This window comes from Grampus griseus (genome assembly GCF_964374135.1).
Source record: "Grampus griseus genome assembly, chromosome: 7".
Classification (NCBI taxonomy): Eukaryota; Metazoa; Chordata; class Mammalia; order Artiodactyla; family Delphinidae; genus Grampus; species Grampus griseus.
In genome coordinates, this window is record NC_139001.1 from 96,629,002 (window position 1) to 96,701,090 (window position 72,089).

Here is a 72,089-nt window from a genome sequence, read left to right on the forward strand (position 1 = left end):
CTTCTCCGTGTTGGGGTTTTTCTTTAAGGCTAATATTTCCGACGCTGCTGATGTATGCGCGGACGTACCTGTTGAGGAAACAAAGGGCCGGACCCACGGAGGTGGGGAGAGAATTAAATCTTCCCAGACCAAGACATATGGTACTTGGTCTGGATGTCCGTGGGGATCTATATTAAATATCTTAGACTTCAGCAACTTAATCTTGTCTAATAAAAAGGATCCTTCGGGGGGCCATCCTATCTGAAATGTTGGCCATTCAGAGGCACACAAAGTCTGCCACTTTCCTTTCTTTACCTCTACCGAAAAATAATGGGCTCTGGCCCGAACTTCGGTCCAATAGCTTAGGGTAAGGGAAAGAGAAGTCGTCATAGTTTGTCCCATTGTCGTCCGTCAGAGAAGAAGAATAGACCACAATACAGAAACAGTTAAAACTCCACGAAACACATATACGTATGGGCCACCGCGAGCTCGCTTCAAAACCGAGACTTCTTCAGATGGCAGTTATCACCAAGGGAACTGCCGAAACCGAGTGAAGGGGAGACAGACTTTGCCTCTCCTTCCAGATGAACCACCAGGGCGTCCCCTAGGGCTCATGGACGCCGGCTATTAGCACGTCTGCCTAGCCAGAGGTCCGATACAGATTCCATAATAAGCCGATTCTTACGGCTTTCCTCCGATAATGGCCCACAAAGAACAAGGGACAAACAGACAATCAAGCTCGAGCTTACCTGGTACCTCCAACTCCCGATGTTCTTGTGGTCCGGGGCGAGTGGAATCCCGGACGAGCCCCCAAATGTTAGACCTGCGCGGTCTCCTAGGAGTTTCGACTCGCCCAGGAAACAACAAGAGTCGGAAGTCGATGCAAAACGCAAGAGGTTTATTGAAAGCCGGTGCACCGGGGTTCCTTGGTCCTCACGCAGGAGGTCGAAGAAGGAACCATTTTGGGCGCGAATATGTCAGTTTTATAGGTTCCCACTTCCCCGTATGTAAATTATAGATTTGGTTGTGTTCTCCTGCTGATTGGTCCCGGCTTAGGCTCGGACCAGAGAGGGAACTTGTCCCCAGCTGCCTGATTGGTCTTTGACAGACACCTTTTTTACATTTTGTTATCTCCCTCCTTCTCCCCAGCTTCCTGATTGGTCTTTGACAGACACCTTTTTTACATTTTGTTATCTCCCTCCTTCTCGGAAGGGGGCCGGACATCCTGGAAATTCACCCATTGTCTAAGAAGCCCCTATTGTCTGGAGAGTTCTTAATCATTAGCTGGAACAATGTCCCTCGAGTCCCACAATACTTATCTGGAAAAGAGATGATAAAATGATGGTTTCAACACAGGCCATATGCATTTTTGAATGTTTTATTTATATCAAATTGGATAAAATGTGTGTATTTCTCAGACAGAAAAGACATGTCGAGGTAGAAATGTACCTTTCAACTATTCATGGGTACACAGGTATACTGGGGAGATTGTAAAAGTGCAGATTGTGATTCAGTAGGTCCGGTGGGCCTGAGTTCTATTTTTTTAACAAGCTCATTTTTAACCAGTGATGCCACAGTCTCTGATCCATTAACGATAATTGTGAATAGCAGAGACATAATTAGAAATGTAAAAATTCATATTTAATTTTGAACTTAAAGTGTTTTATGGATTTTACACCTTTAATAGGAGAGTAAGCACAGCAGCAACAATCATTTGTGAATATTTTCTATAGACCATGTATCTTTCTAACTTTTTTGTGTAGGATTCCAGGAAAAAGGCCTGGGCTGCGGTCACAGTTGGGGGGCCCCCAGGCCGGGCCGGCCCCTCCAGGACCCCCGACGGGGCCCTGCGCTCCTGGCGGCTCCCTCCCCCGGCGCCCCCCTCCCTCTCGGAAGGCCTCGGGGCAGAGCGGTCCCACCCCCTGCGCCCAGAACGGAGCCCGCGTTTCCGGAGAGCTGGAACTCCCGCAGCTCGGGGTCTCCTCCTTCCGCCGTTACGGAAGTGCCCCGGATCCCGAGGGGAGGGCGGCCTCACTGAGGCTGCCGGCTCTGGAGGGGCCCCGGCGGCCGAAGCCGCGACAGTCGTGCGGACGGCGGGCCGGGTAAGTGGGCGCGGACGCTCCGCCTGGTCCGGTGCCCGGGCGGCAGCGCAAGACCAGCTTCTGAGGGGCAGGGGTTCGCTGCCACGCGCCGCAGCTGTGCAGAAAGAGCGGCCCCCAGCGTCTGGTCCCGGGGAACTGCGGTCCCTCCTCTCCCCCCTGCCCTTGGCCTAGCTCGCGGGGCGTGGGCGGCGTGGGGAGGGGTCGGCCTGAGCGTCCGGAGGGGAAACGAGGCAAGGGAGGAACAGGGTCCGGCTGCAGCGTCAGCGCCCCTCCTCCCGACTGCGGGGAAAGCGGCTGAAAACTCCTCCCGAGGCTCGCAGGCCCCTTATTCAGCCGAGTCCCTCTGCGCTCCTTCCTCCTTGAGCTAAAGTACCGGGGGGAGGGGACAGGGCAGGCGACTGGCTCAGGTAATGGGGAACATTAAAAGGTGATTGTTAACTAAGGAAAACCAGCTCTCCCAACGTGAGGAATGTAGCGCTTTTCTTTGTATATGGAGATGCCAGAGTCTGGGCTCACTGAAATCCTTCCTTTCATATGCACCTCAGCTCTCTGGGGCCTGCATTCTGTATTCGCGTATCCTGAGCTCCTCAGGGCCCGCGCCTCACGCTGGAGGGATGCAAGTGCTGATGCCTGTGACATCCATTGTTTACTGAGCTGGCAAGAAATATTCCATTTCTCACAGTCTTGAGGGGCAGACAGTGAAAAAGAGTCAGAGAATCTCACTCAGCATGTACTTTGGTTTACATATAGATAATATTTATACGTAACTGTGCTAGTAGAGGTTCTCAAGTCCAATCAACTTGTACTACTGCCCTCTAGGTATTCATTTCATCAATATCATAAGGTAAATGCCTATAGAATTGACTTAATCCATTTAAATAGGTTAATGATTTTTAAAGGAAACGTAATAGAAATATAACAACAGAACCTTTACCACTAAAGGCTGGGTCTGGAACAACCTACATAAATGTTCCTTGTTAAAATATTGAAAGATGTATTCAATAGAAATATCAACAAAAATGACAAATAATAAGGTTAGCAGAATGTTGAAATGTTCTATCTTTATCATTAAAGTGGCAGAAAATCATTTATTAGTAGGCACTGGGGGCAGAAGATGCCTGATTTTATATCTTTGTCATATTTGTACAGTTGTTTCAACAAGTAACAAAGACAAAATGGAAAAACAAGGAAGTTTGTGCCTGAGATCATGTTGATGTGAAACCAGGGATGGCCACCTTGTGCCAGGTGAGTTGTTTACCTGGCAGGTAGAACGCAGAGCTCCTGAGAAGCAAGGGTTGGAATTTTTCTACTGGGTGCCCCTTAGGTTCTGTGACTTGACTGATTGTGAGTCATGTTTTGGGAAAGACCTGATCACAGGAAAAGGGTGGGAATAGAGTGATTTGGGGAGCAGCTAACATCATTTATCACGGCTCACGGCCTGAATGAATTTTAAAGAAACAGGAACACAAATGCTTCTTATGGAATCAGAGAATGTGAGGGCTGGACAATTCCAGAAAATGAGGAACACCCGTCCCATTTTCCAGATGAGAAAACAGAGGCCCAGCAAGGTGAAATCCCTCACCCAAGTTGCACCCATCTCTCCTCCCCACTACATGGTCCATGAAAGCAGGACTCTTCCTGTCGTGATCACTGCTGAACCCCAAAAAGGGCCAGGCATCTAGCATCTGCTCCAAAAATTTTAGTTGACTGTAGGAACAATGCTATTTCTTTCTTTCTCACTCTTATTCAGGATTGTGCCAAGAACTCCCCAGTTTTCAATGTAATTCGATAAATGTAAATATTAATTGAGTTTTGTTGTGATGAGGACTTAGGCTTTGAAGGTAACAGACTTGGTTCAGATCCTGGTTCTGCCACTCAATAGCTGTTTGGCTTTGGGAAAATCACTAAACCTCTCTGAGCTTATTTCCTCCTTTGTAAAGTGGGGATAAATGTATCTGAACCAGCAGAGCACCTGCATGAGAGATGGGGACTAAATATTGGTCTTTCTCACTCTACCACGCCATCTCTCTGTTCTTCCCAGAGAAGTTGTACAGAAGGATATAGTACTTTTTAAAAATAATTAATTAATTAATTTTTGGCTGCGTTGGGTCTTCGTTGCTATGCGCGGGCTTTCTCTAGTTGTGGCGAGTGGGGGCTACTGTTTGTTGCGGTGTGCGGGCTTCTCATTGCGGTGGCTTCTCTTGCTGTGCTTGTTGTGGAGCACTGGCTCTAGGCATGCGGGCTTCAGTAGTTGTGGCCTGCAGGCTCAGTAGTTGTGGCGCATGGGCATAGCTGCTCTGCGGCATGTGGGAACTTCCCTGACCTGGGCTCGAACCCATGTCCCCTGCGTTGGCAGGCAGATTCTTAACCACTGCGCCACCAGGGATGTCCGATATAGTACTTTTTAAAAAGGCGTTTTAATTTATTTCAGAAAATATACATTTTTCTTGTAGAAAAGGTTATTCCACTATAGAAACATAAACACACAAAACCACTACAAATGCAGTATTCTATGGGTTAGATATTATCAGTCACATTTTTTAAGTAACTGGGCAAATGACAAAGCACTAGCAACTGGGGAGTAAGAAGACTCAAATCTGGGGTGCCCCCCACCCCAATTTCAAGAGCAGGATGTGTTTTTCAAATCCATATTTCATCTGGTCTTTGTTTCTCATCTATCCCCTGTGTCTGCCTTTCTCAAGAAGGCTCAGATCCTCCGCTTTCACATCCTCCCGGCTGGCTGTGCCCCAGCTCCCACCCTGGAACCTCGACATGCCTGGGTGTGCCTGCTCTCCCTGTGCCTCACCAGCTTTGCCAGGGAGCTGCTGTATCGTGCACTGCTAGCTGTACCCCAGAGTACCTAGACCCTTCTGGTGCATGAAGTACACCCTCATCACCATGAGTGCACGCCCATCCCCTTACCTTATATCCTGCCTCTGAGCCAGGCCTGGGGGTGACTACAGTGTGCGTTCAGCTATGTGAGCTGCTGGGATCAAAGTGAAGTTCCCACCTTTGAAGTTGCAGGCTTGAGGGGCACACAGTGATTTAAAGTCGGGTCACCTGACTTAAATGGGGGGCTGATTGATTTAAAGCCAGGGCAGCTGACTTAAAGCCTGCGTTCCTCAGCTGCAGGACGAGACCAACTTTGGGGGTGCACGGGTTCGCTCCAAGCCAGCACTGCTGTTCAGGAAGAGCTTCCAGTAGCGCCTTAGTGCAGGGGGACTTGGTGCGTTGTCTTGCCGCTGCCCTTAGAGGGGGACCACCTGCTCTTCTGGAGGAGAATCAGGGAGGGGGAAGTGCAGAGTCCCGGCTGGAGTTGCGGCACCCCTTGTCTGATGGCAGGCAAGGAGGGGCGGGGCTGTGTGGTGTCCTGGGGCTGGACTCACCAGGTCGACTCAGCCTCTCAGCCTCCTAACCTCCCCACACACACCCCACAAGAGTTTCCAATAATATGTAATTGCGCCTTAGGTTCTCGGTCTTCAAACTCATACCCAGGCTCCCAGGTCCCTTGATTCAGCCAATTCCTCTGTGCTCTTTCTTCTATTAGATACAGTCCCAGAGGGAGGGGCTGGGGGATGGGACTGGAGGGACCCCGGCAGCACTGGCCTCAGCTGACTAAAGAGATCCGGAGCCTGCGCTCTCACATATGTGCGAGGACCCTTAAGGTGGAATCGAGGGGGCCAGTTAGAGGCAGTCCTTGTTGCCTCAAGTGAGTATGGATCACCGTCGGGTGGGGAGCACACTGACCCCTGGGAAGTACTGTTAGGAGCATGTGTTCCTCCCTCGGCTTCAAGGATGTGGGTGGACTTCAGGACTCCAGTTCCCCTCCAGGCCTCCAGGTCCGACTGCATCCCAGTGACCTTGCGGACCTGGCTTCCTGTCCCAGAACTTGCCAGGCTCCAGGAAGAATGCAGACTGCAGAGATGTTGCCTGAGGGCTCCCGCTTAAGAAGTGCTGTCCCTGGAGACCCAACAGTGGAGGGAGGAAGGGTGAAGGGAGTAGGGGGGTAGGGTAGGGAGGGGTGGCTGCCCTGGGAGTTGTTGAGAGAGAAATATCGCCTCCCACACCCCATGCCCCCTGCAACTGACCCATTTATACCATAGGATCTCAGGGCCTTTTAGTCAGCGATGCCTCTGCTTCTTTACTCCTGTGTTCAAAACTATGCAAAACAAACTTTTCATCCTCTTGCTGCCTTGCCAGGACTTTTAGAGCACTGTTGTTTTGAAGCACTTGTTCCCTAAACTGCAGTTTGGAGCTGTCCCAGTTATTTAAAAGTGTTCTCCTTAAACTGAGACTAAATCCTACTCTTTTGGAAAAACGACCTTCACTTCAGAGATCGCCTTTTCTGCCCATTCCTTCCTTCCACTTCCCTGTTAAGAACCCCTGTGCTCAAAGAGCTTGGTGATTTATTTTCTGCTTGATGTCAAAAAGAAACCTTCCTCATGCACCGCAAAAAGCTTTCCTTGAACATAGGTGTTTCAAAACCATGACAGTGTTTTGCAGTTAGTATACACTGGGTAGACTGCCTAGCAATCCCTCCAAGAGCCAGAGGTGAGCGACACCTTTACTTATTTGATTGGATGCCCTTCAAGTTTAGGAAGGTCCCATTCTTATGCCCCAGCAGATAATACAGAGCCCTGGATGGCTGTGGCTGTGATTAGATAACTTCTGATGATTTTATTTCCCTTACTGAGCTGCTGCTTCTAGGTTAAATTCATTTTATTACCTGTCCTTTTTTTTGTTGCTGTTTGCAGTACACGGGCCTCTCACTGTTGTGGTCTCTCCCGTTGCGGAGCACAGACTCCGGACACGCAGGCTCAGCGGCCATGGCTCACGGGCCTAGCCACTCCATGGCATGTGGCATCATCCCAGACCGGGGCACGAACCCGTGGCCCCCGCATTGGCAGGCGGACTCTCAACCACTGCGCCACGAGGGAAGCCCTACCTGTCCATTTTTAAAGAAAGACTGACTAAGTCACTGTAATAGGTCAGGAGTCTGAGCTCAGGGTTGGTCAAAGGTACTCACAGGGAAGAAGGTGGATAAAAAGAGGTGGGTAAAATAGGAGGGTTGGCAAGTACAGCCAGGACAACCGTGTTCACCGTGCATATTAATAAAGGCCAGAATCTCCTCATTTATCTCTGGTGGGAAGTTCTGATGGTTTCACAGGATCAAACTCATATCATATTCAAACTAGGGGGCTTCCCTGGTGGTGCAGTGGTTGGGAATCCGCCTGCCGATGGAGGGGATGCGGGTTCATGCCCCGTTCCGGGAAGATCCCACGTGGCGCAGAGCGGCTGGGCCCGTGAGCCATGGCTGCTGAGCCTGCGCATCTGGAGCCTGTGCTCCGCAACGGGAGAGGCCACAACAGTGAGAGGCTCGCATACTGCAAAAAAAAAACCAAACAAACAAACAAAAAAACCCCACCAAACTAGGGGATTTCCCCTGAGCATAAAAGGAAGTATCCACCCCTTGCAGGAGTCACTGGTGAGGAATAAAGAAGCAGATGTAGAGAACGGACTTGAGGACACAGAAAGGGGGAAGGGTAAGCTGGGATGAAGTGAGAGAGTGGCATAGACATGTATACACTACCAAAGGTGAAATAGATAGCTAGTGGGAAGCAGCTGCATATAGCACAGGGAGATCAGCTCAGTTCTTTGTGACCACCTAGAGGTGGGATAGGGAGGATGGGAGGGAGGCGCAAGAGGGCAGGGATATGGGGATGTATGTATACGAATAGCTGATTCACTTCGTTATACAGCAGAAGCTAACACAACATGGTAAAGCAATTATACTCCAATAAAGATGTTAACAACAACAAAAACCCCCGAAAAACTAAGTCAGTCAAGCCAACGGAGACATTGTATGTGTTTACAGTTAAAGAAATCCAGAAGAGAATTCTTTACTCTGTATGCAATGAATGGTCCATTTGAAAAGAAAAAAACTTTAAAATGTTGTTTTTTCCATTTATTGTTCAGAACATCATTTTTATACCTCTGCATTTTTTACTATTCAAAGCCAAGTCACGTGAGTTACAGGGAAGCAGCTGATTGATTTAAAGTTGGGTCATGTGCTTTAAAAACCAGTGGCAGTTGATTGATTTAAATCCCGGTCACATGACATGAGGAGGGGGTGCTAAAAACTGCTTTTTCATCTCTGGCTCAGAATATCATATTTACCTTGGTTTTTCTTATGATTTAGAAAACTTGAGCTGTCTCTCCTTGGAATCATCAGGAGAAAAATACAGTATTTCAGGTTCATTTTTGAAACCAGCTTCTCACGGTTAAGGTGTATTGACTAAAAGATCTTCCTTCAAGAGATTCCAAACCTCTGTAGGACACTTCATTGTAATTGGAGAAAAAAGAAGAATGAAATCAGGCCAGCAAGCTGCAGAGGGCAAGGCAGCCCCCAGGACTAGGGAAGGAGGAGGAGGAAGGGCTGAGGGTTGCCATTAGAGCAGACAGCCTCCAGAGGGCGCTGAAGCACCGGCAGAGCCCACCTGCACTCCCACTTTGGCACTCCAGGATCACAGTTGGGTTTGGAGATGGGGTTGTTGTAACCCCAAGGAGGTGAGCAGAGAGGAGGAGTTGATTACCAGTCTCCTCTGACTCTCTGGGCCAAATGGCCTGGCTTCACAGGGGGGACAGAATTTTGCTTTCAGCAACTGATGGGGCACTTCCAGGCTGGTGGGGTTGCCCAGCGGCCCGACAGCCTGACAGGCTGTCTGCGGTGGGACCGCCCTTTGTTTCTCCAGAATCTGTACATCAGGAGGTGCATGGCTGCGGGAGCCCATTCACCGCCCTCCCCCCAAGGGGGATGGCACCTTCCCTGGCTGTACCCTATGATCACCAGGTACTTGAAATGAATGCAACTTTTTTGACTTCAAGGAAGAGCTCACATAACCCCTTCTGCCTCATAATGTGTGGGATTTACTATAATGGAAGGACATTATAAAGAACAGGTAGAAACTCACCTGTTGGTCTCCATGTAGGAGTTTATTTTGCATGAATCCCTCCTACATGAGTAGATAGCAGAGGTTTATTTTTGTTCCCGTGTGTGTAGTTGTGGCAGAGGATGTAGGTATGGTGATTTGAAGCCCTGAAAGAAATATTCTCAGAATTCTCAAACCTTCTCTTGATTGGAATCGAAAGAGACCTGGAAAAGGAGGAAAAGAAGAGGAGGGAGAACAAATGACTGTTTCTCAGTAAATTCACCTTCTTGGTTGATTGTTCTGTCTTCTTATTTCTTTTAACTTCTATGTATGTCTAATGGAATAATGTAGAAAGGCTGATTTTTATGCTTTAAAAGATTTTATATCACAAAGAAACTAGAAGTGGCTAACAGAACTTATTCAAATCAATGTTACATAGAGAGTTTGATATTAAATTTGTATACTAAAATGGGTTAATCCAAATCTTCTCTTTCTTTTTGAGTGAATATTTGTAGCTAATAATTTATGCTAGATATACAAAATTGTGAGAATGGATACCATTTTTCATCACTTAAATGATTTCTTGTAAATGAATAGATCGTACACTTTAAATGCCAATGTTGTATCTTACATGTTTTTTAATTCCTTGATTTCCAAAACTTGTGTTTATTTAATTGATTTCTATCTAATAATCTCCTCTTTATTCTTTCTTACTTTATATTTTATTGATCTATAGTTAATTTACATTATTATATTAGTTTCAGAGGTACAACATAGTGATTCATAAATGTTGAAGTTGTTCTCCATTTATACTTATTATGAAAGAGTGGCTCTATTCCCCATGCTATACTGTACATCGCTGTAGATTATTGATTTTATACATAGTGGATTCTTCCTCAGAATTTCCTACCACTGTTTTGCTCCTCCACCCTGTCTCTCCCTGTTGGTAACCACTAGTCTGTTCTTTAATCTGTGAGTCTGTTTTGTTGTTGTTGTTGTATTCAATTTTTTAGATGCCAAGTGCGATAACCTACCAGGCTTGTTTTCTCTGCGGCTTATTTTACTAAGCATAATACCCTCCAAGTCCATCCATGTTCTTGCAAATGCAAAATTTCATTTTTTGCTGAAGTCATCATAGAAAATCCTTTTTATCCCGTAACTTATTGATGACCACTTAGTTTCATTCTATATCTTGGCTATGGCAAATAACAGTTATGAACATTGGTGTGCAGTTATTATTTTGAAATAGTGTTTTTGTTTTCTTCTGATATACCCGAGTGAAATTGCTGGATATTACGGTAGTTCTATTTTTAGTTTTTTGTGGAACCCCCATTCTGCTTTCCACAGTAGCTGCACTACTTCACATTCACATCAAGAGTGTACAAGAGTTTCCCTTTCTCCACATCCTCACTAACCTTTGTTATTTGTGACCTTTTTGATGACAGCCATTCTGACAAGACTGAGGTGATATATCTCATTGTTTTGATTTGCATTTTATTGCCGATTAGCTATGTTTAGCATCTTTGTGAGTTCTGGCTGTATGTTTTCCTTGGAAAAATGTCTATTTAGGTCTTCTCATTTTTTTAAAAAAAGATTTTGGGTGTTGTTCTGATATTGAGTTGTATGTGTTTCTGTAGTTTAGATATGAACCCTTGCTTGGTCATCTTTTTGGTGTTAACCTCTTATCATGTGCAAATATTGTCTCTCCTGCAGCAGGTTGTCTTTTCATTTTGTCTTTGGTTTCCTTTGCTGTACAAAATCTTTTAAGTGTAATGAAGTCCCATTTGTTTATTTTTGCTTTTGTTTCATTTGCCTTAGTAGACTGAACCCAAAACTGTTGCTATCATTTATGTTGAAGAATGTTCTGTATTTTCCTTTAGGGGTTTTATGGTTTTACATTTAGGTCTTTATTCAGTTTTGCGTTTATTTTATATATGGTGTGCTAAAATACTCTGATTTGATTCTTTTCCATGTAGCTGACCCGTTTTCCCAGTACCACTTATTGAAGAGACAGTTTTCCCTCCATATTGCCTGCTTTGTCATAAATCAATTAAATATAAGTGTGTGGGCTTCTTTCTGGGATCTCTATTCTATTCCAGTGATCTTTGTGTCTGTTTTTGCTCCTGTCCGATTCTCTTTGATTACTGTCGCTTTGCAGTATAATCTGAAGTCAAGGTGCGTGATGCCTCCAGCTGTTTTCTTTCTCAAGATTGTTTGGCTATTTGGGGTCTTTGTGTTTCTATACAAATTTTAAAATTACTTTTTCAAGTTCTGTGAAAATGCTTTGGTATTCTGATAGGGACTGCATTAAATCTGTAGATTGTCTTTGGTAGTGTGGTTACTTTAACAGTATTAATTCTTCCAGTCCATGCACCTGCTATATTTTCCCATCTTTTTCTGTTGCCTTCAACTTCTTTCACCAATGGCTGATAGATTTCTGAGTACATGTCTTTTACCTGCTTAGGTGTGTTTGTTCCTAAGTATCTTATTCTTTTTGGTGTGATTGCATATGGTATTGTTTTCTTAATTTTTTTCTTTCTGACAGCTTTGAGTTTTGTTTTTTCTTCTTTTTCTAATTCCTTCAGGTGTAATGTTAGGTTGTTTATTTGATATTTTTCTTGTTTCCTAAGAATAAGCTTGTATCACTATAACTTCCCCCTGTGAACTGTGTTGGCTGTGTCCCATGGATTTTGGATCATTGTGTGTTCATTTTCATTTGTCCTGGGTATTTTTAGAATCCCTCTTTAATTTCTTCAGTGTTCCTTTTTTCCCCTTTTATTCCCTTCATCTGTGATGTGAGGACTATCTTTAATATTACGTTTGGATTTCTTTCAGTTTTGTGTGTGTGTGTGTGTGATTATTTAAGTTGCTGAGCTCTTAATTTCACATGGACACTAACAACCCTGCACTGTTACTCTGCTCCCCCACAGTTACTGAATTTGACCTTATATTTTACATCTACTTGTTTTGTGTGTCCCTTAACTTCTTATTGTGAATATAGATGATTTTATTAATGTTTTCTTTCATCGTTCCTACTAGCTGTGTACATGGTTGATTTATTGCCTTTGTTGAATATTTGCCTTATCCAATGAGGTTTTTTCCTTTAGTAAGTTTCCTTTCCTAATTTTTATGTTTCAGTCGTGGCCTTTTTCACTGAGAAAAGCCCCTTTAAGATTTCCCATAAAGCTGGTTTGGCGTTGCTGAGCTTTTTTAGTTTTGCTTCTCTGTAAAACTTTAGATCTTACCATCAAATCTGAAGGAGAGCCTTTCTGGGTAGAGTATTTTGGGTTATAGACTTTTCCCTTTCATGACTTTAAATATACCATGCCACTCCCTTCTGGCATGCAGAGGTATCCTGAGAAGTCAGCTGATAACTTTATACAAGTTCCCATGTCTGTAACTTGTTGCTTTTCCTTTTCTCCTTTTAATATTGTCTTTTTATCTTTATTTTTTTGCCATTTTAATTACAGTGAGTCTTGGTGTGGTCCTCTTTGGGTTGATCCTGTTTTGGCCTTACTGTGTTTACTGGACATGGCTGTCTGTTTTCTTTCCCAGGTTATGGAAGTTTTCAGCTCTTATGTCTTCAGGTATGTTCTACGCTGCTTTCTCTTTCCCTTTTTGCTTCTGGGACCAGTATAATGCAAATGTTAGTACACTTGATGTTGTTTCACAAGTCTGTTCAACTTTCCTCATTTCATTTTAATCTATTGTTTTACCGTTCATCTTCAGTGATTGCCAGTACTCTGTCCTTCAGTTTTCTGATTCATTCCTCTGTATCATTTAGTCTACAGTAGTTTCCTTTTAGTGTAATTTCCATTTCATTTATTGTATTCCTCATCTCTGTTTTGTTTTTCTTTAATGGTCTAACTCTTTTTTAAAAAATTCTAACTTCTTGCTCTGGTCGTCCATTCTTCTCCTGAGTTCTTTGATCATCTTTATAGTTATTACCTTGAACTCTTTGTTGAGGAGATTGGCTATCTCCACTTCACTTAGATCTTCTTCTGAGTTCTTATCTTGTTCCTTCATTTGGATCGTGTTTCTGTGTCACCTCATTTTTCTTAACTTGCTGTTTTTATTGCTATGTATGTAGTAGGTTCGTTACATTTCCTGACCTTGGAGAAGTGGCCTTTTGTAGGAGAGGTCCTATGTGTCCCAGCAGCCCACAGTCCCCTGGTCACTAGAACTATATGTTCTAGGTGTACCCCCTATGTGGGCTGCTTGGGCTCTTCTGTTGTGGTGGGCTACTACTGGGGGTGGTCTGGTAGGCTTGGCTGCCCCCAGAGTGCATGTTTGCCAGACTCTGCCTTGTATGGAGGCTGTCTGTGCTGCTTGGTGAGGCTAAATCTTAAGGCACAACTCTGGGGGACACCAAATCTAGTGCTGGTTCATTTATGGGTAGAGTTGCAGTCCAGGTGATATCAGGGCTAGTGCCCAGTCACTGGTCCTGGGGCTATGCTGGCTACTGGGAGGAAGACACAGGTCCTGAGCTCTGGCTGCAGGGCCCAGGAGTCGCAGAGTTGGTGTTGGATCACTGTCCCTGAGACAGCTAGCTGCAGGGTCTGGGGTATCCCTAATCTTGTATTGGCATTCTGATGGGCAGGGTCAGGACCCAGCTGAGTCCATGGCTGCTTCTGGCCTCCAAGTGAGTGTTCTGGTCACACACCCTGCTGGACGGTGGTATTCCTGGAGCTGGTGTGTGCCTGTTGGTGTATGAGGCTGATCCCACTGCTAGAGCAGGTTTGCTGTTGGGTAGGTCCAAGCTCCATCCAGTCCCTGTTCAGTAATCACCTGCTGACGGTGAGGCTGATTCCAAGGACAGAGCAGTTAATCTGGTGATCCCGTGGAGCATGTTTTAGAAAGGGAGAGGGTAGAGATGGAAACACCAGTCAGAAGACAGTTATACCCATCCAGTGAAATGAGAGACTAAGCTGGAATCAATGGAAATAAGATAGTCAGCTATCGTCAAGAGTAGCTATTTTCGAATAAAAGTCAATATGATAGAAAGTGTAATCCTGAATTAACATTACATATTAAGGATAGGAGTAACTTCCTTTCAAGTTGTGTGAAAGGGTATCTTTTATTTCTTCTGGTAATGAATTGGCCTAGAAAAATAGAACTATACTGGGAAGTGTGGAATATTCCTTCTAATATTAGAAATTATAATGATATATAGAGATAAAAACTTTGAGCTCATAATCTAGAATTTGATAAGACCACAAAGGTTGGAATCTAATCAGTGCCTCTGCTCTCAGGAAAAGTTACCTCCAAAATCTATAAAGATCTATAGTTGTATATTTAATTTATGAAGATCCTGAAGGTGAGACTCTTAAGAGAGGTGAAAGCAGGGTTAGGGGCTCTGGAAGGTTCAAATAGTAATTCCTAAAGTTTGGAGTTTAGACCAAAGCTTCTTATTTATTATTATCATTCTAACTTCTACTAGTTATTCCTACTAATTAGATATCTAATAGCTAATAGGGGCAATATTTTCCTTTTCTTTTCCTAGAGATTTATCCTGCAATAAAATACCATCTATCGAAAGGCATACATGTGAACCACTACCTTTTTTGCAGTTTATGTAAGTTACAAATATAACTTCATTATATTTGGAATTTTTATAAAGCTTAATTTTTTATAAAATTAATTTGTTACTCATTTTGAAATATGATTAAAATTACTACTAAAATTATGTAGCAAATCCTTTTTGTCTCTAGCAAAGATTAGTGTGAGAATTATTACACAGATCAGAGGAATCTTTATGGAGCAGTGGTTCTCACCCAGGGTGATTTTTGCACGCAGGTGACATTTGGTAGTGTCTGGAGATATTTTTGCTTGTCAGAACTGTATATGCTGCTGGCATCTAGTGGACAGAGGACAGAGATACTACTAAACATCCAACAGTGTTCAGGGGAGCCTCTCACAGCAAAGAATTATCCAGCCAAAAATGCCAAGAGTGCTGCCTTTCTAGAGAAATAAAGATCACTTAACACAAGTATTTAATGAACATTTACTATTTTCTGTCTAATGCACCACATATGTAATCATGAAAGTATAAATCATAATATCTTCCACAGTGAGATTTCTTTAGTGTATGGAGGGAGTAGTGATGTTATATTTCATCATATATAAATTAGAATTATTGCCAAAGGATAAATGTTCTGAAAGAATACATATTTTTCTTCTTCTTTTGCTTGTGTCTTTTTTTGTAGAAATCTTGGTTGCAATTTACTCACAGAACTGAGCTTTGGAACATCCAGGCCCGGCATGGAATGCAGTTTTTCCACAAGTAGTAAGTGAAATAGAAGGTGAATACATGTAAAAACTGTGTGTAAAAGCAATCATGCAGTTATTGGTTAGCTGGGTGTAAGACCAGTATGAATTTGGAAAACATGTCTTGAGAGACATTTATTTTATTTTTTCAAATGAGGAAACTAAGGAACAAAGAGGCCAAGAGACTTGTGTAACTCATATATATGAAACGCTCTGCTTTCCATAGTACTTATCTTTGGCACAGGCAATACAAGGCAGCAAGCAAAAACACTCAAATTAGCATTGTCATGGAAACCCACTGATGCCTCTCGAATATGCGAATGGTCCATGAAGTTCCACTTTTGAATTTAACTTTGATTCCTGCTCATGTGCAAAGTTCCTAACTGCTTAAAATGTATGCAATACAGAGATGCAAAGAACTAAGTTTAGCATCGAATTCTTCAGGGAGAAAAAGCTGTGGGAGCTTCCCCAACCATTATTAGCTCTTTTAAATGGTAAAGCAGAAAGAATTCCTGAACACCCACCACAGGGCTTGCCCAGCCAACCAGAACATTATTTTTCAAAAAGCATATATCTCTGAAGTGAATTATCTGTGGCCAGTGGGAACCTTTGAGATATGGAAAAAGACGTTGTTTGTGTTCAGCTGTAGTGTGAAAAATATATAGAAAATACATTGCTGTAGCCTAATTCAATATACTTTCTTTGCTGACTACTCTTCAATAAGAAGTGTGGGTTGTACACCCCTTCAGCTCAAAAATTCTGTGACTTCTCATGACACAAGGAAATGATAGATGGTACGTTCAGTGGCCCGAAGGTGATTTCAGACTCAAGGTAAAAATGAGCTCTTCTACACCTGGCTTTGGAAAAGACTCTCTTACCTGTCTTGTGGTTCAGAAATCCAGTTTCACACAGTTCACACATTTTGGGTTAATGAAGGTGTTGAGGCTGTGTCTGGAGCTGGATTAGCAATTCCTGCAGATGCCTATCTTTAGCGGCCTCCTTCCTTTCCCTTGTTAGTTTGCTGATGCCTACCTTTGGGAGAGAGCACCAAGGGTCAGTTTTTCTTTTGCCAGCACATCGGAGAGCAGGCTGATGAGGTCCCTTCACTAGGAGGTTTTAGTTGCATCAATACAACGTCTTAAACTCACCACCTTTCCTAAACATCCTATAACAGCAAGAGTTCCTTATAAGAATCAGAGTTTCACTATAGTTATGTAGGCAACACGGGAAAATACATGTGGTAATAAATAAATAAATAAATCACAGTTTAAAAATTAATGAATTCATTCAAAAACATTCACTGAGTACCTGGCCACTGTGTGTCAGCACTGTACTAAGTTACAGTTACAGCTGGGGTTACAAAGACGCATAGGGCAAGGACTTTGTCCCCAAGAAATTTTCATACTGGAAGGAGAAAGTTGGATGTTGATGGGAAAACATATATGAGAGCTATTCGAGCATCTATGCAGCAGGGTAACAAGGTGAGGGACGGGGGTGATGAAGTAGAAAATGAGTGGTAGGTTAGAAAAGATTTGTAATGGAAGAGGCACCAAGTTGTTCCTTTTGAATTTGTGTTCCTGTTAAGTGACAGAAAAAGGTAGTGTAAGAATCAGATCTATCTGCTGTTGTAAATAAATTAGTACTGCTAAAACTTGTTCACAGTTACTTTCAAAAGATTGTCACAGGGCTTCTCTGGTGGCGCAGTGTTTGGCAGTCCGCCTTCCGACGTAGGGGACACGGGTTCGTGCCCCGTTCCGGGAAGATCCCACATGCCACTGAGCGGCTAGGCCCGTGAGCCATGGCCGCTGAGCCTGTATGTCCGGAGCCTGTACTCCGCAATGGTAGAGGCCTCAACAGTGAGAGGCCCACGTACAGAAAAAAAAAAAAAAAAAAAAAAAAAGATTGTCACAGTATAGTAAGTCTTTGTTTTGCGCTAAGTCTTTCTAATAGACACAGCTAATTTGCTTCAGGAAACATTTGCCATGGTGAGATATAAACTTTATTGCATCTCTTTCCAAAGGCTAGCCACCAAGGGAACATGCCACCCTCGAGTTAAGTCATTTTATTACCTATAATGACATATTACTGGGGTGTTTATAAGTTTCCTGCATTAAGTAAGTTTGGAAAAGGGCCCCAGCTTAGGTGGATTTATCATGAATTCAATGCAGCTTAGGCTTCAGGGGTCCTCACTTGCAGAGGTCCCTTCCAAGGTCTTGAGAGGGGTCCTAGCGATTTTTGTATTCATAATTTTGCATGTTTTTATTACACAGGATTTTCCAAAGTAGATGAGCTTCAGGCCCCACAATACCTTGATTCATCACCGGGTGGCAGCTAATTATAAGTCAGTAGGTTTCTTGAATGAAGCCTCTATGTTATTGACAAACATCAGGTGAAGTAGTTAGCAGTGTAGTAGTCTATTTTATATGGGAAATCAACCTCAAAAATGAGCCAAGAGCTTATTAATAAAGTACCACTTTTTGAATGTTGGTAGTAATCATATCTCTTTCACATAAAATCAGGAATGAAATATATTATGGAAAACCAGCAATGGTTGACAATCCTAAATGTTAAGTATACTTTTTTTCTGACTTTAAATTGTTTCTCCTTCATTCACCTATGAAGGTCCAGACTGATGGCTTATTTTTAAAAATTCTTTTAGTCATTTCATTGATTCTAACAATACAAGCTCCATGATTTTAGAAACTGTAGGACTCCACAATGTAGAAAGGCTATATAACTTAACCAGACAGAGCACATTCACATGCTTCCTTCTCTGTGGTACATTAATATGGTACCAAGGGCTTCCCTGGTGGTGCAGTGGTTGAGAGTCCGCCTGCCGATGCGGGGGACGCAGGTTTGTGCCCCGGTCCGGGAGGATCCCTCATGCCGCGGAGAGGCCGGTCCCGTGGGCCATGGCCACTGGGCCTGCGCGTCCGGAGCCTGTGCTCTGCAGCGGGAGAGGCCACAACAGTGAGAGGACCGCGTACCGCAAAAAAAAAAAAAAAAAAAAAAAAAGTAATAATAGTATGGTACCAAGGACATAAGCACTAAGAGAGAATAAGGGGCAAATCAAAGCCTTATCCCTATTGAATTATTTACCTCATTGTTGAGAATATCAGTAAGGGAGGTGTGGCCACACTATGAAGGCAAATTGAGCTGCGGTCACAGAGTTGCCCTAACGCTCCCCCAGTCAGCTAGCGTTGGTTTCCTTTTGATAGCTATGTACACACAAAAGTTTACACACTTCAGTGTGCTGTCATCACTTTTTGCTATGTACTAGAATCCTGGCAGCTTCTCAGATTTAGAAAAGCATTAATGCTAAAAAGAAAAATAACTTGGGTCTGCCCTTTGGGGTGATTCAGGGTGGCTGTTTTATTTGTAATAGTTCAGAATTTTGAGATTGTCACACCTAGCAACTACTATGCTTTTCTTCTCCCAACTGCCTCTTATTCTTCTCAACTGTAGCATTTTCTCCCATTCTGTATGTTTTTTCAGTTGCTTGATAGTGTCCTTTGAAGGCCAAACTTTTTAATTTTTATAAAATACAACTCATCTGTTTTTCCTTTGGTTGTTGGTACTTCTGGAATCATATCTAAGAAATTATTGTCTAATGCAAGGTCATAAAGATTTACTCCTGTGTTTTCTTCTAAGAGTTTTATAGCCTTAGCTCTTACATTTGGATATTTGATCCATTGGGAGTTCATTTTCATATATGGTGTGAAGTGTAGGAGTCCAGCTTCATTATTTTGTGTGTGGATGTACAGTTGTTCCAGTATCGTTTGGAAAGACTGTTCTTTCCACATTGAATTGTTTTGGCACGCTTGTTGAAAATCAATAGACCATATATATGAGGGTTCATTTCCATACTGTCAGTTCTGTTCCATTGATATACATGTCTGTTCTTGATATACATGTCTGTTCTGTTCCATTGATATACATGTCTGTTCCAGTACCACACTGTGATTGCAGTAGCTTTGAACTGAGTATTGAAACCAAGATGTGTGAGTCCCCCACTTTGTCCTTTACCAACATTGTTTTGGTTATTCTGTTTCCTTGAATTGCCATATGAATTTTAGAATTAGCTTGGCAATTTCTGGAAAGAAATCAGCTGGGATTTTGATAGGAATTGCAATGGAACCATAAGTCGATTAGGGAATTAGTGACATTTTAATAAGATTAGCTTCCAGTCCATGAATCCAGCATGTCTTTATATTTATTTAGATCTTCTTCAATTTCTTTCAACAGTTTTGTACTTTTCAGTGTGAATTTTGCACTTACTTGGTTAAATTTTTCCCTAAGTATTTTATTTCTTTTGATGCTGTTACACATGGAATTGTTTTCTTATTTTCATTTTTGGATTACTCATTGCTGGTGTGTAGAAATAATATTGATCTTATATCCTACACCCTTGATGAATTCTTTTATTAATGCTAACAGTTATTTTCCTAGATTCCCAGGAATATGTCTTGTGGTCTTCCAGTTTCCCAGGAATATATTGGCACATTTCAAAGTCTCTGTGGACATCTCATTCCTCAGCTTTTCTTTTTAAGCTTTTCGATTGGGCTGTTTATTGCCCCAAACTGTTATCCATTGCCTCATGCAACCGCCATGTTAAAATATTTGCTTGAAAATGTTTTCCAGAAATGCAACCTGAGGAACGGCTTTTCTCACTAGACAGCTCTCAGTCAGGTCAAAGGCAAGCCTTTCAAGTGATGTCTTCCAGGGGACCACCAGACATGTAAAACAATGACAGTTCTTTGGGAATGAGGCTTTGAAGGCCCTCCCAGTCCATGCTGCTCCTTCTGGTACCAGGGATGTGGGCTGTTTTTCAAGGCTACCACTGGCATGGAGAGCAAAGGTCAAGGACAAGTTCAAGCAACACAGATCTCATTGTTCTTACAGAAATTAGTTTGTTTTCCTTGAATAAATTGCTCCCCAGTGTGCAGTAATCCTGTTGGTTAAATTTCCAGAGTTCAGAAGAAGTTGATTCTGACCATTTTTGCCAGTTTTGTTGTTGTTGTTACTGGTATTGTTGCTTCGATGGAGGGATGCATTTTCAGATGTCCTTCCTCCATCATTTTTACTGATTTTCCTGCAATATTTTTTAAAATCTCTAAAGTCACAATGACCATAGGCTAATTAAATATTTGTCATGGGAGATGATTAAGAAAAAAATAAATAAAAAGATAAATACTAAATAAAAAGAGAAATTATAATTCTCATAGAGTCTTTCCCAGATGGGTAGATGAAGATTGAAAAGGTATTTCTATATTTAGTGCTCTGAAAATTAAGTTAGATTAACAGATGTTTAACACACCCCCACTTTTTTTTTCATTCAGGTTAAACACAGGCTTTACAGTCAGAACTGAGTTCAAATTCCAGCTCTGCTTCTTACTAGCTTGATGACTTAGGACAAGTTATGTAACTTCTCTGTGCCTCAGTTTCCTCATTTGTACAATGGGGTAATATATCTATCACATAAGGTTACCGTGAGGATTGACTGTTAAATGCTGATCACAGATGCCTGGCAACCCAAAAGATGTTAGTTTTGATAATTATCTTTATAATATTCTTAAAAAATACGCTAATAATTCTTGAGTAGAGTTAACCTAAAGTTAGATATTCTTTTCTTTCTTCCTGTTTCTTTTGGTCTTTTTTCCCCTATTTGTTTTAAAGAACTAAGAAAAAAAAAAGAAAGAAAGAAATAAGAAAATCTATTCCAGCATTTTGGAATAAAATTTTGTTCCCCAAAATTTATTTGTTTATTTTATTGATATATAAACAAAATGTTATTTATTTATTCAGCAACTCTTTATTAAATACCTAGTAAATATTAGGCACTGTGTCAGGCACAGGAATAATAATGTGTGGTCCCTGCTCTCAAGCTGCTGACAATCTAGGGGACGGACAAGTAAACAGGTGATTACATACACAGTAACAAAGGCTATGATAGAAGAATACACATGGTACTATGTGATGGGAGTATGGCTTTCACCAGTTCCTCTTGGATTTATCTCTCCTTCTTTGGCTCCAGAACCAAGGAATTAGCCCTATTTTTGTCTTTGTGTAGTTTAAATCATGAAATTTTAAAAAATTTGTAGAGATAAAAGAAAAACACCTTGAATTATGGAGGACACTAGAAATAGTACTTTCCTACAGAGCAAGGGCTTCCTCCCAGCATAGTCACTTCTTGGGTTTTTAACCTGAAAAGTTCTTTGGCATATTTTTTCTTTGCTAGCTACTTTTTTTCTATTTTTTTGTCTGTTTTTCTTCTCCACTTTATCATTTAGAGACCTGGGTAGTTCCCAATGAAAGAGTGTTTTACAGATTCTTAGAGTGATTTATGGGTAAAGACAGAAAATGATTTTTTTTTTTTTTTTTTTTTTTTTGCGGTATACGGGCCTCTCACTGCTGTGGCCTCTCCCGTTGCGAAGCACAGGAGCCGGACACGCAGGCTCAGCGGCCATGGCTTACGGGCCCAGCCGCTCCGCGGCATGTGGGATTTTCCCGGACCGGGGCATAAACCTGCGTCTTCTGCATCGGCAGACGGACTCTCAACTACTGCACCACCAGGGAAGCCCAATGATTTTTTTTTAACCTTCAAGTTCCATACCAAAAAAAATGAATATAAGCTTTCATGGAAGTAATTGAAAATGCAGATCATTTTAATTCCATTCCATTTTTCAGAATTCTCAATCGTAATCCTTTGACAACAGTTAAAGATTCTTATCTTTTTAAATTGCCAGCATTAAAATATTTGTAAGTATTGCAACAGTTTCATGGCTCATGAGGTAATTTCTCCTCTTTTTGCTTTCGTCAAAGATTGAGTACTTTGGCTGAAAAGTCATAATTTAGATTTTAACTGGGTTACTGAAAATAAGACTTACTGGCAAACAAAGGGTTAAGAAAGAATATATATGGGTAAGACAGGCAGCAGAGAATGAGAACAGTGTTGAAGAACACATATAGTTATGAAGATGTAGATGCATGTAGGAATATTATTTATCCCAGAGAGCAAAAAGGAATAAGGGATACGTTATTTTTTAAAAAAGAGTGATCAAAGAGGTAGATGCAATTGAAAATGAAAAGTTAGGATAATAAAAAATGATTGTGCTGTTCAGCACCATGGTCATTAATTTGATGATGCAAATTTAAATTTCTTCAATAAGAGCTTTTTGGAATTATCATCTATGGCAAGTAAGAAGCCAGAATTGAAGTAATCACATGTTAAGTATCTTTTTATGTTTAGAATTTTTGTCTTTGGGTTTTATATCATGCATGTTTGGGCTTCTCCTTCAGAGACATGGGAACAACACAAGTGTCACAACTATTGAAAGCATCCTCATGATGACCCTTGAATTGGAAAAACTGTAAATTGATTTTTCTTACATTTATTTTCACTCAATTGTTTTTTTTTAGTTTTCTTTTATTATTTTCTTAAGTCAGGTTTATTTATGTATAATTTTCATTTCACAGAATTCACTATTTATAAATATACATTGTGATGTGTTTTTACAAATGTATAATTCTGTAGGCACCACCACATTTGAGGTCAAGAAAACTTCTGAACTCCGAAAAGACCCCTCATGTCCCTTTGTAGTCTATCCATCCATCTCCCACTACCAGCCCCTGGCAACCAACAATCTGATTTTTGTCCGTATAATGTTGCCTTTTCCAGAATATCTTATAACTGAAATCATGTGGTATGTAGCCTTTTGTTTTTGGCTTCTTTCACTTACCAGTCTCTTTGGAGATTCATCTGTTTTGTTCCACCTGTCAGTAGTTCATTCCTTTTTATTGCTGAGCAGTATTCTAGTTGTGTGGATACACAATTTGTTTACACATTCATCATTTGATAAACATTCGAGTTTTTTCTATTTCTTTGGCTATTATGAACAAAGCCTCTGAAAACACTCACATGTGTGTGTGAACATATGTTTTGTGCCAGCATAAGTTTTCATTTCTTTGGGGTAAAATATCTAAGGGTGGGATTGCTTCATCATATGCTAAGTGCATATTTAACTTTTTTTTTTTTTTTTTTGGTGGGGGGTACGCGGGTTTCTCACCACTGTGGGCTCTCCCGTTGCAGAGCACAGGCTCCAGATGCTCAGGTTCAGCAGCCATGGCTCACGGGCCCAGCCGCTCCGCGGCATGTGGGATCTTCCCGGACCAGGGCACGAACCCGTGGCCCCTGCATCGGCAGGCGGACTCTCAACCCCTGTGCCACCAGGGAAGCCCCCATATTTAACTTTTTAAGAAACTGCTAAACTGTTTTCTAAAGTGCCTGTGCCAATTTGGTTTCCCACTAGCAGTCTATGAGAGTTGCAGTTTGTTTCTCCATGTCGTCACCTGATCATTATATTTGTTTTTTTAAAAAAATTCAGCCTTTCTAGTAGGTGTGTAGTTCCATCTCGGGCTAGGCCCGTTAGCCATGGCTGTTGAGCCTGCGTGTCCGGAGCCTGTGCTCCGCAATGGGGACAGGCCACAACAGTGAGAGGCCTGCGTACCACAAAAAAAAAAAGAATAAAGCTACTAAAGAAATTGGATGTGCAGTTTAAAACCTTCCAACAAAGAAAGCTTCAAGTCCAGGTGGCTTTACTGATAAATTCTACCGAACATTTAAGGAATGAAATAATGTCAATTCTACACAAACCCTACCAGAAAGTTGAAGAGAAGGGAATATTTCCCAACTTATTTATAAGGCCAACTTTCACCGTATCAAGATTAGACAATGACATTACAAGAAAACTATGGACCAATATCTCTCATGAACACAGAGGCAAAAATTCTTAACAAAACTTTAGCATATCAAATCCAGTATTATATAGAAAGATGATACATCATGACCAATTGGGTTTATCTCAAGAATGAAAGGTTGGTTTAATATTTGAAAATCAATTTACCCAACTTAGTACAATAAAAAAGAAAAATCAGGACATCTGTGGTGGGGCAGTGGTTAAGAATCCACCTCCCACTGCAGGGGACATGGGTTTCAGCCCTGGTCCGGGAAGATCCCACATGCCACGGAGCAACTAAGCCCATGCACCACTACTAATGAACCTGCGCTCTAGAGCCTGTGAGCCACAACTACTGAGCCCATGTGCCACAACTAGTGAAGCCCATTCACCTGGAGTCCGTGCCCTGCAACAAGAGAAGCCACCGCAATGAGAAGCCTGCGTACTGCAATGAAGAGTAGTCCCTGCTCGACACAACTAGAGAAAGCCTGCATGCAACAATGAAGACCCAAAGCAGCCAAAAATAAATAAATTAAAAAAAGAAAAGAAGGGAAAAATGACATAATCATTGCAATAGATGCAGGAAGAGAATGAAAGAATCTAACATCCATTCCTGATTAAAGAAAAAAACAGCCCTCAGTAGATTAGGAATGGAAGGAGACTTCCTCAACTTGATAAATGACTTCTACAAAAAACCTAACATCATATTTAATGCTGAAGGACAAAGTACTTTCTCTCCAGGATCAGGACAAAAGCAAGGATGTCTGCTCTCATTACTTCTATTTGACATTGCAGTGAAGGTTCTAGCCAGTGCAATAGGGCAACAAAAAGAAAAGAGATATTCAGAATGGAAAGGAAGAAGTAAAACTATCTTTGCAGATAACATGATTATGTAGAAAACCTGATAGAATATACAAAATTGCTACTGGAACTCATAAATGAGTTTATCAAGTTTGCAGGGTACAAGATCAACATACGAAAAGATTAATTTATCTCAACAAACTATCAGAGAGCAAAGTTTTAAAATACTACTTATAACAGAATCAAACATATAAAATACTTAGAATAAATCTGACAAAAGATGTAAGACTTGCACACTGAAAACTGTAAAATATTGCTGGGGGAAATTAAGGAAGACCTAAATAAATGGAGAGATATAATGTATTCATGGATCTGAAGATTCAAAATTGATAAGATATCAATTCTCCCCAAATTGATTTATAGATCAAAATCCCAGTAGGCTTTTCTATAGAAATAGACAAGCTAATTCTAAATTTTATATGGAAATAAAATTTAGAATAACTAAAACAACGTTGAAAAAGAACAAAGTTGAAGAACTAACAGTAACTGATTTCAAGGCTTATGAAGCTACACTTTGAAGACATTGTGATAGTAGTGTAAAGATAGACAAAAACATCAAAGGAACAGAATAGAAAGTTCAGAAGTAGAGAGATGTGGACAACTGACTTTCAGGTTCAAAGGCATTTGACAGGAGAAACGATAGTGTTTTCAACAAATGATGCTGGAAGAATTGAATATCCAGGTACAAAAAAAAAAAAAAACTTCCATCCAAACCATATACAGAAATGAACTCAAATTGGTTTGAAGATCTAAATGTAAAACATAAAACTATAAAACCTCTAGAGCAAAACAGGTGAAAAATTTTATGACCTTGAGTTAGGCAAGATTTCTTACATACAACACCAAAAGCATAATCCATAAAAGAAGAAAATAGATAAATTAGCTACCATCAAAATTAAGAATTTCTGCCCTGCAAAAGACACTACTGAGAGAATGAAAAGATGAGTCCCAGAATGGGAGAAAATACTTAGCAACTTACATATTGGATAAAGGACTAATTTCAAGAATATATAAAGAACTCTCAAAACTCCAGAAAAATATAGATAAAAGATTCAAAGATATACATATGGAAAATAAGCATAGGAAAAGATGTTTGACAAGATTAATCATTAGGGATGCTAGAGCAAGAAAAAATTACACACGTATTAAACTATCTAAAATTAAAAATACTGAGCATAGCAAGTGTTGGCCGCAACGTGAAGAAGATGCAACTCTCATATACTGCTGGTAGAGATGTAAAATGATCAAACCACTATGGAAAATAGGTATTTTTTAAAAACTTAAACATACACTTACCAATGATCCAGCCATTCTACTTGCAGATATTTACCCAAGAGAAATGGAAGTATACATCCATATAAAGACTTGTACACAAATATTCATAGCAACTTTATCTGTAATAGACAAAGACTGAAACACTCACATGTCCATCAATGGTGAATAGATAAATTGGGGTACATCCATATAATGGAATACTATTCAGCAATAAACAGAAATGAATTACTGATATATACAACAATATGGATGAAGATTAAAATAATCATGCTGAGCTTAGAAGCCAGTTAGAAAAAAGTATACACTGCATGATTCCATTTACATAAAATTCTAGAAAATGCAAACAAAGCAGATCAATGGTTGCATGGCGATTGGAAAGGGCAAGGAACGATCGGAAGCAATAATTACGAAGAAACGTTAAGAAGCTTTCTGAGGTGATGGACATTTTGATTTTGGTGATGTCTTCATGGTGTGTATGTATGTGTGTGTGTGAACACAGATTACTGTATGTCAATTATACCTCAAAAAGCTGTTAAAAGAAATGATATTATATGAGAGAGACAATTGGGGAAATTTGAATAGCAACTCTTTATTAGGTAATATTATTGTGCAGGAATTTAATTTCTCCAATACTGTGTGTTAACAGTATTGTAGTTACATAGGGAAATAATTTTTTTTTTTTTTTTTTTTGCGGTACGTGGGCCTCACACTGTTGTGGCCTCTCCCGTTGCGGAGCACAGGCTCCAGACGCGCAGGCTCAAGGGCCATGGCTCATGGACCTAGCCACTCCGCGACACGTGGGATCTTCACAGACCGGGGCATGAACCTGTGTCCCCTGCATCGGCAGGCGGACTCTCAAACACTGCGCCACCAGGGAAGCCCTAATATCTATATTCTTGAAAAGCTTTAGTAGTGCTTGCATTTCAAGGAATTTGTCCATTTCATCTTGAATTTATTGGCGTATTCTATATATTCTCTTATTATGCTTTTAATATCTATAGTATTTTTTTGTTTTCCATTTTATTTATTTCTACTTTGATCTTTATTGTGTTCTTTCTTCTCTTACTCTGTGATTAATTTTCTCTCGTTTTCCCAGATTAAGGTGGAACTTGAGGAAGCTGAGTACAGCGTTAGCAATATCCCACATGTTGACATGTTATGTTTTCACTTTCAGTGAATTCAAAATAGTTTCTGATTTCCCTTTTGATTTCTTCTTTGACCACAAAGTTACTCAGAAGTGTGTTGTTTAGTTTCCAAATATTTGGAGCTTTTACAGATTTGTTAATTTCTAATTTATTACCATTGTGTTCAGAGACATATATTGAATGACTAAAATCCTTTAAAAATTTTTAAAGTATTTTTCTAATTTATTTTTTTGCAGCATTGGGTCTTTGTTGCTTCGCCTGGGCTTTCTCCAGTTGTGGCGAGCAGGGCCTAGTCTTCATTGCGGTGCACCGGCTTCTCACTGGACGTCTTCTCTTGTTGCAGAGCCCAGGCTCTAGGTGCATGGACTTCAGTAGTTGTGACACACAGGCTCTAGAGTGCATGCTCAGTAGTTGTGACGTACAGGCTTAGTTGCTCTGCGGCATGTGGGATCTTCCCGGAACAGGGATCGAACCCGTGTCCCCTGCATTGGCAGGCAGATTTTTGAACACTGGACAACCAGGGAAGTCCCTATTCCCGTATTCTTAATCTTTTGTGTAGATCCATATTCCAATCTGGTGTCATTTTCCTTCTGCCTGAAAATACTTCTTTGAACATTTCTTAAAGTGAAAGTCTACTAGTAATGAATTCTTTCAGCTTTTGTATGTCTGAGACAGTCTTTATTTTGCTTTTGTTTTGACAGATTTGGGTATAGAATTCTAGCTTGATAGAATTCAATTCACTACTTTAAAGATGTTATTTCGCTGTGTTCTCATTTACATTGTTTCTAACAAAAATTCTGCTGTCATTGTTATCTTTGTTCCTCTGTATGTAGTGTATAGTTTATTCCTCTGGCTGCTTTTAAATTTTTCTATTTATTGCTGGTTTTGAGCAATTTGATTATTTTTCGTACCTTGGTGTAGTTTGGTCCATGTTTCTTATGCTTAAAGTTCATTGATCTTCTTGACTTTGTGGCTTTATAGTGTTTACCATTTTGGAAACATTTTGGCTATTATTTCTTCAAATTTTTGTATTTCTCCTCTCCTTCATGGACTCTAAGTACACATGTATTAGGCCACTTGAAGTTGTTGCACAGCTCACTGATGCTCTACTAAGTTTTGTTGTTGTTTTGTTTTGTTACTCTTTTTGTTTCATTTTGGATAGATTCTATTACTATGCCTTAATGTTCAGTGACCCTTTCTTCTGCAGTGTCTAATCAGCCATTAACCTCGTTCAGTCTCTTTTTCATTTAGACATTGCTTTTAATCTCTAGAAGCTCAATTTTGGTCTCTTTTACCTTTTCCATGCCTGTACTTAACATTTTCAGTTTTTAGTCTAGGTTTTTTAACATATGAAATACAGTTATAATAACTTTACTTCAGGTATAATAACTTTTAAAATGTTCTTTTCTGCCAATTCTAACATCTGTATAGATTATGGGTTAGTTTTGATTGATTGCCTTTTCCCCTCACTATGGGTCATATTTTCCTACTTCTTTGCATGCTTGGCAATACTTCATATGATCCCTGATATTGTGAGTTTTAGTTTCTTGTGTGCTATATATATTTATATTCCTGTAAAATGCTTGGGCTTTGTTTTGGGTGAAATTAAGTTACTGAAAACAATTTTATTCTTTTAGGTCTAGCTTTTAAGATTCGTTGGGTAGGAGTCCAAGTAGCCTTTAGTCTGGAGCTCATTATTTGCAACTACTGAGACAAGTCTTTTCTGAGTATCATGAGGTTTTACAGTCTGACTTGTAGGAACAGGTATTATTCCTACAACCCTGTGTGGTATCCAGTTATTCTTATTATTAATCCTTCCATGTGGTCCTTTTCCTGGCATCAAGTAATTCCTCACACAAATGTACTGACCAATACTTTGTTGAATTCTCAAGAGATCCCTCTGCATATCTCTAGAGTTCTTTGTCTGTGCACTTCTTTTGTCTCTGACAGTCTGCTTTGTGAACTCTAGTTACCTTGGTTTTCCCAGACTGTCAGCTCCATTTCCTCAGTCATGGAGTCCACCAGTCTCTGCCTGGACTTCTCTTCCCTGTACCATGACCTGGAAACTCTCTCAGAGAAGTAAATTAGGGCAATTATAGGCATCACTTCATTTATTTCCCATCTCATGGAGATTACTGAACTTTATTGCCCGAGGTCCAGTTTCTTGAAAACTGTTTTTTCATATGTTCTGTCTTAGTTTTTCATTGCTTCAGGTGCAAGGTTAAATTGGTCCTTGTTACTTCATCTTGGCCAGAATCCAATAACATTCTTTAAGTGTGTTTTGCTTTGATACAGTGTCCAAATAAGATTAGGCATTGCATGTCTTGTCTTTGTTTCCTTTAATCTACAGTATTTTCCCTGCTATTTTTTTTTCTTGGTCTTGTATGACATTGGGAGTTTTGAAGAGTCTAAGCCAGTTGTCTTGTAAATTGCCCCAGAGTCTGGTTTTGTCTGTTTCCTCATTAGATTCAAAGTAAATTTTTGGGGGAAGAATACTATATAGGTGATGTATTCTTCATACTTCAGCACTTCAGGTGGCCCAGTGCTAAGTCTGATCACTTGATTAAGGTGGTATCTTCCATATATCTCCATTGTAAAGTTATTTTCCCCTTGGTAATTGGAAAATAATACGTGGGGTGATAGTATGGGATCAGTGAAGATCCTACTTTCAAACAACTCTTCACCCAACTGTGCATCAATGATAATCCTTGTCTGAATCGATTATTACATTGTTAGATGCAAAATGACACTTTCCTAATTCTATCATTCCTTTTGCATTTATTAGCTGACATTATTCTATAAAGAAGAGTTCCCCAATTTTCATTTGAGTATCATTATGAACTCATGTGCTTTTTTAAAAAATTAACTATGTTATACCTTATTATAATGATAATGTTATTTTTTGGAATGTTCCTTTTGTCCATATTTGGCCAAAGTGACCTCTGTTATTGTTTAACCACAAGATGCTTTTTTATTACTAGAATAATTTCTAATATATTACTACTCACAAATAGGAACTGAGAAAGGGGTTCCAGAAGGTGCGGCCTTATTCAGACTCTTCTTAGAAGTCTGCCTTCTTCCTGTGTACTCTCAACCCAAAGTGAGGCTTTCGGGTTGGAAGGAGATACTTCGGATTTATACTACAGATCAGTGTCACCCAATTCTAATCCCTATTCCCTTTTTTCTAGGCATACCATACCTACTGCCATCCTAATCCTTCTGTTGGGCACCTCTCTCCTCCTCTATATTTATTTACAACAGTCAAGAGCAGCAATTGTCCAACCAGTCCCTATTCAGTTCTCCAGTCCATATGCCCCAAGAACTCCTTTTTGCACTGGTCTGTGGTGGCCTTGGCCTACCTCTTCTACCTACTCAAGTATCTCTTTTACCACGAATTTAATTACCTGTGTTTCCATTTATAGGATCTTACCTAGCCGTATGGCGTGCTGCCTCTGCCAATTTAAAAATATTATTGAGGTTGTCTGTAAGAGAGTCAAGCTGTGTTCTGACAGTGGATGCCTGACAGACGTCACACGGTGTGGTGAGTCTCAGTTGCGGGAAAATCAATTTTTAATTTTTTTTTAATTTTTAATTTAATATTTTAATTTTTAATCAATGATGATAAATTTTAAAATTCATGATGTAATTGCATTATTTTAATTCATACATTCAGAGTTCCATCTCCCTAATTTTCTAAGAACTACCCCCTTGCTAAAAATCAGATTCTTGGTTACATTATTAAGCTAATAATAGCTCAGTTACATTGTTAGCTTAATAATGTAACTGATCCGCATACATAAAGGAACAAGAGAAAGGAATGGATGGGGGAAGGGAATTAACATTACTGGCCTCATATCCTATGCTGTGCCCTCTGCAAATGAGAACTTATTGATATAGTGCCTCACAGTTTGTAAACTGATTTTATATACATTAGGTCTCAAGTACCCTTAGTCTTATAGGACAAGTGTAAATATATTTTTGTTTATTTTGTTTGTTTCCGCAATTTTATAAAGAGTACAAGTGATGCTGTTTTATGTCCTATTTGGAGCCTGAGAGTTTCTGGTTCCATAACCAGAAGCTGCTACCTAGCCCTCCTAATGGAATGGAGAGCTAGTTTATTCTTAGACTGTCCAGCTCTGAGCTTGCTCTGAATCTCAAGCTTTTCTATCTACAAAACACTCAGGGCCTTTCAACTATTTTTCTATATATTAGATTTATTGGCACTAAGTATTTAAAAAGCGCGGGTGCACGTGCACAAGCGTAGTCCGCTTGCGCCCCGAGCAGCGCACGTGCGGTGACGGTGGGATGGTGCAGTTGGTACTTTTTGCGGTTCCCATCGCGGGTGACAAAACCTTGCTGGTGTGGGAGCTGAGCTCTGGACCCACGGCGGAGGCCTTGCAAGTGAGACGAGTTGGAGCGGAGGGCTGGGTGGAGGAAGCCGCCCCGCGCCCCAGTAACTGGGCGCCCCGGGGTACTGCTTCAGCCTGTGGTCTCCGCTGAGAGGAATCTTAGTTCTAGAGACGACCTGAGCAGTCAGCTCACCCCCATAGATTTTTGAGACATAGTTCCCAACAGACGGCATTGCCTCCTAATATTTCTCGAAACTTAGGATTTCAGAGGGAAACTTGTTCATGAAATGAGAAGTATTTGGAGTAGCAGGCTCACCACAGTTGCCTGTGGCGAAAGGCTGGGGGAATATAAGGGAATGGGCGGTTTGGTTTCCTTGGCCTGAAATTTCCTGCACTTACTTAGCGTAGGACCACCCTAAAGCATTCTCTGTTCACAGTCTTCTCACAGTTTTCGGTCCCAGTCTTCCCAAATGTATTCGGTCCCAGTCTTCCCAAATGCAGCAGTAGGTGGTCCTGGGTTCTATGCCATCATCAAGTTTTATTCAGCAAGGGATGCCCACAGAGCCCAAAAGGCGTGTGACCAGAAGCAGCTTTTTCACACATCTCCAGTGAAGGTGGGTCCAAATGTGGAATTCCTCGCTCTACTGGGATGAAGTGCTGAATTTAAAACTAATAGGCCATCGGGAATTCCGTAGCCGTCCAGTGGTTAGGACTCTGCACTTTCACTGCTGAGGGCCCGGGTTCAATCCCTGGTCTGGAAACTAAGATCCCAGGGGGAAAAAACAAAACAAAACCGGCCAGCGTTTGTACAGCACTGTGGTGTACAGAATGCTCTCAGATGCACTGCTCCACTGATCCCCCAGTTCCCCAGTTGTTTCTTTCTTTTGTTTTAGGTGAAGAAACTCGAACTCAGGATGGTTAAGTGACTTACTTAAGGTTCATGACAGTAAATGTGGAAACTAGAGGCCAAACCATAACTTAACTGATGTTAAACCCCACGTCATTTTATGCTGCCCCTTAATTTAAGAAATCTTCACAAGAATCTTCCTTATATATACATTTATGTGGATTTTAAGTGTGTGAGGGTGACAAATTTTTAATAATTAATTATTTCTGGCTGCGTTGGGTCTTGTTGCTGCGCGCCGGCTTTCTCTATTTGCGGCGCGCGGAGTTTGCTCTTCGTTGCGGTGCGTGGGCTTCTTATCGCAACGGCTTCTCTTGTTGCGGAGCATGGGTTCTAGGCACGCGGGCTTCAGTAGTTGTGCCTCACGGGCTCTAGAGCACAGGCTCAGTAGTTGTGGCACACGGGCTTAGTTGCTCTACGGCATGTGGCATCTTCCCGGACAAGGATCAAACCCGTGTCACCTGCATTGGCACCCAGACTCTTAACCAGTGTGCCAACAGGGAAGTCCCGAGCTTGATAAACTTTTGTCAGATGTAAGATAAAGGAGGCTTCATCATCATCATCATTCTCAAACTGCCTATTAAGAACTCACTTCAGATTCCAGAAAATGGTTAAATATTCTTTAATGCATTGTAGAAACCTTATTACATATCAACATGCCATCCAATTTTACTTCCCCAGAATTAACATTTCATTATGTTAAGGACCTTTTCAATTCCTCTGAATACGTGAGTGAGGCTTAGGTTTCCCAGACCTTTCCCTTTATAATTGTGTGTCTTCTCTGATTGGCTTCTTGCTCTGGCTACTTCCTACTGATCTTGCTGCCTCTTCTCACCCATATTTCTTTACTCACTGATTTCACCTTTATTGAATCTGAGAACTCTCCTCAGATGGGACTCCATGTACACTGCCTCCCACTTCTGTACCCTGTTTAACACCCTCTTCAATCCTGGCTGTACTCCCTGAGATTGAAATGATTTTGTGTCAGACATTCTTTAATTTGCGGACCCTGCGACCATTTCACATACCACTCAGATATTACAGATGGTCCTGGAAAGATTATGAAACAGTTACTTGGTATCAGTTGTGAGTAATGAGTTCTTTTCTTATATTGGACATTAAGACCATTCCATAAGTGTAGGTTGTGAGATTTTCACAGCATAAAGCCCGTCACTGATAGAGTAATGAAGAAAATGTTCTCCAAGTCACTATATAGTTGAGAGGAACGGGCGTTCGTATTAGATTTCTATATTTAATGCAGAGCTTTAGTTTACTACCCACAGCCCCGAAATTTTTCCCTACTTTACTTATGCATTCTTTTTCAATTTTATTTATTTATTTATTTGCTTGCTTGCACCGGGTCTCAGTTGCAGCAGGTGGGCTCCTTAGTTGCGGCTCAAGGGCTCGCCAGTTGTGGCATGTGGGCTCCCCAGTTACAGCAGGCAGGCTCCTTTAGTTTTGGCTTGAAGGCTCCTTAAATGTGGTGTGCGAACTCTTAGTTGCAACATGCATATGAGACCTAGTTCCCTGACCAGGGATCGAACCTGGGCCCCCTGCATTGGGATAACGGAATGTTAACCACTGCACCAGCACGGAAGTTCCAATTATGTGGTCTTTTATTCATTGGCAGGTATCTTCCTATCTTTTATCCCCTGTGTTTTTTATAAATACAGAAAAGAGAATAACATCTTAAAATAAAATGAAGGAAAGGCGTAATGTATCTGAATTTTTCCCAGTAGCATGAAGGGAAAGGTTTGCTAGCAACTACTGTGGCAAGGTTATCCCAGATGTCAACTGTCTCTACTACCCAGGGGCTCAGAGCCCTTCTGAAGCTTCCTAATTGTCCAGGGCAGCTCCATTATGACTCACCGTACAGGACCTAGCCAGTCATGCGACACTCAACATTTAAAAATTAATCTTCATTTCTCCTTCCCAGCAGGCAGCTTCAGTTGGAGAAAGTAATTTCATTTTCTTATGTACTCATTCATTCACTCAGTCAACAGACCATCACTCTTTTATATGCCAAGATCTATGCTTGTTTCTTGTTAACAAGGGAAGAATAATATATGGTTCCTTCAAGCACTTAAGGAGCTCATAAACTAGTGACAGAAGAAGATGCACAAACAAATCAATAAAGAATTAACAATGCTTTGACTTTATTTGTGTTATTTGAATTTTTATGACTATATTAGTATACTACATCCTGTTCAAAATGGAAATAGACATTTAAGAAAGAACTAGTGATGTAAAAAATCCACAGTAATTTGTAAGTTCTTTAGAGAGTTAAGACTGGATATATTTGCACTCTCAAAGAAGCTTGTTAATGCAGATGAATCTCTAATTCTTTTGGTTGCTTTATTTACATTTAGAGAGGTATACATATGCCCTCTTCTAACAGGGGTTAATAACTTGAGGAGGGGTTGCTACAGATTAAGGTCCTAATTCAGTGGCAGGTCCATCTTGTCTCCTCTTCAGGTCATATTCTCAAGCAGGAGCTACAGGATGAAACGACTAAAACAGTCCATTCCTTTCCTTACCCTCAACCCCATAATAGGCTTCTGCTGGGCCTCCTTGGATGCTTTCATCATCACTTTCACCACCGGAGGTCAGAGAACCTTCTGGATAATCAGGGGCCCTGGAAATGATGCAGAAAAGTACTGACTTAAAAATAATAAATAACATGTATTTAGGGCTCACTGTGAACTCATTGCTTAAAATGTCCTCCTTAATCTTCACAAACACTCTATGAAATTGGTATTGATAAGTCTCAGGTATATCCAAAATAAGTCTCTATGTAGGGTTGTGATATTTTTAGGTCTTTTATGTCTTTAGGTTTGTCTTGGCACCAGAGAGAAGGCGGTTCATCATAATACGCTTGCCCTAAACAGCTCCAGATGCCAAGAATTGGCAAATTAATACTTTGGTTTCCATGGGTGGTCAAAAAGGATCATCAAGGTAAACTCTGTAGACTTTCTTTGACTAACCAGACTCCTTCCAACATTGAACTCCTAGACTTTAGAGAGAAGAATAGAACAGGGCTTTGGGGAGGAGATGTGAGAGGCTTCCACATGGAAGTATCTGAGCATTGGCCTGCCACCTAGAATTAGTGATAATTTCAATGTCTTGGATGGTGGTGTCCATAATTTTCTCTAGTATTTGTTTGGTATATAATAAAAAATAGTTGTCCATATCTAGTCATTCATTTGCAAGTCTCAGTTGATTTTGAAGGGATAGCATACCTAAACTATTACCTGGGATTGCTGGAGTTTAGTATTTATTTCTAACAACAGAATATGTTGAAGTCTAGCCTTTAATTCAAAATCCTAACAGCTTCAGGATCTTTCTGACCTTGAAGAAAGGGAAAATGAAGATATTGTGACACACTTCAGAAGCAAAGCCTGAAGCTCTTTTGTGCTTTAGAGGTGGTGTTGACCTCCCACGAGTGCAGGAGTCCTGGAGTTGGCATGGCTGAGGAACCTTTGGATAAGTTGGAGGAAGGTCTGTTTTCCAATATGTGTGTGTGTGGGGAGGTGAGGGAGTGGGATTTCTCTTTTTTCCTTTCTTTCTGAAACTCCACTTTTCAGATACATCATCACCTTTGCTAAGCAACTAAAGCCCTGGGCAGAATTTTTCTGCCCGACAGTATAGGTTTTTATCTTAGGCAATACCTGACAGCACCTTAAACTTAGAATTTGAGAACTGACTGCCTGCCAAGAAGCTTAGGAGGAGGGAAAATTAGTTATTATTAGTATTTTTTTGGTTAATAATTTGTTTTGCACTAAAATAATCCTTCAAATACACGTGTCTTCTGGCCTTCAGTTATCCCAACAAAATCATTGTCTGAAGATTGAAATAAACTCATGTGTAAATGTTCAGTCCTTTGCCTCCTATAGAAGGGCCTGAGCATAAAGAGTAAATGTAGATCCCTAGAAAGGGGATTCCGATTGGTACTGAGTTTATTCCTAGAATCCATGGCACTTGGGCTTAGGGTTTTAAGTCAGAGGCAGGGCTGTTAGCGAATGGAGTGGAGGAGGCTCCACCATCCACCTGAGTGGGTGATGGTTGAGGACAGGCCAGATCATCTGCTCTACAACCAAATCTACCTCACTGTATGAATCCAGCCCTTTACGCACACGAGAGCAGTGTCTGTAGCAGTGTAGCCTCAGCTTGTCCATTTGAAATCTGTGAGTAATATGAGATTTGTGGCACGTTCTTGGTTTGCATTTGCCATGGAGTATTTTAGGAACTTCCAGAATAGATCTGAGCAGTAAAAATGTGCCATGCCAGGGTATACCTGCAACAGAGACATTCACCCGTACCCCAGTGTTGTTCCTGCCCTTAATCACTAAGGTAGTGTTCTAAGAATCACAGATGCATTTTTAGTTTTAAACATATAACCTAGAAATCAGTTATTCATATAGGCATTTTAAATTCATCTGTTTTGGTTGGATTTAGGGTCATTATCATTCCTTATGTAAAGGAAGGTAACCCAGAAGCTTGCTATTCAGAAAGCTATGACAGATGCATCCAGAAACTGCTGATTGTGGTTTTAGGTAAGACCTTTTTGATTGTCGTTGAAGTGCTTCAGTTTCAGTGAGCAAATAAACTTATTTGAAAAGTTAATTGGATGAAAATAATGGTTATCTAAAACATTACATATTCTTTCATTCACCAGATGCTTTCACAGCAACAGTTTTAAATTTGTTCTTTGTAGCATTTAAGAGAAGAACGACAGCAAATATTATTGTCCCCAGTGTTTAGATGTAGAATGACTTGCCTCAGTTCATACAGAAAGTGTTTGATCCATTTCTTCCTCAATTGCTTGCTTATCATACAGAATAGTGTAATGATTTATAAGCCTTGGACACCTGTGTTTGAGTCCTAACATTGTCTCTTAGATTTTGTTGTTGTTGTTGTTGCAATTTTAGGTTTTTCCAGCCAGAGACATTGGAAGGTATTTAATATCTCTAAGCTGCAATTTCTTTATCTGCATATCGGGTTAGTAATTCAGTTTACCACCAAATGGGGAATATTGTAAGAGTAAATGAGATGATGAATGTGAAAAGCTTAGAACTATGCCTGAAACATAGTAAGCAGACAAAATATATTGACTATTATTATTATCATTGTTATTTTCTTGTTGAAAAGTTTATTAGATTATGTTTTTGGAATCAATTTAATTTCAGTCTTCATTTCTGATATATTGGGTGAATATGATTCTTATATAATAATCGGCTACGTTTTTGTGAGCCTTGAAACTGGTCATGCTATTGAATAGCATTGATTCTGTTCCCTATCGAGTTATACAGCAGTGAGAATGTCACAGGCTGGCCCAAAGGACACATTATGATTAGTAGATTCCCGGAACAGAATTGCTCCCCTGCTTCACAGCCCTGCAGGCTTAGAGACTGAGAAATCTAGCTAAGTTGTCAGAGACCTTATTTGCTTGTAAGAGTTGACGCTGGATTGGTCTTGGCCTTCCAGCCTGGGTAGTCCTTCCAGTGAAGTTTGACTTCCCTGGTCATCAGACAGAATCTCCATCAGCTGTCAACTCTGGGTAACAACTTTTAAGAACCAAACTAAACGCCTGGGTTGTTTGTGCCTAATATGCCAAGGTACTCCTTATATGTACCCAAAACTCCTTAGACCAAAAAGCCTGGTTCTCTAGCTTGCCTTGAGGAAAGCTGTATTGTCCAAACGGTACATGGGCTAGTTTCTACCAGTAGAGTGTTCAAATGCTCTCTCTCTCTGCTCCAAAGCTGTGTTCATTGTATCTGGTATAAGTTTGGTCCCAAGGAGTAGGCACTTGCCTTGCTTCTAATGGGAAGTATCTATTATAGTCCAGTGGTATCTATCCCAGGTTTGAACTCATTTTGATCCCCACCTAATGCCTTCCTATTTAATTGTATTGTGATTGAATATTTTTGTTTCCACAGCTTTTAATTTCTATGTCCTTATTCCTTAGGTCATATTTCCAAGATCATAAAGTTTTTGAACCAAAGTTGATACTTCTTATATATGTTTTCACAAATAATTATAATAAAAACTGTAGTGTCAGATGAGGGAACTTCTAGGAAAATGCTCTTATTTTCTGCTTTTAGAAATCAAAAGAATGTCTAATTATTGGGTGCTACCATTGTATACAGGAAGTTTTAGAACAAGAAAACTGCTGAACTGATCCTTGTTAACTTTATTTCAGAAAGTGGTAAAACAGGTGTTGCATATAGACCCTGTGAAGAGGTCACAGATGCTGGAACCGAAGAGGAACTACAGGCTTTATTTCAAGTCTGTGGAGATAAAAGCTCAAGGGGTACACAGCCAGTGGAGCCATAATTCAAAACACCCAGCAGGATTTGGAAGACTTCAGCATATCTATTCAGTTCTGTCTTCCTTAGGAAAAGGTGAAACTCTGAAACTGCTTTTGAGGCAGGGAATTTCTAGGACTTTTCCAAGTCCAGCGCCTTGGCTCTGGCCCCTTAGTTGAAGTTTGGAGAGCAGGATTGAGGGCCACCAGTGTACGTCTATGGTTGTGGACACAGGAGAAGACACAGGACTTTTAGAAATCCCCTCAAATAGAATTGCAGGGATTTGGAAACAAAGTAACTATGGTCTTAAGTGTGATTATGCTACACTATTTAAAAACTATTCATGCCTTTCAAGTAAGGTATATTACCCAGATCTCAGCATCTCATATATATCTTGTGTTAAATATTTTGCCAAAGAACCTTTCTGTAAACCAGTTATATGGATGCCTCGAATTAGGGCTTAAGTAATTTCAATGTAATTTCTGAAAGAAAACATTAATGTACTGCATATAGGATTTTTATTTAAAAGGAGCAAAATATGTGTTTCATGTCATTGAGAGCTAATTCTTGGCTAGATTTCTGATTACTTAACTCACCCCAATGTTGCAAAGTTTGTTTGGAAGGGAAGAAAGTAGAGAAAGAAAAGGTGGTTATGTTTTGAAAAATGGAAAAATTTTGAAAGTTTTTTCCTGTACAAAATAATTATTTTAATTCAATTTAAATCAGTCAAGGAAACTTGAAACGTATCCATGTTTGGGCTTTAAGAAGTCTAGTTTCCTATGAAATGTGAGAGGAAAGGGTTCCGTATTGATACTAAAGATTTTGGAAACCTGATTATAACAACAGATCCACTCCTAAATGAGGCCAATCTTGGAATCAGTTCCGTTTCGAAACCATTATGTGCTAGGCACTGGAAATAGGATGAAGCTCCTTCTCTTGGAGTTTAGGTGTTAAAGGTGTAACAGACAATTAAAAAGGAGTAAAATTAAATAGATTATGAAAAGGACTGTGAAGCAAGTAAACTGGGTGCTAGTTCCAGTATTTCAAGAAAATTACTTAACATGCTGACTTTAACATTCTAAGTGTCTTCTCCATGTGTGCACACAGGGTAGACCTCTGAAAAGTGACACTGTAGTTTTTTCTAGATTAATGGCTCTGTTGAGACAAGGTGGGATGGGGGAAGATTTCCCATGCTAATGTAAAGGGCCATTCACTTGGTTTTAGACTCTGTTTCCCAGAATGAATTGCTCACCTGCCCCAAAGCCCTTCTATAGAAGTTCTGGAGTCATCCCTGATTCAGTAGTGACCCCTAATAACAGAGTGGTGTTTGAATAATGAGACGTGAATCCTGAGAGTTTGGAGGAAATGGCAACATTTTCGAATAATTATAAGGTGTGTTCCCCTCCCGCCACCCTTACTGGTGCTCATTTTGCAGGTCAGCTACTTTTCTTGTCAGCCGTGTGGCCAAAGGGAGGAAGAATGTCTCTCAGACTTCAGCTTTGAGGAGGAAGAGTTCAGATTGCCAGAATTGGACTAGCACTTTTGAATTTCCCAGAATGCCAGGTCCTGTGGTTTCCTTGGGAAGGTCTGAATCCTTCCCACCCCCCCTGCACCCCTGGGATGCTGGAGTTTGGGGCCACTCGGTTCTGCAGCCCAGTCCCGCCTCATTGTTTGGGGCCAGGGAGCGCAGGGCGGGGCTGGGAAGAGGGCCCGGCAGGAGGTAATTGTCGCCTTTGCAAGGGGAAGGATGGCTTGCGCCCTGGGGAATCTGGGAAAAAGTCCCACTGTGGTGGCGCGGATTGGATCTAGGCACAAGGCTAATAACGGTGGCGTCACTAAAGACGTCATAACGGGTGGAACGTTAGGCGGGGGCGGGGCGCGCTGTTGCTAACGTGAGCTGTAGCATCAGCGCTGGCATAGCGGTTCAGCTCGGAAGCAGGATGTGGCTCCGGCTCCTCAGTGGCCTGGGTCACTGCCCCTGGAGCCGCCGCATGTTATGTCCCGGCTGCGCCTTTGGTTGCCACGGCTCTTCCTCACGTGGGAACAACTGTGGCTTCTAGTGCAGGCAGTTCAGCCTCCGGAGTGGGCCCTGGGCCCCGTGCAGGTGACCCCCAACCCCGCGCGGCTGACAGAAGCTTGGTCTTCACAAGCCTCAGAACCCCTCCCAAATTGTCCCATGCTCTTACACCCCTGGCAGAAGCCGTGGGCTTTAACTACTTAACGTCCTTGTCTCCAGTGCAGATGTTGACCCCGCCTCATCAGGAGTTGACTGAGACTGAGGTTCCATACCCGGACACGGATTCGGTTGGAGAGCTGCCTACAGGGCCAGATCAGTTTGCTGTTCCACATCAGGATTTGAATAACAAGCAAACCCAACATCAAAAGCTCCCAGAGGCGGTTCCAGTGCCAGACTGGGATCAGAATCAGTCCTTGGTTCTCCTTTCTCGACACAAAAGTAAGGCTAAACACATAGCTCTAGATGAGGCTGAAGGTCACCAATCATTTGAAATACTTGTTCCACCTCTAGGTAGTAAGAGCTCAAAACCAATGAAGTTTATTGTTTCACCCGCAAACCTGAAGAAAGATCTAGTTCAGCATCAACAGCTTGCCAAAGTTGTTGGAACTACAGGCCAATTTCAAAAAAAACACTCAGGGTCTAGAACAACAGTTGCAGGGTGACTATTTAGATCCCAGTATGGATGCCATTTACCCTGAGGAGAGCCTACCTAGGGATTTTTTGGGAGCCCAGATAAAACTATGGAGCCCCCAGAGGAAGCTGAAATTTCTCCGTCCCAGCAGGAGGCCAAAATCCTCATCCAGAGCTCACTGAGGAGGCTGAATCTTTACCCCAGCACAGCCTCCTGCTCAGCATCCACAAACCCCTGAGGAGGTTGAATCTTTTCCAATCTTTCAATCTTTTGAAGTTCTGCTGCTTTTCCTGTACTTTAAAGGAGACTCCAATCTACCTCTTGAAACCTGTTCCCTGCAATTCTGCGTTGGTTTCAAATCCTCTTCTTTGCCTTACCTCAATATATTTTTCGACAATAGTTGTCCTTTATAACTCTGCAGGTTTGTGAATTGCAGTGCCCCTGAGCTCCATTTTTCAACTCGCTTTTTTGTGAGCTGGCCTGAAAACCTCAGGATTGCTTCAGGCCCTATTCTGGTTTTGGGGCGGCAGGCTGAGCCTTTGGTTAATTATTCCTCCTAATGGGAAATTAGAGTGACATGTGCGTGACGAAACACCTACAGCTATTCTCTCATTGGTTCCCCCTCATCCCGTTCATCCTACGCACTAATTGCAGACTGCGAAACAGGAGGTTAAAGGCGCTGACTCTCCAGATGGGGAGATTGTTAGCAAAGCGGCTGGAATGGCGAACCCGAGCACAAGGAGAGGAAAAATGAGGCGCGTTTTAGAAACTGTTCCTGATCACACGGTGTACCATCCTCTGGGTTTCCTAGCATGTGTTAGCTGTAGGAAGATTCCCTTAAACTTGGAGAGCTGGGACCCATGGAATGGGGAGCACGCCGTATTGCTTTAAAGGGTCTGCATTAGCTCAACCAACCTCACCAATCCTCTCAGCCCAAAGTGTCCATCCTTATGTCTCATCCAGCTGTGGGTGTAGATATGGTCAATCCAGGGTGAATCACAGCCCTTGAACGAATTTTATAAGAATTTCTCTCTCTTTCGCTGTCTTTTTGTTTCTTTTTTTTTGAAATTTATTTTTATTATGGCGTTTACCTGATTTTCAAGCTGTGTTTATGCCACTCTACACACACTTGATTCACTGAAGGAGACATATGACTAAATAGGTTTTAAGATTCTTACAGTCACATATATTCCTCTGCGGTGCATAGGGGGTGTTGAGTCCAGTTCACTGAGCAGAGTATAGGTCTTGTCTATTACATATTTGGTTTATGGAACGGTATATGTGCTAACTTCAAACTCTGGTTTTATGCATCACCCCACCTCACCTTTCCCATTAAGCAGGCATAAGTGCTTTTTCTAAATCTGTGACTCTGTTCCGTTTTGTAATTCAGCTCATGTGTAGCCATGTTTACATTCCCTCTATAAGTGATATCTTATGGTAAGTTTCTTTTTCTGTGTGACTTCTTTCACTTAGAATCATCGTACCTAAATGTACTCATTATGCTGCTGCTGGCCTTATGACATTGATTTCATGGCTGAGTGATATTCCATTCTACATAAGTACCTCAACTTCTTTATCCATTTTTCTCTTTCCTGGGATATTTAAGGTGTACTGAAGTCGAGGATTTTGTAAACAGAGGAGCCCTAAACTAGGGGTGGCTGTGTCTTGTTGATTTTTAGTTTTCCCAAGATATATGTCCATGAGTGGAAGTGCTCTATGCTCTGTAGCTCTGTTTTTTTCATGTTTCAGGAAACAGCGTACACTTCTCCACCATGGCTGTTGGCAATTTAAATCCCGCCCATCAGGTTAACAAGGCTCCCTGTTCTCCATGGCCTGTCCTGCCTCTCTGGTTTTTAAACTATTTTCGGATGGCCCTTTGGACTGGTGGGAGAGACACTTCTTTGTTGTGCGGATTTGCATTGCCCGCTTGACTGGTTGGCCAAAAAGGGCGTATGCGTTTCTTCCTGAATATATTCAGGAAGAAACGCATACGCCCTTTTTGGCCAACTGCATCATTGTCGAAGGTCTGCCGCTTTTCATGTGCTTTGAAGGCGACTGCCATCTACCTCCTGAAAACTGTTTCCTGCAATTCTTCCTTCCTTTCAAATCCTCTTCGTTGCCTTACCTCAAGATATTTTTGGACTATAGTTATCACTTATAACCCTGCCGGTTTGTGAATTGCAGTGTCCCTGAGCTCCTTTCTTCAACTCGCTTTCTTGTGAGCTGGCCGCAAAACCGCAGGATTGCTTCAGGCCCTATTCTGGTTCCGGGGCGGCAGGCTGAGCCATTGGTTAATTCTTCCTCCTGATGGGAAATTAGAGTAACATGTTCCCGTGCAAACACCTACAGCTATTCTCTCATTGGTTTCCCCTCATCCCGTTCACCCTCCGCACTAATTGCAGACGGTGTGAAACAGGAGGTTAAAGGTGCTGACTCTCCAAATGGGGAGATTGTTAGTAAAGCGGCTGGAATGGCGAACCCGAGCAGCAGGAGAGGAAAAATGAGGTGTGTCTTAGAAACCTTTCCCAGTCACACGGTGTACCATCCCTCTGGGTTTCCCATGCATGTTTTAACTGTAGGAAGATTCCCTTAAACCTGGACAGTTGGGACCCATGGAATGGGTAGCACTCAGTGTTGCTTTAAAAGGTCTGCATTTGCTCAGCCAGCCTCAGCAATCCTCTCAGCCCAAAGTGTCCAGCCTTATATCTCATCCAGATGTGGGTGTAGATAAGGTCAATTCAGCGTGCATCACAGCCTCTGAACGAATTTTGTCGGAAGTTCTCTCTCTTTCACTCTCTTTGTGTTTTTTTGTTTTTTGAAATTTATATTTATAATGGGGTTTAGCTGATTTTCACTGCAGTGTTTATGCCTCTCTACACACACTTGATTCCCTTATGGAGACATACCAATACATAGGTTTTAAGATTCTTACTAGTCACATATATTCCTCTGTGGTGCATAGGGGGTGTTGAGTCCAGTTCACTGAGCAAAGAGTAGGTCTTGTCTATTACATATTTGGTTTATGGAACGGTATCTGTGCTAACTTCAAACTCTGGTTGTATGCATTCCCCAACCTCACCTTTCCCCGTAAGCAGGCATAAGTGCATTTTCTAAATGTGTGACTCTGTTCTGTTTTGTAATTCAGCTCATGTGTAGCCATGTTTACATTCCCTCTATAAGTGATATCTTATGATAAGTTTCTTTTTCTGTGTGACTTCTTTCACTTAGAATCGTCGTACCTAAATCCACTCATTATTCTGCTACTTGCCTTATGACATTGATTTCATGGCTGAGTGATATTCCGTTGTACATAAGTACCACAAATTCTTTAACCATTTTTCTCTTTCCTGGGACATTTAAGGTGTACCGAAGTCGAGGTTCTTGTAAACAGAGCAGCCCTATACTTTGGGGTGGCTCTGTCTTGTTGATTTTTAGGTTTCCCACGATATACGCCCATGAGTGGAAGTACCCTATGCTCTGTAGCTCTGTCTTTTAGATATTTTAGGAAATACCATACACTTCTCCAGAGTGGCTGTTGGCAGTTTCCATCCCGCCCATCAACATAACAAAGGTCCGTGTTCTCCATGGCCTGTCCTGCCTTTCTGGTTTTTACACTTTTTTTCCGGCCCTTTTGACCGGTGGGAAGTGAGACTTCTTTGTTGTGCAAATTTGCATTGCCCGCTTGCTTGGTTGGCCAAAAAGGGCGTATGCATTTTTTCCTGAATATATTCAGGAAAAAACTCATACGCCCTTTTTGGCCAACTGCATCATTGTCAAAGTTCTGCCTCTTTTCATGTGCTTTAAAGGCGACTCCAATCTACCTCTTGAAATCTGTTTCATGCAATTCTGCCTTCCTTTCATATCCTCTTCGTTGCCTTACCTCAATATATTTTTGGACGATAGTTGTCCTTTATAACTCTGCAGGTTTGTGAATTGCAGTGCCCCTGAGCTCCATTTTTCAACTCGCTTTTTTGTGAGCTGGCCACAAAACCGCAGGATTGCTACAGGCCCTATTCTGGTTCCCGGGTGGCAAGCTGAGCCTTTGGTTAATTCTTCTTCCTGATGGGAAATTAGCATGACATGTGCCTGTCCAAACACCTACAGCTAGTCTCTCAGTCGTTCCCTCTCTTCCCGTTCATCCTCCGTACACATTCCAACCTGTGCGAAACAGGAGGTTAAAGGTGCTGATTCTCCAAGTGGGGAGGTTGTTAGTAAAGCGGCTGGAATGGTGAACCCGAGCACCAGTAGATGAAAAATGAGGTGCGTTTTAGAAACCTTTGCGGATCTCACGGTGTACCATCCTTTGGGTTTCCAATGCATGTTTTAGCTGTAGGAAGATTCCCTTGATACTGGAGAGTTGGGACCCATGGAATGGGTATCACGCAGTATTACTTTAATGGGTTGGCATTTGCTCACCCAACCTCACCAATCCTCTCAGACCCAAGAGTTTCCAACTTTATGTGTCTTGCAGCTGTGGGTGTAGATGTGGTCAATCCAGGTTGCGTCACCACCCCTGAACCAATTTTGTACGAATTTCTCTCTATTTCACTATTTTTCTTTTTTTTTGTAATTTATGTTTATAATGGGGTTTAGCTGATTTTTGATGCTGTGTTTATGCCGCTTCACACCCACTTGATACACTTACAGAGAGATATGAATAAATATTTTTAAGATTCTTACTACACATATATATTATTCTGCGGCGAATAGGGTGTGTTGAGTCCAGTTCATTGAGCAATGAGTAGGTCTTGTCTATTACATATTTGGTTGATGGAACGGTATCTGTGCTAATTTCAAACTCCTGTTTTATGCATCACCCCACCTCACCTTTCCCCTTCAGCAGCCATAAGTGCATTTTCTAAATGTGTGATTCTGTTCTGTTTTGTAATTCAGCTCATGTGTAGCCATGTTTACATTCCCTCTCTAAGTGATATCTTATGACAAGTTTCTTTTTCTGTGTGACTTATTTCACTTAGAATCATCGCCTAAATCCACACATTATGCGGCTACTGGCCTGATGACATTGATTTCCTCGCTGAGTGATATTCCATTGTACGTAAGTACCGCAACTTGTTTATCCATTTTCCTCTTTCGTGGGATATTGAAGTTGTACCCGAGTCGAAATTCTTGTCAACAGAGCAGCCCTAGACTTTGGGGTGCCTGTATCCTGTCGATTTTTGGTTTTCCCAAGGTATACGCCCATGTTGGAAGTACCCTATGCTCTGTAGCTCTGTTTTTTAGATGTTTTAGGAAACACCATACACTTCTTCAGAGTGGTTATTGGCAATTTACATACGGCCTATCAGCGTAACAGGGCTCCCTTTTCTCCATGGCTTGTCCTGCATTTGTGGTTTTTACACATTTTCTGGAAGGCCCTTTTGACTGATGGGTAGTGAGACTTCTTTGTAGTGCGGATTTGCATTTCCTGCTTGTTTGCTTTGCCAAAAAGGGCCGTATGCGTTTTTTCCTGAATATATTTATGAAAAAACGCATATGCCCTTTTTGGCCAACTGCATCATTGTCGAAGGTCTGCCGCTTTTCATGTGCTTTAAAGGTGACTCCCATCTACCTCCTGAAAACTGTTTCCTGCAATTCTTCCTTCCTTTCAAATCCTCTTCGTTGCCTTACCTCAAGATATTTTTGGACTATAGTTATCACTTATAACCCTGCTGGTTTGTGAATTGCAGTGCTCCTGAGCTCCGTTTCTCAACTCGCTTTTCTGTGAGCTGGCCACAAAATCGCAGGATTGCTACAGGCCCTCTTCTGTTTCCGGGGCGGCAGGCTGAGTCTTTGGTTAATTCTGCTACCTGATTGGAAATTAGAGTGACACGTGCCTGTCCAAACACCTAGATCTAGTCTCTCATTAGTTCCCTCTCTTCCCGTTCATTGTCCAGAGAATTTGCAGACTGTACGAAACAGGAGGTTAAAGGTGCTGCTTCTCCAAGTGGGGAGATTGTTAGTAAAGCGGCTGGAATGGCGAACCCGAGCACCAGCAGATGAAAAATGAGGTGCGTTTTAGAAACCTTTTCCGCTCACACTGTGTACAGTCCTCTGGATTTCCCATGCATGTTTTAGCTGTATTAAGATTCCCTTGAACCTGTAGATTTGGGACCCATGGAATGGGTACCAGGCAGTATTACTTTAAAGGGTCTCCATTCGCTCACCCAAACTCACTAATCCTCTTAGCCCGAACAGTTTCCAGTCTTGTGTCTCATCCTGCTGCGGGTCTAGATGTGTTCAATCCATGTTGCATCTCAGCCCCTGAGCAAAAGTTGTAAGAATTTTTCTCTCTCTCACTGTCTTTATTTTTCTTTTTAATTTATTATTATATTGGTTAGAGCTGAGTTTCAGTGCTCTGTTTCTTGCTGCTGTATTTCCACTTGATTGACGTACAGAGAGACATCAATAAATTCTTCTTCAGATTCTTACCAGTCGTATATATTCTTTTCCGGTGACTTGAGTGTGCTGAGCGCTGTTCTTTGAGGTACCGTGTAGGCCTTTTCGATTATCAATTTGGTATTAGGAACGGTATCTTCGCTAATTTCAACCTCCTGGATAATGCCTCACCCCTCCCCACCTTTCCCCTTTAGCAGCCTTGTTTTCTACATATTTCACTATGTTTATCTTTTGTAATTTATTTCATGTGTAGCAATTTTTGATTCCACCTTTAAGTGATAATGATATGTGTCTTTTTTTTTCTTACTTACGTCACTTAGAATGATCATACGTAACTACTCCCAAGTTGTTGCAACTGGCTTTATTTCATTGATTTCCTGACTGAGTAATATTCCACTCTACATAAGTGCCACATCTCTTTTATCCATTTTTTCCTTCCAGGGACATTTAGGTTGTATCCAAGTTGAGGCTCTTTTAAACAGAGAGGCGGTAAACGTTGGGGTGCCTGTGTCCTGTCGATTTTTGTTTTTCCCGAGATATACACCCATGAGTGCAAGTGCCCTATGCTCTGTAGCTCATTTTTTAGATGCTTTAGTAAACACAATACACTTCTCTAGAGTGGCCTTTGGCAATTTGCATTTCCACTATCAGCCTCACAGGGCTCCCTTTTCTCCTCGCCCTGTCCTGCATTTCTGGTGTTTACACTTTATGAGGATAGCTCTTCTGACTGATGCGAAGTGATACCTTTTGTAGTATTGATTTCCAGTGCCCACCTGTTTGGTTGGCTAAAAAGGGTGTATGCCCTTTTCTTGAATATATTCAGAAAAAACGCATACGCCCTTTTTGGCCAACTGCATCGTTGGCGATGTTCAGCCCCTTTTCTTGTGCTTTAATGGCGAGTCCTTTCTACCTCTTCAAATCCCTTTCCTGCCATCCTCCCTTGCTTACAAGTCCTTTTCGGTGACTTACCTCAAGACATTTTTCGACGATAGATATTTTCAGCTCTTCAGTTTCGTGAATTTTAGTGCCCCTGAGTTCCATTTTTCAACTTGTGTTTTTGGGAACTGGCCACAAAACAGCGGGATTTCCTCAAGCCCTATTCTGTTTCTGTGGGTAATCTTAGCCTTTGGTCAATACGTCTTCCTGATTGGAAATTAGAGTGACATGTGCCTGTCCGAACACCTAGGACTTGTCTCTCATTGTTTCTCATCCTTCCGCTTCATCCTCTGGACAAATTCCAAACTGTACGCAACAGGATCTTGACGGTGCTGACATCCCCAAGTGGGGAGATTGTTAGGAAAGACGCTGGAGGGTGAACCCGAGCACCAAGAGATGAGGAGATGAGATGCCTTTTCCAAACTCTTCCCGATCAAACGGTGTACCATCCTCTAGGTGTGACAGGCATGTTTTAGCAGTAGGAAGGATCCCATTCATGTAAGGAGAACACTAGGGATTTTTCCATATCACTGTCTCACCGAACCACAAACTGGGGAATTTTTAAGCTACGGCTACACGTATGTTCATTAAGGGCCTTGGGCAGTAGGCAGAGTCCAAACTATAGATGATTGAAGTCTTCAGGTCAGAAGCACTCACCATCAGCCTCCCTTAGGTTACATTTTATCTGTCGTTGATAGATGATGTTGATAAAAATATCTGTTCTTTTTCAGATTATTTCCCTTATAGGTTATTACAAAATATTTAGTGTAGTTCCCTGTGCTATACAGTAGTTCCTTGTTGATAATCTATTTTATACATAGCAGTGTGTATGTGTTAATCCCAAACTGTTAATTTATCCCTCCTCCCACCTTTCCCCTTTGGTAATAATAAATGATAAGATTTTATACTTCTCAGAAATGGGGGAGGTGAAAGAGAGGTAGCATTTTCAATGGAAAAGCATTCTAAACAAGATTGAAGCTTTAGCCAAGATTATTAGATGTACATCCTTGGAAAGAAATCACTTCATTTCTCTAAAGTTGACCTGACAAATAAGACAGACCTCTTCACTGAACTTGCTTATAATAAAGTGATGGAAATATCAAACGGAAGTGTTAGAAACATCTTATTTTACCCGAGCCTTATGCACTGCTCTATGTTAATTACAGTGTGGCTCACACATCTGTTCATTGAAGTTACAATGCTCTCAATTTTGGTTACTGATCCTCCAGAGTGGGCCCCAACAAGGATCCCCCTGCCCAGTGTCATTGGAGCCAACAGATCGAGACTGAGTTTGGTTCAGAAGCAGAGGAAACTTTATATTTGGTTCAAAGAATAGAGAGGTGAGAGCGTGCGGTCCCCTGCGGGCTGTGGGCCAGGCTGCTGTGTAGGGATCCTGTCAGCGTCACCGGAAGGGAGGGGGCAGAGCTCTCGAGGGCCGGGTTGGCTGCATGTCTATGTCGCGGAGTCTGCACGGTGTCCCACGAGCTGAGTTGTCGACCCAGCCATTCTGCACTAGGAAATCGGGTCTAAAGTGTCGGGTGTGGGATCTCTGCATGCGGAACCCTAGGAGCACGTGAAATTAGACAAAGCACAAAGGAAAAGGTTAGACTTTATGTTTTTGCCCAGATTCTGTTTTTATCTTCCAGGAAGTTTTCATGGGCTTTGCCGGTGACAAACCCCTCCTCTGCCTTTTGTCCCGTTCCTCATTCTTGGGGCGCTGAGGGTGCAGACCCCTCTTATGTAACTGCTTCGTGCTGTGTTGGGAGCCCTCATACCTGGGGGGGAGGGTCAGAACTTCTCCCCAGCAGCCTCCAGGTGAGGTTGATTGTCCCCAGGCCTCCTGCCTCACTGCTTGTCCGCCTGAGCGCCAGCATTGGAAGTGTTGTAGATTCTAATGACCTTTAAGGGTCCAGGAAAGAGAGGTGCAGAGACGCTGGGGGGTCCGGTTTTACCCCGCTCCACATTTGTTCGGCCACCTTAGGCTGACGGTTTCTGCCAGCCTAGATGCTCTGACCAGTAGTCTGTGCTTTCTTCAATTAGGCCCCTGAATTAACGTACAAACAGCACCAGGTGTCAGAGCCCTGCCCGCTCAACTCTCAGACAGTCCAGGGCCGGTGGTGATCCAGGACCATGATGGCCACTGAGTCAACAGCCTTTTGAAGTAGCCAGGAGTCCAGCCGGTCTCATTGGCCGCCGTCACCGTGGTGTCTGTAGGCTTTTCTATGGTGACAGCGTGATATACGGTTCTCCCGCCAAGCTTATTAGCTCCCCTCTGGGTGCAGTAAGTCCTGCAAGCAGTAGTCTGCTCCTTTGGGGCACACTCTTGTTGTTTTCTGAGAGAAGCTCCAGGTCACGTGATGGTCACGCGAGTCGTCACGGGGGCCCGTTGCCCCCCGGTTGTCTCTCTGGATGTTGGAGTTGGAGGGCCTCCTCACTCGAGGTCAGTGTGCCCACGGAGCGAACCCTGCAACTTCAGGGCATGGTTGGTGGTTAGGATCACCACGTGGGGTCCTTTTCCCTTAGGAGGGAGCTGGCCTTGTGGGCTGCTGATTTCCAGGTTTTTAGATACCCCCAGTACCCTGGCCGGATGGGGCGGCAGGCCAAGCCCTTGGTGACCTTAGTTTATCCTACCTGGATGGCATTCTTGCCTTGTTCCATTTCAAGTGGTCCTAGTTTGCGCACTAATACTCCAAGGGCGATTCACCTTTGACCGGGAATGTAAAGGTTAAAGGGTTTAGCTAAATTAGGGAGTTCCAGGGCAAGGGTCTGAATTGACTGCTCTTTCCATTCTTGAAAGGCCGCTTCTGGATTCTATTCAAAAGGATCATCATCTTTTCCTTTCAGTGTTTCATATAGAGGCCCAGCTACTAGACTGTAGTTAGGGATCCAGATGCAGCAAACCCCGGCCTCCCCAGGAACCCCTAAGCTGTCTTCTAGTTTTAAAAGGGGTAAGGCTGCAAATGGCTTCTTCCCTTTCCTGGGATGGGCTTCTCCAACCTTCTGTGAGAATGAAGCCCAGGCAGGTCACCTTAGTCTGTGATATTTGAGCTTTTTCTTGGACAACTTCTATCCTTTGTTGGCTTGGTAGTTCAGAGGCCTCCTTAGTAGGGCTGGCGATCAGAATGTCGTCTGCATATTGAAGGAGGGTTCCCTTTTGCAGAGGTAGAACTTTTAGGTCTTTAGCTAACGTTTCCCCAAAGATGGTGTGGGAATTTTTGAACACTTGGGGCAGGACGTCCCAGCAGTATTGTTTTTGTTGTATGTTGAGTCCTGCCACTCAGAAGCCAAAATTTCTTGTGACTCTGGGACTAATGGAATACAGAAGAAGGCATCATTGAAGTAATAGAGAATACCATGTCCTGGTGGTTGGTAGAATGACCAGCAGGGTGTAGGAATTAGGAACTACTGGATGTATATCCTCGGTAGCTTCACTGACTGTCCTGACATCCTTCACCAGGTCCCCAGCAGCCCACAGGGCTCTCGTGGTCAGACCAATCCCAGGATATGGAGCTCACCTGTGCAGGTCCCCAGCAGCCCACAGGGCTCTCGTGGTTCGGACCCTCCCAGGATATGGAGCTCACCTGTGCAGCTACCCAGAAGCCCCTGAGGCTCTCGTGGTCAGGCCCCTCCCAGGATATGGAGCTCACCTGTGCAGCTACCCAGCAGCCCCTGGGGCTCTCGTGGTCAGGCCCCTCCCAGGATATGGAGCTCACCTGTGCAGCTACCCAGAAGCCCCTGGGGCTCTCGTGGTCAGGCCCCTCCCAGGATATGGAGCTCCCCTGGGCAGGCACCCAGCAAGCCTGGGCACACAGGAACCATGCGCATAGCCCTCATTGCAGAGCACCCCAAGCTCACCTGTCGGTAAGAGCTGACACAGAGCACCTCAGAGCAGGACTTGAACTAACCAACAGCAGCTCTGACAGGTCTGTGACCCTGAGCGTCACTCTGTGCGGCCTCCCTCAGCCTGGTCTTCTAGAGACTTCCACTGCAGCCGGGCCACCAGGCCTCTGTCTCCAACCACCACCCACCCCTCCTCTCCCTGACTCCTGGGTTCTTCTCATTAGGAGAGGGTCTTGAAATTGTCTCCCACTCATGGGCCAGATAAAATGATTAGAAAACAAGCCAGGGCTGGCAGCCTCTTGTCTATCCTGACCCTCAGGACGCCACACCTTTTCCTTGGACCTGGCCGTTTCAACAAGGTACATTTTCTGCAACTGTGAGCCCCTGAGGGGCGAGGATTGGCTGACCTAGGCAGCCTGACCCTGCCAGCCCGCCCTCCCCAGGTGTGCCTGGGTTGAGGTAGATATAAACACTGCTCCAGGCAGCAAGAGCCCGTGCAGCTGTGCCTGACGCCATATTCTCTGCCCCGTTAGCAGTCTCGGGGCTGGGCTGGTGGGAGGGAGTGAGGGGCTACGGCTCTGTGGGTGGCCCGGTGTGAGTGGGGCTCTGCTGGACTTTCTGCAGGAGTTGCCAAGCTGCCACCTGCTAAAGAAGAGGATGTATCACCCATACCTGCCGCTGGAATTTCTCCTCGGGCAGAGGTGAGGAAGGAAGAAAGCAGTGGGGGCCGGAACAGGAGGGGTATCTCAGGCAGGGAAATGGAAAGCTTCCAGAAGAGCGCCCGGGGCCAGGACCATCCTGGCTGGCCTGCAGGCACCAAGTCGGCCTGCGTGCTGTGGCTGGTGTGGCTCCACGGCCCTTCCTCTAGGCTTCCAAGTCCTGGCACATTCAGGTGCTTTACTTGGGAAGGGTGGGAAAAGTTCAGCAGCAGCTGGCCTGGGGCTCAGCTCACGTTTACTCGGAAATGCCTTGGCACGGTCCCCCAGCTTTGCACTGAGGGCGCTCCATGCGGGGGAGCTGCTGGCTGCATGGGAGACGATTCCCCACCACTGACCAACTTCAGAATTGTTTACCACTGGAGCAAGTGCCCTGATAGGGTTTTCCTCTGTGTAACTGGTGGGTTCTTTTTTGGTTCAAGGTAGATATTATTCCTGTTTTTTGTATTTATAGATATAAGCATGGAAATAATTCATTCGTATAAATACATCTATGCAAAGGGAAGAACTTTTTTTCCTGTTTTATTTTTTAAATTTTATTTATTTTTTTTAATTTGTGAATTTTATTCTATTTTTTTATACAGAAGGTTCTTATTGGTTATCTGTTTTATACATATAAGTGTATACATGTCAATCCCAATCTCCCAATTCATCCCACCACCATCCCCCCACGGCTTTCCCCCCTTGGGGTCCATACGTTTGTTCTCTACATCTGTGTGTCTCTTTCTGCCCTGCAAACCGGTTCATCTCTACCATTTTTCTTGGTTCCACATGTATGCATTAATATACAATATTTGTTTTTCTCTTTCTGATTTACTGCACTCTGTATGACAGTCCCTAGACCCATCAACATCTCTACAAATGACCCAATTTCATTGCTTTTTATGGCTGAGTAATATTCCATTTGTCTGTCTGTGGGCATTTACATTGCTTCCATTACCTGGCTATTGTAAAGAGTGCTGCAATGAATATTGTGGTGAATGTGTCTGTTTTTTTTTTTTTTTTTTGCGGTACGTGGGCCTCTCAGTGTTGTGGCCTCTCCCATTGTGGAGCACAGACTCTGGACGCGCAGGCTTAGCGGCCATGGCTCATGGGCCCAGCCGCTCCGCGGCATGTGGGATCTTCCCAGACCAGGGCACGAACCTGTGTCCCCTGCATTGGCAGGCGGACTCTCAACCACTGCACCACCAGGGAAGCTCTGAATGTGTCTTTTTGATTTATGGTTTTCTCTGGGTATATCCCCAGTAGTGGGATTGCTGGATCATATGGTAATTCTATTTTTAGTTTTTTAAGGAACCTCCATACTGATCTCCATAGTGACTGTAGCAATTTACATTCCCACCAATAGTGGAAGAGGGTTCCTTTTCTCCACACCCTCTCCAGCATTTGTTGTTTTTAGATTTTCTGATGATGCCCATTCTAACAGGTGTTAGGTGATATCTCATTGTAGCTTTGATTTACATTTCTCTAATAATTAGTGATGTTGAGCAGCTTTTCATGTGCGTCTTGGCCATCTCTATGTCTTCTTGGAAGAAATGTCTATTTAGATATTCTGCCCATTTTTGTATTGGGTTTTTGTTTTTTTTTTAATATTGAGCTGCATGAGCTGTTTATATATATTGGAGATTAATCCTTTGTCCATTGATTCATTTGCAAATATTTTCTCCCATTCTGAGGGTTGTCTTTTCGTCTTGTTTGTAGTTTCCTTTGGTTTGCAAAGCTTTTATGTTTCATTAGGTCCCATTTGTTTATTTTTCTTTTTATTGCATTACTCTAGGAGGTGGATCATAAAAGATCTTGCTGTGATTTATGTCAGAGTATTCTTCCTAGGTTTTCCTCTAAGAGTTTTATACTGTCTTGTGTTACATTAAGGTCTCTAATCCATTTTGAATTTATTTTTCTGTATGGTGTTAGGGAGTGTTCTAATTTTATTCTTTTACATGTAGCTGCCCATTTTTCCCGGCACCACTGATTGAAGAGACTGTCTTTTCTCCATTGTATAGTCTTGCCTCCTTTGTCATAGATCAGTTGACCATAGGTGTATAGGTTTATCTCTGGGCTTTCTTTTTTTTTTTTTTTGCTTTTACACCTTTATTGGAGTATAATTGCTTTACAGTGGAGTGTTAGTTCCTGCTGTATAACAAAGTCAATTAGCTATACATATACATATATCACCATGTCCCCTCCCTCTTGCATCTCCCTCCCACCCTCCATATCCCACCCGTTTAGGTGGTCACAAAGCATCAAGCTGATCTCCCTGTGCTATGTGGCTGCTTCCCAGTAGCTACCAATGTTACATTTGGTAATGTTAATATGTCTATGCCACTCTCTCACTTCGTCCCAGCTTATCCTTCCCCCTCCCTGTGTCCTCAAGTCTTTTCTCTATGTCTGTGTCCTTAATCCTGTCCTGCCCCTATGTTCTTCATAAACTTTCTTTTTTCTTTAGATTCCATATATCTGTGTTAGCATACGGTATTTGTTTTTCTCTTTCTGACTTACTTCACTGTGTAGGACAGATTCTAAGTCCATCCACCTCACTACAAATAACTCAGTTTTGTTTCTTTTTATGGCTGAGTAATATTCCATTCTATATATGTGCCAGATCTTCTTTATCCATTCATCTGTCGATGGACACTTAGGTTGCTTCCATGTCCTGGCTATTGTAAATAGAGCTGCAGTGAACATTGCTGTATATAACTGTTTTTGAATTATGGTTTTCTCAGGGTATATGCCCAGTAGTTGGATTGCTGGGTTGTATGGTACTTCTATTTATAGTTTTTTTTTTTTTTTTTTTTTTTGCTGCACGCGGGGTTCTCACTGTTGTGACCTCTCCCATTGCAGAGCACAGGCTCCGGGTGCGCAGGCTCAGCGGCCATGGCTCACGGGCCTAGCCACTCTGCGGCATGTGGGATCTTCCCAGACCGGGGCACGAACCCGTGTCCCCTGCATCGGCAGGTGGACAATCAACCACTGCGCCACCAGGTAAGCCCCTATTTTTAGGTTTTTAAGGAACCTCCGTACTGTTCTCCCTAGTGGCTATATCAATTTATATTCCCACCAACAGTGCAAGAGGGTTCCCTTTTCTCCAGTGAATGCCTCTCCAGCATTTATTGTTTGTAGATTTTTTCATGGTTGCCATTCTGACTGCTGTGAGGTGATACCTCACTTAGGTTTTTTTTTTTTTATGAGTCACATGAGAAATTCTGTTTCTTTTTTTTTTTAGATGTTGGGGGTAGGAGTTTATTAATTAATTTATTTTTGCTGTGTTGGGTCTTTGTTTCTGTGCGAGAGCTATCTTCAGTTGTGGCAAGCGGGGGCCATTGTTCATCACGGTGTGCAGGCCTCTCACTATCGCGCCCTCTCTTGTTGAGTAGCACAGGCTCCAGATGTGCAGGCTCAGTAGTTGTGGCTCATGGGCCTAGTTGCCCGGCGGCATGTGGGATCCTCCCAGACCAGGGCTCGAACCCGTGTCCCCTGCATTAGCAGGCAGATTCTCAACCACTGCGCCACCAGGGAAGCCCCTCACTGTAGTTTTGATTTGAATTTCTCTAATGATTAGTGATGTTCAGCATCCTTTCATGTGTTTGTTGGCAATCTGTATATCGTCTTTGGAGAAATGTCTATTTAGGTCTTCTGCCCATTTTTGGATTGGGCTGTTTTTGTGATATTTAGGTACATGAGCTGCTTGTAAATTTTGGAGATTAATCCTTTGTCATTTGATTCATTTGAAAATATTTTCTCCCATTCTGAGGGTTGTCTTTTCGTCTTGTTTATGTTTTTCTTTGCTGTGCAAAAGCTTTTAAGTTTCGTTAGGTCCCATTTGTTTATTTTTGTTTTTATTTCCATTTCTCTAGGAGGTGGGTCAAAAAGGATCTTTCTGTGATTTATGTCATAGAGTGTTCTGCATATGTTTTCCTCTAAGAGTTTTATAGTGTCTGGTCTTACATTTAGATCTCTAATCCATTTTGAGTTTATTTTTGTGTGTGGTGTTATGGAGTGTTCTAATTTCATTCTTTTACGTGTAGCTGTCCAGTTTTCCCAGCACCACTTACTGAAGAGACTGTCTTTTCTCCATTGTATATCCTTGCCTCCTTTGTCATAGATGAGTTAGCCATAGGTACGTAGGTTTATCTCTGGGCTTTCTATGCTGTGCCATTGATCTATATTACTGTTTTTGTGCCAGTACCATATAGTCTTGATTACTGTAGCTTTGTAGTATAGTCTGAAGTCAGGAAGTCTGATTCCTCCAGCTCTTTTAATTTTCCTCAAGACTGCTTTGGCTATTCGGGGTCTTTGGTGTCTCCATACAAATTTTAAGATTTTTTTGTTCCAGTTCTGTAGAGATTGCCACTGGTAGTTTGATAGGGATTGCATTGAATCTGTAGATTGCTTTGGGTAGTACAGTCATTTTCACAATATTGATACTTCTAACCCAGGAACATGGTTTATACCTCCATCTGTTTATATCATGTTTGATTTCTTTCAGCAGTGTCTTATAGTTTTCTGAGTACAGGTCTTTTACCTCCTTAGGTAGGTTCATTCCTACGTATTTTATTCTTTTTGTTGCAGTGGTGAATGGGATTGTTTCCTTAATTTCTCTTTCTGATCTTTCATTGTTAGTGTATAGGAAAGCAAGAGATTTCTGTGCATTAATTTTGCATCCTGCAACTTTACCAAATTCATTGATTAGCTCTAGTAGTTTTCTGGTGGCATCTTTAGGATTCACTATGTATAGTATTGTGTCATTTGCAAAGAGTGACAATTTTACTTTTTCTTTTCCACTTTATATTCCTTTTATTTCCTTTTCTTCTCTGATTGCTATGTCTAGGACTTCCAAAACTATGTTGAATAATAGTGGTGAGAGTGGACATCCTTGTCTTGTTCCTGATCTTAGAGGAAATGCATAAATGGTTGTTGAATTTTGTCAAAAGCTTTTCCTGTATTTATTGGGATGATCATATTTTTATTCTACAATTTGTTAATATGGTGTATCACATTGATTGGTTTGTGTATATTGAAGAATCCTTGCATCCCTGGGATAAACCCCACCTGATCATGGTGTATGATACTTTTAATGTGTTGTTCAAGTTTGTTTCCTAGTATTTTGTTGAGGATTTTTACATCTATATTCATAAGTGATATTGGTCTCTAATTTTCTTTTTCTGTAGTATCTTTGTCTGGTTTTGGTATCAGGGTGATGGTGGCCTCATAGAATGAGTTTGGGAGTGTTCCTTCCCCTGAGAATTTCTGAAGAGTTTGAGATGGTTGGGTGTTAGCTTTTGTCTAAATGTTTGATAGAATTCACCTCTGTTGCAATCTGGTTCTGGACTTTTGTTTGTTGGGAGATTTTTAATCACAGTTTCAATTTCATTACTTGTGATTGGTCTGTTCATATTTTCTACTTCTTCCTGGTTCAGTCTTGGAAGGTTATACCTTTCTAAGAATTTGTGCATTTCTTCCAGGTTATCCATTTTACTGGCATAGAGATGCTTGTAGTAGTCTCTTAGGATGCTTTGTATTTCTGTGGTGTCTGTTGCAACTTCTCCTTTTTCATTTCTAATTTTATTGATTTGAGCTCTCTCCCCCTTTTTCTCTTTTTTTTTTTTGCGATACGCTGGCCTCTCACTGTTGTGGCCTCTCCCATTGTGGAGCACAGGCTCTGGACGCGCAGGCTCATCGGCCATGGCTCACGGACTCAGCCGCTCCGCAGCATGGGGGGGTCTTCCCAGACCGGGGCACGAACCCATGTCCCTTACATTGGCAGGTGGACTCTCAACCACTGTGCCACCAGGGAAACCCTCTCCCTCTTTTTCTTGCGTCTGGCTAAAGTTTATCATTTTTGTTTATCTTCTCAAAGAACCAGCTTTTAGTTTTATTGATCTTTGCTATTGTTCTCTTTGTTTCTTTTCATTTATTTATGCTCTGATCTTTATGATTTCTTTCCTTCTACTAACTTTGGGTTTTGTTCTTCTCTCTCTAGTTCCTTTAGGTGTAAGGTTAGATTATTTGAGATTTTTCTTGTTTCTTGAGGTAGGCTTGTATTGGTATAAACTTCCCTCTTAGAACTGCTTTTGCTGCATCCCATAGGTTTTGGATCATTGTGTTTTTGTTGTTATTTGTCTCTAGGTAGTTTTTGATTTCCTCTTTTATTTCTTCAGTGATCTCTTGGTTATTTAGTAACGTATTGTTTAGCCTCCATGTGTTTCTGTTTTTTACATTTTTTACCCTGTAATTGATTTCTAATTTCGTAGCATTGTGGTCAGAACAGCTGATTGATATTATTTCAGTTTTCTTAAATTTCCTGATCTATTGATCATTATGTAGTGTCCTTCCTTTTCTCTTGTAACATTCTTTATTTTAAAATCTATTTTATGTGATATGAGTATTGCTATTCCAGCTTTCTTTTGATTTTCATTTGCATGGAATATATTTTTCCATCCCCTCACTTTCAGTCTGTATGTGTCCCTAGGTCTGAAATGGGTCTCTTGTAGACAGCATATATATGGGTCTTGTGTTTGTATCCATTCAGCGAGCGTGTATCTTTTGGTTGGAGCATTTAATCCATTCACGTGTAAGGTAATTATCAATATGTATCTTCCTATTACTATTTTCTGAATTGTTATGGGTTTGTCTTGGTGGGTCCTTTTCTTTTGTGTTTCCCACTTAGAGAAGTTCCTTTAGCATTTGTTGTAGAGCTGGTTTCTTGGTGCTGAATGCTCTTAGCTTTTGTTTGTCTGTAAAGCTTTTGATTTCTCCATCAAATCTGAATGAGATCCTTGCGAGGTGGAGTACTCTTGGTTGTAGTTTCTTCCCTTTCATCACTTCAAATTTATCATGCCACTCCCTTCTGGCTTGTAGATTTTCTGCTGAGAAATCAGCTGTTAACCTTATGGGAGTTCTGTTGTATGTTATTTGTCATTTTTCCCTTGTTGCTTTCAATAATTTTTCTTTGTCTTTAACTTTTGTCACTTTGATTACTATGTGTCTCGGCATTTTTCTCCTTTGTTTTATCCTGCCTGGGACTCTCTGCACTTCGTGGACTACAGTGGCTTTTTCTTTTCCCATGCTAGGGAAGTTTGTGACTATAATCTCTTCAAATGTTTTCTCGGGTCCTTTCTCTCTCTCTCTTCTCCATCTGGACCCCTATAATGCAAATGGTGTTGCGTTTAATGTTGTCCCAGAGGTCTCTTAGGTTGTCTTCATTTATTTTCATTCTTTTTCTTTATTCTGTTCCATGGCAGTGATTTCCACCTTTGTGTCTTCCAGGTCACTTATCCATTCTTCTGCCACAGTTATTTTGCTACTGACTCCTTCTAGTGTATTTTCATTTCAGTTATTGTATTGTTCATCTCTGTTTGTTTGTTCTTTAATTCTTCTAGGTCTTTGTTAAGCATTTCTTGCATCTTCTCGATCTTTGCCTCCATTCTTTTTCCAAGCTCTTGGATCATCTTCACTATCATTATTCCGAATTCTTTTACTGGAAGGTTGCCTATCCCCACCTCATTTCGTTGTTTTTGTGGGGATTTATCTTGTTCCTTGATCTGGTATAAAGTCCTCTGCCTTTTCCTTTTCTCTATCTTTCTGTGAATGGGGTTTTCCTTCCACAGGCTGCAGAATTGTAGTTTTTCTTGCTTCTGCTGTCTGCTCTCCAGTGGATGAATCTATCTTAGAGGCTTGTGCAGCATTCCTGATGTGAGGGACTGGTGGTGGGTAGAGCTGGGTGTTGCTCTGGTGGGCAGAGCTTTAATCTGCTTGTCTGTGGATTAAATAAAACTTTAATAAAATGTTTAATTCACTTATCTGCTGATTCATGGGGCTGGGTTCTCTCCCTGTTGGTTGTTTGGCCTGAGGCGACCCAGCACTGGAGCCTACCTTGCTCTCGGTGGGGCTAATGGTGGACTCTGGGAGGGCTCACACCAAGGAATATTTCCCAGAACTTCTGCTGCCAGTGTCGTTGTCCCCATGGTGAGCCACAGCCACACCACACCTCTGCAGGAGACCCTCTAAAACTAGCAGGTAGGTCTGGTGTTTCGCCTGCGGGGTGACTGCTCCTTCCCCTGGGTCCTGATGTGCAGACTACTTTGTGTGTGCCCTCCAAGAGTGGAGTCTCTGTTGAGACTCTGAGTCTCTGAGTGCAGTTGAGACTCTGACACTCAGAGTGGAGTCACACAGACTCTGGATCCTGTGAAGCTTCGATGCTTTGTGGTTCTAGAAATTCTATAGGAGACTGTCCACAGCAGGTGAAGCTAATGCTGTCAGTAGAGGTGGTGAAGCCAAAGATCTGCAGTTCTGACTAGAGGTGCCGATGTACATACAGGACAAAATCATCTCGTGTGAATGTAGTTCAGGCACATTTCAGATGAATGCAGTCATGTTAATGCCTAACATCTTCTATCTTGTGTCTCTCATCAGGGACCCCCTCCTCAGTTCCTGAGGCTCCTGTAAGTCATGTACACGGGAATGGAGAGTGGGCTCTGTCCAGTCTGAGCCCTGAGTTACCCTGTGTGTATCTTAGGATACTTTGTATTTCTGTGGTGGCTGTTGTAACATCATCTCTTTCAGTTCTGATTTATTTGGGCCCTCTCTTCTTAAAAAAACATACTACTGTTGTCTTTATTCTTTACAGAAGTTTAATAAGTGTTTGATCTACTACTCTTACTCTATGTATACTTTTTGCAGTGAGATTTTTACTTTTGTTTGTTTTCTTGTTACTGTCAATAATTAGTGAGACTTCTTTTAAGCTACCTTCAACATTGCTTATAAAGCTGCTTTATTAGTGATGACAGAGCCTTAATGGAAGTCGTGTTCTGCTTGTAAACTAGAATGCAATGTGCCAGCAAAAAGCCCCTTAAGTGTATGTCTCATTGCTTCTTGTTCTTTTTTTAATTTAATTTTTATTTTTTACCAGAGCAAATTTGATTAAAATGTTTTGTTTGTTCTAGGTGTGCAAGATGTGGTTCTTTTACACATATACATGTATCTGTACTTCTTCAGATCGTTTTCTCATGTAGGTTATGACACAATGTTGAGTAGTCTTCTCTTGGTATTCTGTAGGTCTTTGGTGATTATATATTTCACCTGTGTTTGTGTATCTCTGTTAAACCCAATATCCTAATGTATCCAATCCTCACACCTTTCCACTGATGAAACATAAGTTTGTTTAATGAATCTGTGATTGCCTTTCTGTGTGAAAATATCGTCACTGGTATCAATTTTTAGGTAACACCTCTAAGTGATATGATAGGATATGTGTCTTTTGCTGTCTGACTTAGTACAATTTGCCTGATTACCTCTAGACTCATGTATGGTGCTGCAAATGGCATTGTGCTATTTTTTCCTTGGCTAATATTCCATCTGTACATGTACAAGTTCTTCTTTGTTCACTCACCTCTTGATGGACTTTTTGGTTACTTCCATGTCTTGGCTGTTGTCATACTGCTGCAATGCACATTTGCCTGCCTCTGTCTTTCCAATTCTGTCTTTTTATGTTACAGGCCCAGGAGTGGGCCTCCTGTATCACATGGTTTCTCAGGGTTTACCTTTTAAAGGCACCACGATTCTCTTCTCATTAGTGGCTCTTTCCAGGTTACATCCCACTTAAAGTCGAGGGTATGCATTTCTCCACAACTGCTTCAGCATTTATTGTTTGTAGTTTCCTTGCTGATGGATATTCTGACTGGTGTGAGCTGATAACTCTTTGTGGTTGAATTTGCATGTGACTCATAATCCATTGAAATTGAGCTGTAAGGCTTGTCCCTTTTATTTTTCAGACTGTGATTACAGCTTAGCTCTTCAAAGTTTTTCTTAAAGTATGTGTAACATTTTGAAATTTATTGGCCATTACCTCCCTCAAACATTTTGAGGGCAGGTTTCATTTACAGCCCTGCAGTACTTGTTCACATAAAGTGACCATTAGCACAGGCTTTAAAGCTGCTTTTGCAGGTAACGGCCAGAGGGCCGCAGCCTTTCTACGTTCCCCATGCTAGTACTAGGGAAACAGACCTTCCGGCCAGTGGTCTTCCTCAGTTATAAATTACAGTGGAATGTGCCCAGATAAACCCCCAAAAGCTGATGTCTCCTTACTTTTGTTTGTTTTTTAAAATTAATATATTTTTATAATTTTTTTTTTTTTTAATTTTGCGGTACGCGGGCCTCTCACTGTTCTGGCCTCTCCCGTTGCGGAGCACAGGCTCCAGACGTGCTGGCTCAGCAGCCATGGCTCACAGGCCAAGCTGCTCCGCGGCATGTGGGATGCTTCCGGACCAGGGCACGAACCCGTGTCTCCTGCATCGGCAGGCGGACTCTCAACGACTGCGCCACCAGGGAAGCCCAGGTTGGCCTCTTTTGAACTCTGTGGTCGATTTTCGGCCCCAGAATTTTATTTGAGTGCAGGTGTCATTTACACGCCTGCAGTGATTGTGAATATTTAGTGACCGTTAGCACTGGGTTTAAAGCTGGTGTTGTGGGAAAGGACCACAAAGCGGCAGCGATTCTCCATTCCCAAATCTGGTTACTAGGGCAGCAGAGCCTTCCTGGAAGTCGGGTTCCTAGGTTGTAAATTAGAATGGAACGTGCCGGGAAAAAGCCCCTGAAGTTTATGTCTCATTACTTCTTGTTCGTTGTTCTAATTGTTTTAATCGGGGTAGTGATTAGAATAGTTTGTCCGAGGTGTACACAGTCTGGTTCATTTGTACATCATATATATCTATTCATGTACAGATCCTTTTCCCAGTAAAGGATTACAGAGTGTTCTGTAGACCTCCCTTGCTATGTGCTCGGGCTTTTTGATATATGTACTTATTCTGTATTTGTATAGGTATGGTAAACCTAATCTTAGTTTATCCATTGCCACCACCTTTCCTTTTAGATACGCAAAGTTTTCAAGTCTGTGCGTGTCTTTCTCTGTGGAAATATGTCCATTTTTGGCCGTTGTTAGGTAACACCTACAAGTGATATCATAGGATATAGGTCTTTTGCTTTCCAACTTACCTCATGTTCTGTGATTATCTCTAGGCTCATCTATGGTACCTCAAAGAGCAGTGTTTCATTGTTTCCCATGGCTAATATTCCATTGTGTACATGGACCACTTCCTCTTTGTGCATTTTTCTGTTCATGAACATTTTGGTTTCTTCCAAGTCTTGGCTACGTTAAATGCTCCTGCAGTGCAGGATTGCCAGCCTATGTCTCTTTCATTCTGGTCTGCTCAGGTGATAGGCACATAGAAGAACCTACCAGATCACATGGTAGCTCAATTTTTACTTTTAAACGCACCTCCATTATGTTTCACTGCTGACTGTTACCAGTTCACATCCCCCCAGTCTAGAGGGTACACAGTTGCCTAAAACCCCTTCAGCATTTATTCTTTGTGGACCTTTTCCTGATGGTCAGTCGACTGGTGTGAGTTGAAACCTTTTTGTAGATTAGATTTGCATGAGTCTAATAATTCCTAAGGTTGAGCTTCTATCCATTTTCCTTTTTTTTAATCAAGAGACTAAGTCTAACTTACCTCATCTTACTACCTTCTTGAAAATTTTGCCTTTTTTGAATTTTTTTGGCCATTCCTCACCTCAGGACATTTTTTGAGGGCAGGTGTCCTTACAGCTCTGAGGCCATGTGAATGTTAAGTGACCATTAACTGTGGGTTTAAAGCCGCTCTTGCGGGAAACGGCCACAAAGCGGCAGCATTTCTACATTTCCAACTGGGTTTTTGGGCAACAGAGCCTTCCTGGAAATCGTGTTAGTAGGCTGCAAATTAGAGTGGAATGGGCCAGGACACCCCCCCCCCCCGCCCCAAGAGCTTATATCTGCTTACCTCTTGTTTGTTTTTTAAATTTAATTTTTATTTAGTATCAGAGCAAATTTGATAAAAATGTTGTTTGTTCTAGGTGTACATAATCTGGTTCATTATATCTATGTATCTATCTATTCATCTTTGGCTCCTTTCCCGTGTAGGTTATTACAGAGTGATGAGCTCAATTTTTAAATTTAAACGCACCGCCATTCTCATCTCACTACTGGCTGTTACCAGTTTACGTCCCACCAGCACTTAGAGTGTAAACAGTTCTCTAAAACCCTTTCAGCATTCATGTTCTGTAGACTATTTTGCTGATGATCATTCTGACGGTGGTAAGGTGAACGTTTTTGTAGATTGGATTTGCATGGCTTAATTAGTTCCTGAAAGGGAGCATTATTCCATGCATTTTTTTAAACAAAAAGAAAAAGAAAGACAAAATGTGCATAAGATATGCCACTTGATATTGTCTTTTTGAAATGTTGAGGTCTTTTGAATTTTGTGGTCGACTTAGGACCCCAGGAATTTCTTTAGGCCCAGTGTCCTTTAGAGTCCGGCACGTATTTTGAATATTAAGTGACCATTAGCTTAGCGCTTTGTTTAAAGCTGCTGTTGTGTGAAACAGCCACAAGGCGGCAGCATTTCTCCTTTACCAAATCTGGTTACCACGGCAACAGAGCCTTAATGGAAGTCGTGTTCTAGGTTGTAAATTAGAATGGGATGTGCTACGAAAAATTCCTTTAAGTTTATGTCTCATTATTTCGTGTTCATATTTTTAATTATTTTTTATCACAGCAAATTTGATGACAATGTTTTGTTTGTTCTAGGTGTGCCAGATGTGGTTCTTTCACACATCTACATATATCTGTTCTTCGGATCCTTTTCCCATGTAGGTTATGACACAATGTTGAGTAGTCTTCTCTTGGTATTCTGTAGGTCTTTGGTGATTATATATTTACCATGTGTTTGTATATCTCTGTTAACCCCAATATCGTAATGTATCCAGTCCTCACACCTTTCCATTTGGGGCAACCATAAGTTTGTTTAATGAATCTGTGATTGCCTTTCTCTGTGGAAATATCTTCATTGGTATCAATTTTTAGATAACACCCATAAGTGACATGATAGGATACGTGTCTTTCGCTTTCTGACTTACTGTAAGTTGCGTGATTACCTCTAGACTCCTCTATGGTCCTGCAAACGGCATTGTTTCATTTTTTTTCCTTGGCTAATGTTCCATCTGTACATGGACCAGTTCTCCTTTCTCCACTCATCTCTTGATGGACGTTTGTCTTGGCTCTTGTTATACTTCTACAGTGCAGATTTACCTGCCTGTGTCTCTCCAGTTCTGTCTTCTTAGGATATAGTCCGAGGAGTGGGTGTGCTGGATCGTATAGTAGCTCAAGATTTACCTTTTAAAGGCACCTCCATTCTGTTCCCATTAGCGGCTCTTACCAGGTTACGTCCCACTTCAAATTGAGGGTATGCATTTCTCCACAACCTCTTCAGCATTGATCATTTGTAGTCTTTTTGCTGATGGTTATTCTGAGCTGATATCTCTTTGCGGTTGGATTTACGTGTGTCTCACACTCCCTTGAAATTGAGCTTTCGGGCATGTCCTTTTATTTTTCAAACTGTTATTACAGCTGACGTCTTCAAATTGTTTTCTTTTCAAAATGTGCCACATTTTGAAAATTTTGGGCCTTTACTTGCGTCAAGACATTTTAAGGGCAGTTTACATTTGCAGCCCTGCATTACTTGTGCATGTGAAGTGCCCATGAGCAAAGATTTCAAAGCTGCTGTTGCAGGTATCGGCCAGAGGGTGGCGGCATTTCTACGTTTTCCCCTCTGGTACCTAGGGAAACAGACCTTCCTGCTAGTGGTGTTCCTCAGTTATAAATTACAGTGCAGTGTGCCCTGATATACCCCCAAAAGCTTATGTCTCCTTACTTATGTTTGTTTTTTAAATTTAATTTATATTTTTTAGTGGATTAATATTCCATTGTGTACATGGACCACTTCTTCTTTGTGCATTCCTCTGTTAATGGACATTTTCGTTGCTTCCAAGTGTTGGCTATATTAAATATTGCTGGAGTGCAGTATTGCCAGCCTGTGACTTTTGATTCTCATTTTCTCAGGTGATATAGGCCCAGCAGTGGGTATGATTCATTGACTGGCAGCTCAATGTTTACCTTCTCAGAGCGCCTCCATTGTATTTTCATTAGTGGCTCTTAACACGTCCCAATTAACACCGAGGGTACGCATTTTTCCACAAGCCCTTCAGCATTTATTGTTTGCAGAATGTTTGCTCATGGACATTCTGACTGCTGTGACCTGATAGGTTTGTGTAATTTGGATTTGCATGTCTTTAATAATTCCTAATATTCAGCGTTTTTCCACACCTTTCTCTTTTCTCTAGAAAAAAAAGTGTGAGTACAATATAGCCCTTGAAACTGTCTTCTTGGAAGGTTGGCCTCTTTGTTTTTTTTTTTTTTTTTTTTTGCGGTACGCGGGCCTTTCACTTTTGTGGCCTCTCCCGTTGAGGAGCACAGGCTCTGGACGCGCAGGCTCAGCGGCCATGGCTCACGGGCCCAGCCGCTCCGCGGCATGTGGGATGTTCCCGGACCGGGGCACGAACCCGTGTCTCCTGCATCGGCAGGCGGACTCTCAACGACTGCGCCACCAGGGAAGCCCAGGTTGGCCTCTTTTGAACTCTGTGGTCGATTTTCGGCCCCAGAATTTTATTTGAGTGCAGGTGTCATTTACACGCCTGCAGTGATTGTGAATATTTAGTGACCGTTAGCACTGGGTTTAAAGCTGGTGTTGTGGGAAACGACCACAAAGCGGCAGCGATTCTCCATTCCCAAATCTGGTTACTAGGGCAGCAGAGCCTTCCTGGAAGTCGGGTTCCTAGGTTGTAAATTAGAATGGAATGTGCCGGGAAAAAGCCCCTGAAGTTTATGTCTCATTACTTCTTGTTCGTTGTTTTAATTGTTTTAATCGGGGTAGTGATTAGAATAGTTTGTCCTAGGTGTACACAGTCTGGTTCATTTGTACATCATATATATCTATTCATGTACAGATCCTTTTCCCAGTAAAGGATTACAGAGTGTTCTGTAGACCTCCCTTGCTGTGTGCTCGGGCTTTTTGATATATGTACTTATTCTGTATTTGTAGAGGTATGGTAAACCTAATCTTAGTTTATCCTTTGCCACCACCTTTCCTTTTAGATACGCAAAGTTTTCAAGTCTGTGTGTGTCTTTCTCTGTGGAAATATGTCCATTTTTGGCAGTTGTTAGGTAACACCTACAAGTGATATCATAGGATATAGGTCTTTTGCTTTCCAACTTACCTCATGTTCTGTGATTATCTCTAGGCTGGCTCATCTATGGTACCTCAAAGAGCAGTGTTTCATTGTTTCCCATGGCTAATATTCCATTGTGCACATGGACCACTTCCTCTTTGTGCGTTTTTATGTTCATGAACATTTTGGTTTCTTCCAAGTCTTGGCTACGTTAAATGCTCCTGCAGTGCAGGATTGCCAGCCTATGTCTCTTTCATTCTGGTCTGCTCAGGTGATAGGCACATGGAAGAACCTACCAGATCACGTGGTAGCTCAGTTTTTACTTTTAAACGCACCTCCATTATGTTTCACTGCTGACTGTTACCAGTTTACATCCCCCCAGTCTAGAGGGTACACAGTTGCCTAAAACCCCTTCAGCATTTATTCTTTGCGGACCTTTTCCTGATGGTCAGTCGACTGGTGTGAGTTGAAACCTTTTTGTAGATTAGATTTGCATGAGTCTAATAATTCCTGAGGTTGAGCTTCTATCCATTTTCCTTTTTTTTAATCAAGAGACTAAGTCTAACTTACCTCATCTTACTACCTTCTTGAAAATTTTGCCTTTTTGGAACGTTTTTGTCCATTCCTCACCTCAGGACATTTTTTGAGGGCAGGTGTCCTTACAGCTCTGAGGCCATGTGAATGTTAAGTGACCATTAACTGTGGGTTTAAAGCCGCTCTTGCGGGAAACGGCCACAAAGCGGCAGCATTTCTACATTTCCAACTGGGTTTTTGGGCAACAGAGCCTTCCTGGAAATCGTGTTAGTAGGCTGCAAATTAGAGTGGAATGGGCCAGGACACCCCCCCCCCCGCCCCGCCCCAAGAGCTTATATCTCCTTACCTCTTGTTTGTTTTTTAAATTTAATTTTTATTTAGTATCAGAGCAAATTTGATAAAAATGTTGTTTGTTCTAGGTGTACATAATCTGGTTCATTATATCTATGTATCTATCTATTCATCTTTGGCTCCTTTCCCGTGTAGGTTATTACAGAGTGATGAGCTCAATTTTTAAATTTAAACGCACCGCCATTCTCATCTCACTACTGGCTGTTACCAGTTTACGTCCCACCAGCACTTAGAGTGTAAACAGTTCTCTAAAACCCTTTCGGCATTCATGTTTTGTAGACTATTTTGCTGATGATCATTCTGACGGTGGTAAGGTGAACGTTTTTGTAGATTGGATTTGCATGGCTTAATTAGTTCCTGAAAGGGAGCATTATTCCATGCATTTTTTTAAACAAAAAGAAAAAGAAAGACAAAATGTGCATAAGATATGCCACTTGATATTGTCTTTTTGAAATGTTGAGGTCTTTTGAATTTTGTGGTCGACTTAGGACCCCAGGAATTTCTTTAGGCCCAGTGTCCTTTAGAGTCCGGCACGTATTTTGAATATTAAGTGACCATTAGCTTAGCGCTTTGTTTAAAGCTGCTGTTGTGTGAAACAGCCACAAGGCGGCAGCATTTCTCCTTTACCAAATCTGGTTACCACGGCAACAGAGCCTTAATGGAAGTCGTGTTCTAGGTTGTAAATTAGAATGGAATGTGCTACGAAAAATTCCTTTAAGTTTATGTCTCATTATTTCGTGTTCATATTTTTAAGTATTTTTTATCACAGCAAATTTGATGACAATGTTTTGTTTGTTCTAGGTGTGCCAGATGTGGTTCTTTCACACATCTACATATATCTGTTCTTCGGATCCTTTTCCCACGTAGGTTATGACACAATGTTGAGTAGTCTTCTCTTGGTATTCTGTAGGTCTTTGGTGATTATATATTTACCATGTGTTTGTAGATCTCTGTTAACCCCAATATCGTAATGTATCCAGTCCTCACACCTTTCCGTTTGGGGCAACCATAAGTTTGTTTAATGAATCTGTGATTGCCTTTCTCTGTGGAAATATCTTCATTGGTATCAATTTTTAGGTAACACCCATAAGTGATATGATAGGATACGTGTCTTTCGCTTTCTGACTTACTGCGAGTTGCGTGATTACCTCTAGACTCCTCTATGGTCCTGCAAACGGCATTGTTTCATTTTTTTTCCTTGGCTAATGTTCCATCTGTACATGGACCTGTTCTCCTTTCTCCACTCATCTCTTGATGGACGTTTGTCTTGGCTCTTGTTATACTTCTACAGTGCAGATTTACCTGCCTGTGTCTCTCCAGTTCTGTCTTCTTAGGATATAGTCCGAGGAGTGGGTGTGCTGGATCGTATAGGAGCTCAAGATTTACCTTTTAAAGGCACCTCCATTCTGTTCCCACTAGCGGCTCTTACCAGGTTACGTCCCACTTCAAATTGAGGGTATGCATTTCTCCACAACCTCTTCAGCATTGATCATTTGTAGTCTTTTTGCTGATGGTTATTCTGAGCTGATATCTCTTTGCGGTTGGATTTACGTGTGTCTCACACTCCCTTGAAATTGAGCTTTCGGGCATGTCCTTTTATTTTTCAAACTGTTATTACAGCTGACGTCTTCAAATTGTTTTCTTTTCAAAATGTGCCACATTTTGAAAATTTTGGGCCTTTACTTGCGTCAAGACATTTTAAGGGCAGTTTACATTTGCAGCCCTGCAGTACTTGTGCATGTGAAGTGCCCATGAGCAAAGATTTCAAAGCTGCTGTTGCAGGTATCGGCCAGAGGGTGGCGGCATTTCTACGTTTTCCCCTCTGGTACCTAGGGAAACAGACCTTCCTGCTAGTGGTGTTCCTCAGTTATAAATTACAGTGCAGTGTGCCCTGATATACCCCCAAAAGCTTATGTCTCCTTACCTATGTTTGTTTTTTAAATTTAATTTATATTTTTTAGTGGATTAATATTCCATTGTGTACATGGACCACTTCTTCTTTGTGCATTCCTCTGTTAATGGACATTTTCGTTGCTTCCAAGTGTTGGCTATATTAAATATTGCTGGAGTGCAGTATTGCCAGCCTGTGACTTTTGATTCTCATTTTCTCAGGTGATATAGGCCCAGCAGTGGGTATGATTCATTGACTGGCAGCTCAATGTTTACCTTTTCAGAGCGCCTCCATTGTGTTTTCATTAGTGGCTCTTAACACGTCCCAATTAACACCGAGGGTACGCATTTTTCCACAAGCCCTTCAGCATTTATTGTTTGCAGAATGTTTGCTCATGGACATTCTGACTGCTGTGACCTGATAGGTTTGTGTAATTTGGATTTGCATGTCTTTAATAATTCCTAATATTCAGCGTTTTCCCACACCTTTCTCTTTTCTCTAGAAAAAAAAAGTGTGAGTACAATATAGCCCTTGAAACTGTCTTCTTGGAAGGTTGGCCTCTTTGTTTTTTTTTTTGTTTTTTTTTTTGCGGTACGCGGGCCTTTCACTTTTGTGGCCTCTCCCGTTGAGGAGCACAGGCTCTGGACGCGCAGGCTCAGCGGCCATGGCTCACGGGCCCAGCCGCTCCGCGGCATGTGGGATGTTCCCGGACCGGGGCACGAACCCGTGTCTCCTGCATCGGCAGGCGGACTCTCAACGACTGCGCCACCAGGGAAGCCCAGGTTGGCCTCTTTTGAACTCTGTGGTCGATTTTCGGCCCCAGAATTTTA

At 41.9% G+C, this 72,089-nt stretch overlaps 2 long non-coding RNA genes and 1 pseudogene across 3 annotated transcripts; all 3 read left to right on the top strand.

The window, feature by feature from the left end:
• Window positions 1-3,259: 3,259 nt before the first annotated feature.
• LOC309825493 lies at window positions 3,260-15,228 on the top strand. Its single transcript, XR_014297041.1, has 3 exons — window positions 3,260-3,326; window positions 14,514-14,585; window positions 15,217-15,228. It is a non-coding gene; the product is annotated as an uncharacterized lncRNA (long non-coding RNA).
• A 31-nt stretch (window positions 15,229-15,259) lies between these two features.
• On the top strand, window positions 15,260-46,533 carry LOC309825119. Its single transcript, XR_014296997.1, has 3 exons — window positions 15,260-15,296; window positions 30,716-30,834; window positions 46,476-46,533. It is a non-coding gene; the product is annotated as an uncharacterized lncRNA (long non-coding RNA).
• Window positions 31,599-40,388, top strand: LOC309825117 (RAD52 motif-containing protein 1-like; annotated as a pseudogene). Its single transcript has 7 exons — window positions 31,599-31,694; window positions 32,064-32,256; window positions 35,379-35,501; window positions 35,877-36,044; window positions 37,002-37,099; window positions 38,746-38,831; window positions 40,287-40,388. The product of its transcript is annotated as an RAD52 motif-containing protein 1-like (transcript).
• Window positions 46,534-72,089: the final 25,556 nt, after the last annotated feature.